The sequence below is a fragment of the Mobula birostris genome, chromosome 9 (assembly GCF_030028105.1).
Source record: "Mobula birostris isolate sMobBir1 chromosome 9, sMobBir1.hap1, whole genome shotgun sequence".
Classification (NCBI taxonomy): Eukaryota; Metazoa; Chordata; class Chondrichthyes; order Myliobatiformes; family Myliobatidae; genus Mobula; species Mobula birostris.
The window spans coordinates 4,675,833-4,747,921 of record NC_092378.1 but is presented as its reverse complement, the minus strand read 5'-3'; the positions used below and the strand labels follow the sequence as shown (position 1 = coordinate 4,747,921).

At 43.9% G+C, this 72,089-nt stretch overlaps 2 protein-coding genes and 1 pseudogene across 3 annotated transcripts in view; 2 read left to right on the top strand and 1 right to left on the bottom strand.

The window, feature by feature from the left end:
* pah (phenylalanine hydroxylase) overlaps nucleotides 1–26,365 on the top strand; it is a 96,789-nt gene extending 70,424 nt beyond the window's left edge. For both annotated transcript variants that reach the window (XM_072267410.1, XM_072267411.1), the window contains exons 6-13: nucleotides 8,252–8,448; nucleotides 10,062–10,197; nucleotides 12,222–12,291; nucleotides 12,631–12,687; nucleotides 21,357–21,452; nucleotides 21,538–21,671; nucleotides 22,962–23,077; nucleotides 25,216–26,365. In XM_072267410.1, coding sequence (XP_072123511.1) covers nucleotides 8,252–8,448; nucleotides 10,062–10,197; nucleotides 12,222–12,291; nucleotides 12,631–12,687; nucleotides 21,357–21,452; nucleotides 21,538–21,671; nucleotides 22,962–23,077; nucleotides 25,216–25,259 — 850 coding nt within the window. In that variant the 3' untranslated portion in view covers nucleotides 25,260–26,365. The remainder of the gene's footprint in view (nucleotides 1–8,251; nucleotides 8,449–10,061; nucleotides 10,198–12,221; nucleotides 12,292–12,630; nucleotides 12,688–21,356; nucleotides 21,453–21,537; nucleotides 21,672–22,961; nucleotides 23,078–25,215) is intronic.
* Nucleotides 26,366–41,981: 15,616 nt separating this feature from the next.
* On the top strand, nucleotides 41,982–68,009 carry th2 (tyrosine hydroxylase 2). Its single transcript, XM_072269284.1, has 12 exons — nucleotides 41,982–42,191; nucleotides 45,220–45,394; nucleotides 47,390–47,478; nucleotides 48,551–48,618; nucleotides 49,959–50,009; nucleotides 51,935–52,080; nucleotides 52,170–52,305; nucleotides 53,452–53,521; nucleotides 55,469–55,525; nucleotides 57,718–57,813; nucleotides 62,956–63,086; nucleotides 67,847–68,009. The coding sequence occupies exons 1-12, from the start codon at nucleotides 41,982–41,984 to the stop codon at nucleotides 68,007–68,009; spliced, it is 1,392 nt and encodes a 463-aa protein (XP_072125385.1).
* On the bottom strand, nucleotides 60,068–61,015 carry LOC140203303 (large ribosomal subunit protein eL32-like; annotated as a pseudogene).
* Nucleotides 68,010–72,089: the final 4,080 nt, after the last annotated feature.

Sequence of the window (72,089 nt, the reverse complement as noted above, 5' to 3'; positions counted from 1 at the left end):
ACCGCAGGTTTGCCAGCAAGATAATCGGTATTGGGAGTCTAAAATCCCGCTTCCTTAAACACACTTGTATCCCTGACCTGCAGCCACGTTTCTTAAACCATTGGCTTAATAACAACAAAGCTAATGTCCTGGAGTGGCCAAGTCAGTCCAGACCTCAATCCAATTGAGGATTTGTGGCTGGACTGAAAATTACTGTTCATTCATGATCACCATGCAATCTGACAGAGCTTGAGCAGTTTTGTAACGAAGAGTGGGGAGAAATTGCAGTGTCCAGATGTACAAAGCTGATAGAGACCTATCTATCAGACTCAAGGCTGTAATTGCTGACAAAGATGCAACTACTAAATACTGACTTGAAGAGGGTGAATACTTACACAATCAATTATTTCGTGTTTTATATTTGTAATTAATTGAGATCACTTTGTAGAGATCTGTCTTCACTTTGACACCAAAGAGTCTTTTCCTATTGATCAGTGTCAAAGAAAAACCAAATTAAATCCATGGTGATTCAATGTTGTAAAACAATAAAACATGAAAACTTATGTGGGGCGGTGGCGGTGCGGGGGATACTTTTTATAGGCACTGTATATATATTTCTAGTTGTAAATTATAATACATTTTATGTATTGCAATGTACTGCTGCCACAAAACAACAAATTTCAAAACATAGGTTAGTGATAATAAAACTGATTCTGATTCTATGTTGATAAGTAAATGAGCAGCAGCTGGCTTACTTACTTATATCAACTGTAGGAGGCCATTCGGCCTATCTGGTCCTAGCATAATACTCCCATCCATTCCTCACTTCCTTCCTCCCTTCCTCACTTCCCCTCACAATTGTCCACCAGCTTCTCTTTGCCATTGGCCCATACTACCAGCACATCTTTGGGAAGTGAGAGGAAAAATTTGAACCCAGGTGAAACCCATGTGGTTACAGGGAAACATGCAAACTCCACACAGACAGCACCCAAGGTCAAAGTTGAACCCGGGTTGCTGGTGATGTGAGGAGGCAGCTCTGAATTCTGACCAAGTCTTCCAGAATTTAAATCCCGTTTCGTCAGTAGAACTGATAGAGCTGGACCATCATTGCTACCATCAGGGAAGAGGTACAGGAACATGAAGACATACAATCAATGTTTCAGGAACAGCTTCTTCCCCTCTGCTATCAGATTTCTGGATAGACTTGAACACTACCTCAGTATTCTTTGCTCCCATTGTTTAATTTGATCTATCTTTCTGGAAATAATTTGGAAGATGTGCAGCGCGGGTGGTTGATGGTTGGGTTGAGATGTTCTCTGATCTTGGCAATTTACTTGCAAGCGTTTTGTCACCGTGCAAAAAGAAATCGTCAGAGCACCATTAATTGTGGCTTACTCCCTGAATGTTTGACCTTTATATATTTATAAATAGCTGATTGGTCGTCATTACGGAAACTCAATTTCGACATGCGGAGGAAATCTCGTCACTGGTTGGCTGTGTGGGTAAACTTCATGTGTTGTGGTCTGGAATTCTGCCCGCATCAGCTCATAAGTACGATCGAGGTCTACGTACTTGGTTACAGAATTGTTCGTGGAACACCGTGATTCGAACCATGCAGCGAGATTTCCTCTCTATATCACAATGGAGTTTCCAAAATCTCATCGAATCAGCTAATTAAACAGCATATAAAGGTCAAGCATTCAGAGGGCACACCACAGTCAACAGCACACTGACACTGTCTCCTCATACAGTGACAAAACATTTGCAAGTAAATTCCCAACAACTCTACCCAACCATGTATTTTTCTATCTATCTATTCTACCTATGTCGTGTGTGGAACTTTCTTTTGAAGAATTTTCTGCCTTTGATTAAACTCAGAACTTGGGAAGGACGTATAAAGGAGAGAGGCTCACTGCAGCTGTAGTAGAATAAAAATAGAATATTAACAGGTAAATTATATCAGCACTGTAAATGACTCATCATTATAAGGTCGAGTACAATCTCCACTTAAATGTAAATTCTAATGGCTTCAGAGCATGCAATTTGATATTCAGGCCTTTGTAGTTGGAGCTGATGAAGAAGAGGCTTGCTTGCATATTAAGTATATTTCCACTTAGTGGCCACTTTATTTGATACGTCCTGTACCTAATAAAGTAGCCACTGAGTGTACGTTCATGGTCTTCTGCTGCTGTAGCCCGTCCACTTCAAGGTTCAACAAGTTGTGCATTTAGAGATGCTCTTCTGCACACCACTGTTGTACAGGTTTCCCCCGCCATCCGAAGGCAGAGCGTTCCTATGAAACGGTTTGTAAGCCGAAATGTCGTAAAGCGAAGAAGCAATTACCATTTATTTATATGGGAAAAATTTGGAGCGTTCGCAGACCCAAAAATAACCTACTAAATCATGCCAAATAACACATAAAACCTAAAATAACAGTAACATAAAGTAAAAGCAGGAATGATATGATAAATACACAACCTGTATAAAGTAGAAATACTTTTCCACAATCATTGCTGAACTGTTCTCCGTAGCGAAAATCTTGTGCAAGCACTCTCCGCAGAAAATCTCAGGCAAGTGCTGTTGGCAAAAACACGGCGCAAGTGCTCTCCAGTAACCTTTAAACTATGAAGCTGCCAAATCATACCAAATAACATGTAACAATACATGGCCTATATAAAGTAGAAATAATGTACGTACAGTGTAGTATCACTCACCGGAATTGGTTCAGCACACTGATGATGGTATGTTAGGCTGAGTCGTCGCAGGTTGGGTGGTGCAGTGGCCCCACCCTCCAGGCTGCCGACAGATACCAAACCGTGAAGCATGCAGGGTGCAGCGGAAGCCGGGAGGCACACAGCACATCTTTAAGAAAAAAGCCGAAATAAACATGCTAATTAATTACGTGTCAGGTGGCACCTAATTAATTAGCATGTTTATTTCGGCTTTTTTCTTAAAGATGTGCTGTGTGCCTCCCGGCTACTGCTGCCTTCTCCATGAATCGGTACAGTATCTGTCCGTGGCCTGGGTGTTGGGGTGGTGGGACACTGGGGTGTTAACTCGTCGTCTGTTTCCATTAGAGCAGGCAGCTCATCTTCTCCTATAACTGCCCGCCTCGATGTCGAAGGTCGAGGTTCATCATCTGCTGTGGCTGATGCGGAAGGCTTGCTTGACTGCTGAGCCTCGTGCACTTTTCTATCATATTTTCTTTATAAGGACTCAAACCATCTTGCAAATATCCCCTAAAACTACGTACCCTTTCAGAATTAAAGTCGTACTTTATCATTGCAGCGAAAATCTCACGCAGTCACTTTCGGTCCGTTCACTACTGCATTCGGTTTCGATTGTTATCCTTTCCTCTTCCAATTGCATCAGCTCTTCATCTATCAGTTCTTGGTCATCGGATGCCAAAACCTCTTCAACATCATCTTCGTCAGCTTCCACAAGCCAAACTCACTTAGTCCTTACTTCGTTCACCACGCTCAAAACGCTTAATTATGTCTAGTTTTACGCTAAGTGTAACACCCTTACGAGCTCTTTTAGGCTTTTCCAATACCTTAGAACTCATCTTACAAATGGCTGCTCACAGGCACGTGTTTAAGCAATGCCGGCGAGAATGCAGTTCTGAATCCGGGGAGAGCGGCTACTCGGGGCGCGCGGCACACTGCCTTTTATTGTGCGCTGCTTTTCCCCACGCGCTGCTTTTTTTTTGTAACAGTAAAAACACCTTCTGAAAGTGAAAACAGGGTACTAATGTAGGTCTTTCGTAACAGTGAGGTTTCGTAAAGCGAACGTTCGAAAAGCGGGGGGCACCTGTAATGCAAGAGATTCTGCAGATGCTTGAAACCGGAGTGACACACACAAAACGCTGGGGGATCTCAGCAGGTCAAGCAGCATCTATGGAGGGGAATAAAAAGCTAACCCTTCATCAGGACTGACGCCAAAAAAATTCACCACATTTGTCTTAACAAGGTGTGACCTTAGACTTCGTAGCCACTTTATTAGGTACACCCACCTGTTAATGCAAATATCTAATCAGTTAATCATGTGGCAGCAACTCGATGCATAAAAGACCATGCAGACAATATCAGGAGTTTCAGTTGTTGTTCAGAGCAAACATCAGAATGGAGAAGAGATGTGATCTAGGTGACTTTGAGCATGGAATGACTGTTGGTGTGAGATGAGGTGGTTTGAGTGTCTCAGAGACTGCAGATATCCTGGGATTTTCACATATTTTAGTCTTTACAGCATCAATCATTGCACACAGTGGTGTGCAGAAGAGCATCTCTGAACACACAACACGTCCAAACTTGAGGTAGATGGGCTAGAGCAGAAAAAGGCCTTGGACATACGCTCAGAGGCACAGGAGGTAAAGATGTCACTGAGTGTATATAAAAAAAAGAAGTGCATGAAGAGAGTGAAAATAGTAAGGCCATTCGGCCCTTAAAGCCTGGTCTACTATTCAAATTTTCTCTAGAGCAGCAGGGACAGAGGGGAGACCTGATCGAAGTTGGCACAGCATCATGGGCCAAGGGGCCTGTACTATCCTATGTCCTTAAGTTTACAACCTTAGGGAGTCATAGACAAAGTAGACAGCTGACATCCTTACCCAATGGTCGAAACGTCTAATACTACAGGATGTATTAGCATTTATTTCGGGAGGACTAGAAGGTAAACGCAAGAATGTAATGTTGAGGCTTTATAAAACACTGGTGAGGCCTCACTTGGAGTATTGTGAGCAGTTTTGGGTCCCTTATTTAAGAAAGGATGTGCTGACACTGGAGGCTGTTCAAAGGAGATTCACAAAAATAATTCTGGATTGAAAGACTTGTCACGTGAGGAGCGCAAACACGAGGAAATCTGCAGATGCTGGAAACTCAAGCAACACACACAAAATGCTGGTGGAATGCAGCAGGCCAGGCAGCATCTCTAGGAAGAGGTACAGTCAACGTTTCGGGCCGAGACCCTTCATCAGGGCTAACTGAAAGAAGAGATAGTAAGAGATTTGAAAGTGGGAGGGGGAGGAGGAGATCCAAAATGATAGGAGAAGGCAGGAGGGGGAGGGATGGAGCTAAGAGCTGGAAAGTTGATTGGCAAAAGGGATACCAGGCTGGAGAAGGGAGAGGATCATGGGATGGGAGGCCTAGGGGGAAAAAAGGGGGGAGGAGAGCACCAGAGGAAGATATAGTGAGAGGGACAGAGGGAGAAAAAAGAGAAAGAAAAGGGTAAAAATAAAAAATAATAAATAGATAGATAGATAGATAAGGGATGAGGTAAGAAGGAGCGGAGGGGCATTAACAGAAGTTAGAGAAGTCAATGTTCATGCCATTAGGTTGGAGGCTACCCAGACGGAATATAAAGTGTTGTTCCTCCAACCTGAGTGTGGCTTCATCTTTACAGTAGAGGAGGCCGTGGATAGACATATCAGAATGGGAATGGGACGTGGAATTAAAATGTGTGGCCACTGGGAGATCTTGCTTTCCCTGACAGAGTGTAGGTGTTCAGTGAAATGATCTCCCAGTCTGCGTTGGGTCTCGCCAATATATAGAAGGCCGCACCGGGAGCACCAGACGCAGTATATCACCCCAGCTGACTCTCAGGTGAAGTGTCGCCTCACCTGGAAGGACTGTCTGGAGCCCTGAGTGGTGAGGGAGGAAGTGTAAGGGCATGTGTAGCACTTGTTCCGCTTACAAGGATAAGTGCCGGGAGGGAGATCGGTGGGAAGGGATGGGAGGGACGAACGGACAAGGGAGTTGCGTAGGGAATGATCCCTGCAGAAAGCAGAAAGGGGGGGGGAGGGAAAGATGTGCTTGGTAGTGGGATCCTGTTGGAGGTGGTGGAAGTTACGGAGAATCATATGTTGGACCCGGAGGCTGGTGGGTTGGTAGGTGAGGACAAGGGGAACCCTATTCCTAGTGGGGTGGTGGGAGGATGGGGTGAGAGCAGATGTGCGTGAAATGGGAGAGATGCATTTGAGTGCAGAGTTGATGGTGGAGGAAGGGAAGCTCTTTCTTTAAAAAAGGAGGACATCTCCTTCATCCTGGAATGAAAAGCCTCATCCTATTCTCATTCTGATATGTCCATGGCCTCCTCTACTGTAAAGATGAAGCCACACTCAGGTTGGAGGAACAACACCTTATATTCCGTCTGGGTAGCCTCCAACCTGATGGCATGACATCGACTAGCTTCTGTTAATGCCCCGCCTCCCCTTCTTACCCCATCCCTTATTTATTTATTTATTTATTCCCTTTCTTTCTCCCTCTGTCCCTCTCACTATATCTTCCTCTGGTGCTCCCCTCCCCCTTTCTTTCCCACTAGGCCTTCTGTCCCATGATCCTCTCCCTTCTCCAGCCTTGTATCCCTTTTGCCAATTAACTTTCCAGCTCTTAGCTCCATCCCTCCCCCTCCTGTCTCCTCCTATCATTTCGGATCTCCCCCTCCCCCTCCCACTTTCAAATCTCTGACTATCTCTTCTTTCAGTTAGTCCTGATGAAGAGCCTCGGCCCGAAACGTCAACTGTACCTCTACCTATAGATGCTGCCTAGCCTGCTGCGTTCCACCAGCATTTTGTGTGTGTTGTTCATATGAGGAGTGTTGGATGGCACTGGGCCTCTAGTCAAGTCAAGTCAAGTCACTTTTAGAGAGGATTTTTCCTATAGTGGGAGAGCCTTGGGCCGGTGGACACAACCTCAGAAGAGAGGGGCATCTTTTTAGAATGGAGATGAGGAGAATTTCTTCAGCTAGAGAGTGGTGAATCTGTGGAGTCTGTTTCTTCAGGTGGCTGTAGAGGCAAAGTCATTGGGTATATTTGAGGGAGAGATTGATAGATTCTTGATTGGTCATGGCATGAAGGAATACATGGAATTGGATGAAATGATGGAGCAGATTTGATGGTCGAAATGGCCTGGTACTGCTCCTATCACTTATGATCTTAAGTACTTAAGGTGAGATGGGGTAAATTGAAAAAAGATGTGTGGGACAAGTTTTTTACTTAGGGTGCGGTGGGTTCCTGGAATGCACTGCAGGAGTGATGGTGGAGACAGATACGATAAAGTTGTTTAAGAGTTTTAAATACATTGAGCATGGAGAATGTAGAGTTAGGGATATGGACATTATGTAGGCAGAAAGGTTTAGTTTAGTTAGGTATTTAATTACTAGTTTCATTAGTGGGCTGAAGGGCCTGTTCTCACTCTGTACTCTTCTATCTTCTATGTACTTTGAAATGACGTTCAAAGCCAATACACATTCAGAGGAGATGTGTTGTGTCCATCTCTTACAGGGAAAGTGGTGGGTGCCTGAAATGTGCTGCCAAGGGTGGCAGAGGAGGCAGATATCAAAGAGAAGTGAAGAGGCTCTGAGATAGAAACATGAATTTGCAGAGAATGAAAGGATATGGAGCTTGTGCAGGCAGAAGGGATTAGTGTAACTATGCATCACTATCTGGATTAGTTCAGCTCCACATTGTGGGCCGAAGGGCCTATATTCTGTGTTTTTCACCCAATCTTTCTCGTTTTTTGTTGGGGGGGGGTAGTCAATGTGCCTGTTCTGTTTTTGTTCTTTTTTTTGAGTGGGGAGGAGGGATTTGGGGGATTGATAATCATGTTGCCATTCTTTTCTTTCTTGGTTTTGTGGCTATCTGGAGAAGAAGAATTTCAGAGTTGTATGCTTTGATAATAAATGAACCTTTGAGACTTCTTTACCTTTGAACCTGAAGCCTGAAGGCACACACTCAACCATTCAGGAACAGCTTCTTCCCCTCCGCTCTCTGAATTCTGAATGGACATTGAATCCATGAACACTACCTCACTACTTTTTTATTACTACTTTTGCACTGTTGATTTAATTTAACTATTTAATATGTATATTCTTTCTGTGATTCAGTTTTTTTCTATTATAATGTATTGTATTGCACTGTTGCAGCAAGACAACAAATTTCATGATATAGGCTGGTGATATTAAACGATTCTGATTCTGACTGTAAGGAGTTTGTATGTCTTCCCTGTGACTGTGTAGGGTTCCTCTGGGTTTTCCGGTTTCCTCCCACATTTCAAAGATATACGGATTAGGATTAGCAGATTTTCAGCATGCTGTGTTGGCGCTGGAAGCGAGTGACAATTGTGGGCTGCCCCAACATGTTTTGGATGGTGTTGGTTGTTGACCCAGACGACACATTTCACTCTGTTTTGTCGTTTCAATTTACATGGAGATTGGAAGCCATCTTGTCCCAGCACCAGTCTCCACAGTTCTAAGTAACTGTCCCTTTCTATCCTGTCAGTGGTGAAGACATTCCGCGAGTTGAGTACACAGAGGAGGAGAAGAAGACCTGGGGAATTGTCTTCGAGGAGTTGAAGACGCTATATCCGACCCATGCTTGCCATGAGCACAATTCTGTGTTTCCATTGCTAGAGCAGTACTGTGGCTACAGGAGAAACAACATTCCCCAACTGCAGGATGTCTCTAAATTCCTACAATGTGAGTGGTGAAAAATTCAATCCCCTTCACACGCTGCATTTGTGAATGGCATAGCCTGGGAACATTCACGGGGCATCTTCAAAGTTCAATGTAAAATTCATTATCAAAGTACGTATATGTCAACATCTACTACCTTGAGATTCATTTTCTTGCAGGCATTATGAAAATCTATACTTAAAGACTGACAACCAATGCGCAAAAAAGACAAATTGTACAAATAAAAATATGCAGTGGATTCTGATTAATTGGGAAACATCGGGACCACTACACATTGGCCCAAACTAGCAGCTGCCCCAATTAGCTGGTTTCATAGAAATAGTTAAAAAGGTATAAAAAAGACAAACTACCGTTTAACTGGATAACAAATTACCTATTTAAATGAAATACCAAACAAATTACAACATTATTAATAACACTGGCGGTTGTCCATCATATCCAACGATGATAGGAAACCTGTGCGGAAAGCTTTTAAAGTGGAAAAACTGTTGCACTGGGGCGTTTCAACTCTCTTGACCTCAGAAGTCTGTGTCCAGTGGTACGATCAGCAAACATATCTGGGGTCTTCCATGGTTTCTGTGGATGACCATGACATCTTCTGTGACTTGTCATGCCCTTCGCCCTCCATGGAGTGTTGCAGAAACTGCCGTTGTATCTCAGTGTAGGTCTCATCTGCCCAGACCACCAGAGCGGACTTCGCATGCCAGGAAGGGTATGAGGCTACCCTCACGTGGTTTAGCTGTCTGTCGAAGTGGTGTACTGGGGTGTGGCTGCTGTCACATGCAAACAGTTACTTGGAGATGCAGGTGAAAGCTGAGTGTCTGGTGGGGACCAAAGGTAACATTCAAGATAATTGTTTATACCTTCAAAGTTTTCGAAGTTTCTAATCTGAAGCAGTGAAATTATTTCCACTTTCGCTCCCGGCTGTTCCTGGCATCTCCAAGCCTGAAAGCTTGAAACTGCAGTGAGTAAGACAGTTCTGAATTGTCTTACTGCTTATTTCTCATCAACTATCATTGGCAATAATCACTGCTCTTTGAACACAAGCACCTACAACTGACGCTATTTAAAAACTGTTCACTCTAAGCACAGTGTAGTTTCTAACGGCCACACAAGTGCATGCTACTAACGTTGGCAGCATAGTGTCCCAAGTAAACAAAGGCAATCCCAGCTACTTCCCGGTTAGTTTTTGTCCTTTAAGAGTTGTCCCAAATAAACATCTGTCCTGATTAATCTTTGGCCTATATTAACCAGAATCCACAATACTGTGAACATGAACGTGTGTCTGTAAGGTTGTGGAATCGGTTCAGAGCTGAGGTGAGTGAAGCTATCCAGGCTGCTTCAGGAGACTGATGGTTGTAAGGTAGTAACTGTTCCTGAGCCTGGTCATGTGAGACCTAAGGCTCCAGTACCTCCTGCCCAATGGTAGCAGTGAGAAGAGAGCATGGCCTGGAGGGTGGGGGTCTTTGATAACAGATACTCACTGAGGATGGGTCCACCTGAGTTCCAAGCCTGGACTCACCGGATGCTACTTCCTCAAGTTGTACTACACACTCGTGAGTGACGAGGAAGTTGGAACTCAGGAACTAACCTGCCTTTTACCTCATGGTTTACAGCTTGCACAGGATTCCGTCTACGGCCTGTGGCCGGACTCCTGTCCTCACGGGACTTCCTGGCAGGCCTGGCATTCCGTGTTTTTCATTCCACACAGTACATCCGACATGGATCGAAACCCATGTACACACCAGAACCGTAAGTGTAACTTTTGGTACGTGGCCTCCTCTATGGGTCACAATGAGGGTACGTTCAGGTTGGAGGAACAACAGCTCAACTTCCATCTGGGTGGCCTCCAACCTGACAGCATGAACGTTGCTTTCTCTATTTTCCAGTCATCTCTCTCCCCAAACACCTTTTCTCTTTTTCTATTCCCTATTCCGTCTCCACTCTTACCCCTTCTCTTCTCCTCACCCGCCAATCACCTCATACTGCCTTCCCTTTCTCCCATGTCCTCTCCTATCAGATTCATCTCCACCTACCTGCCTTTCCCCCATAACCCTTAAACCCTGAATACACCCACTATGCAAAAATCTATTCAATCTTGTCTTAAATATACTTATTGGAGTAGTCTCTGCTGCTTCATTGGTCAGAGAATTCCACAGATTCACCACTCTCTGGGAAAAGCAGTTCCTCAAAGAACTCCAGTTAGTTTGTCAAACAGGACCTGCCTTTGCTGAATCCATGTTGCATCTGCCTGATGGATCCATTTCTTTCCAGATGCCTCGTTATTTCTTCTTAATGATAGCTTCAAGCATTTTCCCAACTACAGATGTTAAACTAACTGGCCTGTAGTCACCTGTCTTTTGCCTACATCCTTATTTGAACAGTGGTATGAAATTCACCATCTTCCAATCTGCCAGGACCTGCCCAGAGTCCAGAGAATTTTGGTAAATTTTCACCAAAGCCTCTACTATAACTTCTGCCATTTCTTTCTGTACCTTGGGATGCATTCCATCAGGGCCAGGGGACTGATCTATCTTCAGGCCCACAAGTTTGCTCAGCACCACCTCTTTAATGATAGCTATTACATTGAGGTCCTCATCTCCCATCGGATCCATAACATCTCTCTTTGGCATGTCAGACATGTCCTCCACTGTGAATACCGACACAGAATAGTCATTCAAAGCCTCTGCCATTACCTCATTACCCAATATCAATTCCCCTTTCTTGTCCTCCAAGAAACCTATGTTCACTTTAGTCACCCTTTTCCATATAATTATAAAAACTTTTGCTATCTATTTTTATATTTTGTGCTAGTTTATTTTCATAATCTATCTTCCCTTTCTTTATTGCTTGCTGAGTGGCTCCTTGTTGCTTTTTAAAGCTTTCCCACTCTTCCAGTTTCCCACTACTCTTGCTGACTTTGCATGCACAAGCTTTTATTTTGATGCCTTCTTTTATTTCCTTAGTTATCCAAAGCTGGCTCTCCCCACCCTTACTGTCCTTGCTTTTAACTAGAATATACTTTTGTTGAGCACCATGAAAAATCTCTTTGAAAGTCTTCCACTGTTCCTCAACCGTCCCACCATAAAGCCTGTGTATAACACGCAAAGTACTGGAGGAACTCAACAGGCCAGACAGTATCTATGGAGGAGAATGAACAGTCAATGCTTCAGGCTGAGATCCTTCATCAGGACTGGAATGGAAGGGGGGAAAGCCAGAATAAGAAGGTGCGGGTGGGGGGGCAGTTGGGGGAGCAGAAGGACTACAACCTAGAAGGTGATAGATGAAGCCAGGGAGGTTGGGGAGGGGAGATATTAAGAAGCTGGGAGGTGATAGGTAGAAAAAGTAAAGGGCTGGGAGGTGATAGGTGGATAAGGTGAAAGACTGGGAGGTGATAGGTGGAAAAGGTGAAAGACTGGGAGGTGATAGGTGGATAAGGTGACAGACTGGGAGGTGATAGATGGAAAAGGTAAAGGGCTGGGAGGTGATAGGTGGAAAAGGTAAAGGGCTGGGAGGTGATAGGTGGATAAGGTGAAAGACTGTGAGGTGATAGGTGGAAAAGGTAAAGGGCTGGGAGGTGATAGGTGGATAAGGTGAAAGACTGGGAGGTGATAGGTGGAAAAGGTAAAGGGCTGGAGAAGGAGGAGAGGAAATTAGACCATTAGAAAGGGAAGGGAGGGTAGATTTGATGTAAATGTTCAGCTCCAACCTTATTGAAGATGGTCGAATGGCTGAGTTTTCTGTGCTAATGTGCATGTGTTGTTACTCACCTATAGGGATGTGTGTCATGAACTGTTGGGACATGTGCCTCTCTTTGCCAACCCAAGCTTTGCCCAGTTTTCACAGGTAAGTGCAGGAGACATTAACCTTCATCCTGGCCATCCCAGGATAAATTGGTATGTTGGTTTATTATTGTACATGCACCGAGATACTGTGAAAAACTTGCCTTGTATACTATTCATACATTCCATATCACTACCTTGAGGAAGAGCAAGGTTAGACATTAACAGAATGTAAATAAATGCAACAGTCATAGAGAAAGTGCAGTGTAGGCAAGATCATTACGAGGGACAATGCGAGGTCAGGAGTTCTCTGACCTGATTCTAGTTTCAGTTGGTAGATTATTATAATTCAGGGTTCTAACCAAACACCCCTTTGTAATCCCATTCCACCCAATTCCCACAGGAAATCGGACTTGCCTCTCTGGGAGCACCAGATGAGTACATTGAAAAGCTTGCAACGGTAAGTGGAAGGTCTTTGTCCTCTTCTGTCTCTCATTTTAACCAAGGCTGTTCGAATGAGCCCAGGGAAGCCCATGAAGATGGAGAGGTGTGAGAATGGGTGAGATGCAACAGGGTGGAAAGAAGCTGGACATTAAAGAGAGGCTGGTACGGACCAAAATATGTTTGTGCATGTGCGTGTCTTTGCATATGTGTGTGTTGCATTTCTGTGCGTGCATGTGTGTAATATGTTTGTAAATACGAGGAAATTGACTTCTCAAACTTCCACTAATGCCCCACCTCCCCGTCGTACCCCAACCGTTATTTATTTATATACACACATTCTTTTTCTCTCTCTCCTTTTTCTCCCTCTGTCCCCCTCACTATACCCTTTGCCCATCCTCTGGGTTTTCCCCCCTCCCCCTTTTCCTTCTCCCTGGGCCTCCTGTCCCATGATCCTCTCATATTCCTTTTGCTAATCACCTGTCCAGCTCTTGGCTCCATCCCTCCCCCTCCTGTCTTCTCCTATCATTTCGGATCTCCTCCTCCTCCTCCCACTTTCAAATCTCTTACTTGCTCTTCTTTCAGTTAGTCCTGACAAAGGGTCTCGGCCCGAAACGTCGACTGTACCTCTTCCTAGAGATGCTGCCTGGCCTGCTGCATTCACCAGCAACTTTTATGTGTGTTGCTTGTAATATGTTTGTGCTGGGTATCTGTGTGTGTGTGTGTGTGTCTTTGTATATATGTGTGTTGTGTTTCTGTGTGTGATGTGTTTCGGTCTGTCTTCTGAGTGTGTATTTTCCACTGTGAAATCAACTGGTACGATCAAATCAAGTGCATGTGAATCTTCAGGAGATTTCTGTACAGATGATGAAAAGACTGGGGAAGGGATGACTACTGGAAAATCGATGGTGGGTACATCAGTAACTTCTCTCAAACTGTAGGTCACAACACCACCAAGAGCAAAATTTTGACCCAAAACCATTTCATGGTTAAGCTCCCCATTCAGCAAGTTCAAATATCTTTTGGTCATAACCTCAACTCCGTGTTCCTGATAACTCATAGTGACCTTTCTCCCAACACACCCAAAATGCTGGAGGAACCCAGCAGGCCAGGCAGCATCTATGGAAAAGTGTACAATCAATGTTTTGGGCCCAGACCCTTCAGGAGTCCTGCTGGAGGGTCTCAGCCCAAAATGTTGACTGTATTCTTTTCCATAGATCCTGCCCAACCTGCTGAATATCTCCAGTATTTTGTGTTTGTTGCTCAGGTTTCCAGCATCTGCAGATTTTCTCTAGTTTGTAACTTTTCTCTTCCTTGATTATGAAGCATCTTTCTTTTGCTGGTTAAAAATACTTTGACATTGCTTCCACTGCCCTTTGAGTTTAAAACGTGTGTGTTGCTTGAAAGTCCCAGACAGGATGGACGTAGAGAGGATGTTTCCTCTAATGGGGGTGTCTAAGACCAGAGAGTTCAAGCTCAGAATAGAAGGGGAACATCCCTTCAGAACAAAGGTAAGGAGGAATTTCTTAGCCGGAGGATGCTGTATCTGTGGAATTCTTTGCCACAGACAGCTGTGGGGCCGAGACATTGGGTATATTTAAAACAGAGATTCATAGGTTCTTGATTAGTCAGGGTGTTAAAGTTTACGGGACGAAGGCAAGAGAATGGGGTTGAGAGAGATAATAAATCAGCCATGATGGAATGGTGGAGCAGACCCATAGGGACGAATGGCATAATTCTGCTCTTATGTCTTATGGTTTTATGGAAATGAACTGATTACAGGAAATTGACACAGTGATTGTTTCAAGCCTGGGGAAAATGCAAGTCCAAACTGGCATAAGTTTGGTTTCCGTTAGTGCAGAAAGATGATAAGATTCTCATTGTGCTGTTCAATGCTAGGGCAATCTGTTCAGTATTTTCAGTGGTCAAACACTTCTAAAAAAATGACAAAAAGGCTAAATTTGCTACGCTAATCTGTATTCTTTAGGATTGCAATGTGTAAAAAATCCTATATAGTGATTCAGATTTAGATTAATTTATTGTATGTACATTGAAACGTGCAGTGAAATGTGACACTTGGGTTAACAACCAACACAACTCAAGGATGTGGCATGGGCAGCCCTCACGTGTTGCCACGTATCCTGGTGCCAACATAGCTTGCCCGCCAAGTTGTCTAAGTCAAAGTAAATTTATTATCGAAATATGTACTGTGTATGTCACCATATACCAATTTAAGATTAATTTTCTTGCAGGTATTTACAGGAAAATAAAGAAATACAATTGAATTTATGAAAAACTATACACAAACAAAGACTGACAAACAATCGATGTGCAAAATAAGACAAATTGTTCAAACATAAAAAAATACTGAAAACATGCATATTGTGCCAATATGAAAAGCAAATAATATTGACAACATGAAAAATAGTGCAAATATGTATAAAAGTAAATAATCCTGAGAAACTGACAAACTGCAAATATAAACAAGTAAATAATACTGAGAACATGTCAAATTGTGCAAGGATATTAAAAAAGACATTGGATTCCAGTGCATTGGGACACATCAGGACCAGTAAATTTTGGTCCAATTAAGCAGCTGCCCCAATTAGTTGAATTTTCATGGAACATAAGAAATAAGAAATAGGAGCAGGAGTAGACCGTCCGGCCCATCGAGCCTGCCCCACCATTCAATAAGACCATGGCTGATCTGTCCGTAAACTCGGCTCCATCTACCTGCCTTTTCCCCATAACCCTTAATTCCCTCACTATGTAAAAACCTATCTAACTGTTTCTTAAATGTATTTAGTGAAGAAGCCTCAACTGCTTCCCTGGACAGAGAATTCCACAGATTCACCACTCCCTGGGAAAAACAGTTCCTCCTCATCGCCGTCTTAAATCTTCTCCCCTGAATCTTGAGGCAATGTCTCCTAGTTCTGGTCTCACCTACCAATGGAAACAACTTTCCTACTTCTATCTTATCTATCCCTTTCAAAATTTTGTATGTTTCTATAAGATCCCCTCTCATTCTTCTGAACTCCAGACAGTATAGTCCCAGGTAACTCAATCTCTCCTCATAGGTTAACCCCTTCATCCCTGGAATCAAACTGGTGAACCTCCTCTGCACTGCCTCCAAATCCAGTGTATCCTTCCTCAAGTATAGAGACCATAACTGCACACAGTACTCCAGGTGCGGCCTCACCAGTACCCTTGCAGCATGACCTCCCTACTCTTGAATTCAATCCCTCTAGCAATGAAGGCCAACATTCCGTTTGCCTTCTTAATAACCTGTTGTACCTGCAAACCAACTTTTTGTGAGTCATGCACAAGCACTTCCAAGTCCCTCTGCACAGCAGCATGCCGCAATCTTTCACCATTTCCTAGTCATAGTCATAGTCATAGTCATACTTTTTTAATCCCGGGGGAAATTGGTTTTCGTTACAGTTGCTCCATAAATAATAAATAGTAATAGAACCATAAATAGTTAAATAGTAATATGTAAATTATACCAGTAAATTATGAAATAAGTCCTGGACCAGCCTATTGGCTCAGGATGTCTGACCCTCCAAGGGAGGAGTTGTAAAGTTTGATGGCCACAGGCAGGAATGACTTCCTATAACGCTCTGTGTTGCATCTCAGTGGAATGAGTCTCTGGCTGAATGTACTCCTGTGCCCACCCAGTACATTATGTAGTGGATGGGAGACATTGACCAAGATGGCATACAACTTAGACAGCATCCTCTTTTCAGACACCACCGTGAGAGAGTCCAGTTCCATCCCCACAACATCACTGGCCTTACGAATGAGTTTGTTGATTCTGTTGGTGTCTGCCACCCTCAGCCTGCTGCCCCAGCACACAACAGCAAACATGATAGCACTGGCCACCACAGACTCGTAGAACATCCTCAGCATCGTCCGACAGATGTTAAAGGACCTCAGTCTCCTCAGGAAATAGAGACGGCTCTGACCCTTCTTGTAGACAGCCTCAATGTTCTTTGACCAGTCCAGTTTATTGTCAATTCATATCCCCAGGTATTTGTAATCCTCCACCATGTCCACACTGACCCCCTGGTTGGAAACAGGGGTCACCGGTACCTTAGCTCTCCTCAGGTCTAGCACCAGCTCCTTAGTCTTTTTCACATTAAGCTGCAGATAATTCTGCTCACACCATGTGACAAAGTTTCCTACCGTAGCCCTGTACTCACCCTCATCTCCCTAAACAGCTGCGGGCCCAGCACCAACCCCTGTGGCGCCCCACTCACCACTGACTGCCAACCGGAGAAACACCCATTTATACCAACTCTCTGCCTTCTATTGGTTAACCAATCCACTATCCATGCCAATACATTTCCTTAGACTCCATGCATCCGTATCTTATTTATAAGTCTCTTATTGAATGCCTTCTGGAAATCCAAGTATTCCCTGTTCCCCTGAACATCCACCTGTTCCCCTCTATCCACTGCACTCATTACGTCCTCAAAGAACTCCAGTAAGTTTGTCAAACAGGACCTGCCCTTTCTGAATCCATGCTGCGTCTGTCCAATAGAACCACTCTTTTCTAAATGTCTCACTATTTCTTCCTTAATGACAGCTTTGAGCATTTTCCCGACTACAGATGTTGAGCTAACTGGCCTATAGTTGCCCATCTTTTGCCTACATCCTTTTTTAAAAAGTGGTGTAACATTTGCTGTCTTCCAATCCGCCGGGACCTACCCAGAGTCTAGAGGATTTTGATAAATGATTACCAACGCGTCTACTATAACCTCCGCCAATTCCTTCAGCACCCTGGGATGCATCCCATCAGGACCAGGGGACTTATCTACCTTCAGGCCCTCTAGTTTACTCATCACTATCTCTTTAGTGACAGTGATTTTATCAAGGTCCTCACCTCCCATTTCATCCATAACATCATTCTTTGGCATATCAAACGTGTCCTCCACTGTAAATGCCTCAGCCATTTCCTTATCACCCAATATCAATTTCCCCTTCTCGTCTTCCATGGGACCTATGTTGACTTTAGCCACCCTCTTCCATCTTATATATTTATAAAACCTTTTGCTATCTGTATGGAAATAGTTAAAAAGGTATAAAAAAAGATAACTAGCAAATTATGTATTTAAATGAAATTCAGAACAAATTAGAACAGTACCAATACTACTACAGTACTATAAAACTGTGTTTTAGTTTCTAATAGTTATCGATGGAGGAATTCATGCATGTCACGTTCTTTGGGGCGGCATGGTAGCGTAGTGGTTAGCACAGTGCTTTATAGTACAGTGTTCCAGGATCAGTTCCTGCCACTGCCTGTAAGGAGCTTGTACGTTCTTTCTGTGACCATGTGGGTTTCCTCCAGGTGCTCCGGTTTCCTCCCACAGTCCAAAGATGTACTAGATGGTAGTTTACTTGATCATTGTAAATTGTCCCATAATTAGTCTAGGATTAAATCAGGGCTCAAAGGGCCGGTAGGACCTATTCTGTGGTGTAGCTCAATAAATAGATAAGTAAGCAAACAAACAAAGTCAACATAGACACCTAATGCAGATAATGGACTACCTTCATACAATACTGTTGATGATTGCATCCTACAAATCTTCACTTTCATTGTAGTGTTCAAGATAATTGGCGATACCTTCAAAGTCTTCATAGGTCCTAACTTAATGAAGTTGTGAAATCATTTCGTTTTCAATCCCGGCTGTTTCTGGCATCTCCAAGCCTGAATGCTTGAAACTGCAGTGAGCAAAACCGTTCAGAATTGTCTTACTGCTTACTCCTTGCCAATAATCGGTGATAAAAATCGCTGCTTTTAGAACACAAACACATGCAACTGATGCTATTTAAAAACTGTTCACTCCAAGCACGTGTAGTGTCTAATGGCCATGCTGTGACTGATGCTAGTTGGAAACTGATCAACAACAGTCTCCTGACCCAATTAAGCGGCATAATGTCCAAAATAAACAAAGACAATCCTGACTATTTTCTCATTAGTTTTCGTTCTTTGAGTTGTCCCAAATAAGTGGCCGCCCTGATTAACCAACGGCACAATTAACCAGAATCCACTGTATTGAGAACATGACAGATTGTGCAAATATAAACAAATATATAGTACTGAGACCAAGATAATACTGAAAATTAAGGATAAATAATACTACGAATGAAGGATATATCTCAGCCAAACTTGTCTGCATTCCAAGTTATTAGTTAGGAGGGTTAACTGTAGTGATACACATGAAGCAGATAAGCAAGGCTAGAGGAAATCCTTTGATGTGCTTTTCAAGTGATGCTCCAGCATTTATGCTACGTCCCAGGAGGCGATCAGAAGCATTGCTTGAAAGGTGTAGCAATTATCTTTCATTATCCCGTGCTGTTCAGCGAGAGATGGGAGGCAGAGACAGAACAATTAGAATGTATAAAACTCACTGCCAATTACAACTCCATCCAAAAATAATAAGAGTAGATTCATCAGTTGATGTTGCACCTGTGGCCATTGGCTCTGCGCGCAATTTCAGTCCAAAAGCAAAATGTTAGAAATCGGAAAAAATGTTAAAAATGACCAGGAGGTGGGTAATGTCTTTAAAGAAGGAAACAGAATTCATGTTCTAGGTTGGTGGGATTGCATAAAAAGTGAGGGAAATTTAAGAAAACATAAAAAAGAGAGAGAGAGGAGCAGGTTAGGCAGCATCTATGGAGAGGAATTGGGCCAAGACCCTTCTTCAGGACTGGAAAGGAAGGGGGAAGAAGGCAGAATAAGAAGGTGGGGGAAGCGAAGGAGTACAAGCTGGTAAGTAATAGGTGAGACCCAGTGAGGGGGTAGGTGAATGGGTGGGAGATGGGGGATGTAGTAAGAAGCTGTGAGGTGGTAGGTGGAAGAGATAAAGGCTGAAGTAGAAGAAATCTGACGGGAAAAGAGAGTAGACCATTGGAGAAAGGAAGGAGGAGGGACCTCAGAAGGAGGTGATAGGCAAGTGGGAATTAGAGAAGGGGCAAGAGGGGAATCAATTGTGCTTTTAAGTAAAATTGTGGCTGGTTATTTCTTGGTTTCAGTACCATTTCCCTAATCTTTGCTCATACTCTTCAATTCCCACCATCAGTAGAATCCACAGGGGGCATCATCCATCATCAAAGATCCCCACCATCTAAGCCTTGCCATCTTCTCACTGCTACAATGGGTAGGGGGTACAGAAGCCTGACCACCAAGTCAGATGAGTTGAGGCAACTTTATAGAGCCGTATAAGATGATAAGAGTGGGCAGCCAGTGTTTTTTTTTTCCTCGGGGAAAAAATGGACAATAAAAGACGACATCTGTTTATAGTGAGAGGAGAAAAGTTTAGGGGAAAAGTCAGAGATAGCTTTTTTTTTACGCAGAGAGTGATAGATACCTGGAACACACTGCCGAGGGTAATGGTAGGGGCTGATACAATAGGGGCATTTCATAGACTCTTAGATAGGCACATGGATGAAAGGGAAATGGAGTGTTATGGGCTGTGTAGTAGGGAATGGTTTGATTGATTATGGATAGGTTTAAATAGGCCGGCAGAACATGTTTTAGATCAGAAATTGTGGAGCTCCCATCACTGACCCCAGTCATGCCCACCAATTACTGATCGACTAATGGGAGCAGATTAGCAGCTCGTACAGAGGCGGGTGTAGAAGCAATTTGTGAGAAGGAGACAAAAAACAAGGCTGAAAGTGACCCATTTCAAGGATCAACTTGAAGGATCAAGGATTAATTTTATTTGTCATATACATTTTCATCAAACACTATCCCATCAAACACACAAACTATCAAGAAGGCATTTTATAAAGTTATTGTACAAGCCAGATAGTGCAAGAGCCGTGGATGGTATTTTGGGAATTTACTGTGGTGCGTTGCTGCAACATGTAACAAAGCACAACATCAATCAACAATTAAAGTTCAAAAAGTCCAAAGTTCAAAGTAAAATTTATTATCAGAGTACATACATGTCACCACATACAACCCTGCGGTTCTTTTCCTGTGGACATACTTAGCAAATCTATAGAACAGTAACTGTAAACAGGATCAATGGGCAACAAACTGTGTAAATGCAAAGATAAGTAAATAGCAATAAATTACAAGAGCATGAAAAAGCAAGGTAAAGAGTCCTTAAGGTGAGACCATCGGTTGTGGGAACACCAGAAGTAGAATGAGTGTAGTTATCCCCTTTTGTTTAAGAGAATTATAAAGAATAATTATATAAAATCATGTCAGAAGTATGAATATGAAATAAAGTGTACATCATATATAAATACCAGCATGACTCTATCTTCTGATAGTTAGCTGCTCCCCAATACTTCCTATAATATTATCCCCACCTCTTACACTTTAAGTTTGTACAGTAGCATTATTGAATGCTTTCTGGATAGTTTGTGTATTTAATGGTTTGTGTCTTTGATGGTACATGTGTTTGATGATATGTGTGTATGATTCTAGTGTTTGCAACTATAGTGTTTGATGATATGTGCGTTTGATGGTATGTACATTTGATGGTATATGTGTTTGATGGAATGTGCGTATGATAGTACAGGGTTCGATAGTACTTGTGTGTACCATTGTGAATCAGATTTGTTTTGGGAGCATTTTCGAAATTTGGGAGTAATTTTCAGGACAATAAGTTAATGTGACTTGCCTGTACAGATACTGTAACTTCCACCTCCTCCTGCCCCTGTAACCAGGTTTATTGGTTTACCGTGGAATTCGGACTCTGCAAGCAAAACGATGAGATCAAGGCATATGGGGCAGGGCTGCTCTCTTCCTTCGGCGAGCTTGAGGTCTGTCGTGTTTGGGTATTCCCCGCTCTGTACATTTATCTTTCCAATCTCATCTTCACTGTACTAATTGCCTTTTTCTTTCCAGTATTGTTTGACAGATAAACCAGATATACAGCCCTTCAATCCGGAAGTGACGGCCATACAGAAATACCCCATCACCAGTTTCCAGCCAGTCTATTATGTTGCTGAATCATTTGAGGATGCAAAGGAGAAAGTGAGGTAACCTGCGCTTTGGAGACAGAACACAGAACTTGGAACAGTTCCATGCCCCACCACTGTATAACTCTCTGATATTCCCCCATACATTCTTACAATCACCTTAAAATGACGCCTCCTTTGTATTAGCTACTCCCTCCCTGTGGAAAATTCTCTGGTTGTCCACTCAATCCATGCCTCTTATCATCTTATTTATACACCTCAATCAAGCCACCTCTCGTCCTTCTTTGCTCCGAAGACAAAGCCCTAGATCGCTCAACCTTTCATCAGAGATATCCTCTCTAATCCAGGCAACATCCTAGTAAGCTCTTCTGCATCTTCTCTAAAGCATCTATGTCCTTCTTATAATGAGGCAACCAGAAGTGAACACAGAATCTGATGGCATTTTTATGAAAATCGCATAGTTGTTTAATTTGTCATTAAATTCCATAACTCCCCTCATGGGATTTGAACTGTGAGTAGTTAGTCCATGCTTTTTTATTAATAGTCAATCACTTGTTCGTTATTCCACCACCATACCCTATGTGGTGAATGGTGCTATACACAACGCAGATTGGGGGCTGCTTTGTTATGCACCTCTGCTCCATCTGCAAAGAGTGGAACTTCCTGCTGGCCAACCATTTTAATCCCAAATCCCATTCTCATTCCAACATGTCAGTCCATGGCCTCCTCTTTAGCCTTGATGAGGCCACTCTCAGAGTGGAAGAGCAACATCTCATATTTCATAATGGTAGCCTCCAACCCGATGAAATGAACATCAATTTCTCCATCTTCCAGTAACTTTTCACCACCCCCTTCCCTCTTCTTTATTCCCCACTCTGGCCTCTTATCTCTTCTCTTCGCCTGCCTTTCAGCTCCCCCTGATACCCCTCCTCCTTCCTTTTCTCCCATGGTTCACTCTCCTCTCCTATCAGATTACATCTTCTCAAGCCCTTTGCTTTTCCATCTATCACTCCCCAGCTTCTTATTTCATCCACACCCCCTACTCCACCCACCTGGCTTCACCTATCACCTTCTAGCTTGTCTTCCTTCCCTTCCTCCCACCCGCTAATTCTGGCATCTTCCCCCCCCCCCCTTTCCAGTGCTGAAGAAGGGTCTTGACCCAGAACAGCCATAGATGCTGCTGGGCCAGCTGAGTTTCTCCAGTATATTATGTGTATTGCTATGCAAATACAAGCCTTTTCAAACATACCTTGTCTGGTGGTATCAAGACTTAAACAGCAAATTTTGCCTCATCAATTTCCATAAAAGCTCAGTGAATTCAGCTAACATTTGCTTTTCCTTCCAACACAGGAAGTATGCAGCAAATATCCCTCGCCCTTTCTCTATCCACTACAACTCTTACACACAAAGTGTTGAAGTCCTGGACAGCATCAAACAGATAAATAACCTGGTCGACAACATCCACGGTAAGTGTCCACAGCAGCGTAGCAATTGGCATAACGCTTAACACCACCAGCACACCAGCATAGCGGGTTCAATTGCCACCACCGTCTGGAAAGAGTTTGTACATTCTCCCCATAACTGCATGTGTTTCCTCCAGATGCTCTGGTTTCCTCTTACTTGCCAAAGACACACATGTTACGATTAGTAAATTGTGGGCATGCTATGTTGGTGCTGGAAGCATTGTGACCTCATGGGCTGCCTCCCTCCCCCGCCGCATCCTCAGATTGTGTTGGTCGATGCCACAAATGACACATTTTACTGCACGTTTTGATGTACATGTGACAAATCTTACATGGCATTCATACAAGTCAATTTGCTACAACGGTCCATGCAAGTTCTATAAGGTAAGTGTGCAGAATAACGTGTTGCAATTGCAGAGAAAGTGCATTACAGGTAGACAATAAGGTGCAAGATCATAATGAGGTAGACTGTAAATCAAAAGTCTATGTTATCATACTAGAGAACCATTCAATGGTCCTACAAATAAAGTCATAGAGCACTACAGCATAGAAACAGGCCCTTTGGCCCATCTAGTCCATGCCAAACTGTTATACTGCCTTGTCCCATTGAGCCACACCTGGACCTTAGACCTCCATAATCTTCCCACGCATACATCCAAACTTCTTTTACATGTTGAAATCAAACACAAGTCAACCACTTTCCACAGGCAGCTCATTTCACACTCTCACAACCCTCCCCCCGATGTTCCCCTTAAACATTTCACCTTTCACCCTTAACCCATGACCTCTAGTTCTAGTCCCACCCAACCTCAGTGGAAAAAGCCTGCTTACCCTATCTATACCCCTCATAATTTTGTATACGTCTATCAAATCTCTATTCTGAGGTTCTAACCAATTCAACCCTTCCTTATAACTCAGGTTCTCAAGACCTGGCAACATTCTTGTATTTTTTTCTGTACTCTTTCAATCTTATTGATATCTTTCGCATAGGTAGGTGACCAGGACTGAAAATTATTGTCTGCCTGCACTTCACATTCTCTGTAACTGTAATGTGATCACATAGACTATGTACAAACTCTGTACAGACGGTGGCGGGAATTGAACCCTGGTACTGTAAAGAGTTGCACTAACTGCACTACCTTTCTATGGCAGTTAATGATGGGGTGATTGGAGAAAGGAGGGTTACTGGGGTATAAAGGCAATATGAAGCCATGGAGATGATGGCAAGAGTTGCATGTTGACAACTAAACAGTAATACAATGGATTCTGGTTGATTGGGACTCATTGGGACCACTACATTTTGGCCCAATTAAGTGACTGCTCCAATTAGATGAAGTTCCATGGAAATAGTTCAAAAGGTATGAAAACACAAACTACTGTTTAACTGAGTCACAAATTATGTATTTAAATGAAATACAGAACAACTTAGAACACTACCAATACCATTTCAATACTATAAAACTGTGTATTAGTTCCTAATAGTTATTGACAGAGGAGTTCATCCAGTGTACACTGCTGTGTTCTTTTGATAGACTGTAAATGACCAAAATTAGCACAGATACCCTGTGCAGATAATGGACTGCCTTCATACAATGCTTTCAACAACTGCATCCTCCAAATCTCTATTTCCATTGTAACATTCAGGATGATTGTCGATAACTTCAAATTCTTCCTAGTTTCAAACTTGCTGAAGTAATGAAATCGTTTCATTCCCCGCACCCCCCCCCCCAGCTGTTCCTGGCATTGTCAAGCCTGAATGCTTGAAACCACAGTGAGCAAAACAGTTCTGAATTGTCTTACCAACTATCAGTGACATAAGTCACTGCTTTTTGAACATCCGCGCACACAACTGATACTATTTAAAACCTGTTCACCCTAAGCACAATGTAATGTCTAATGGCCACATAAGTACATGCAATTGACGCTAGTCAGAAACTATTTGGCAACAGTCCCCTGCCCAAATTAAGTGGTCTAGTGTCCCAAATAAGTGAAAGGAATCCCGGCTATTTCCTTGATTAGATTTTGCTTTGTAAGAGTTGTCCAAAATTAACGGCTGTCCCAATTACCTGGAATCCACTGTATACTGAAAATGCTAAGCAGAAAATGCCAAATATCTGATAGATGTTGCTTCAAATTTGCAGGTGAGATGGGAATTCTCTGCCATGCACTCAAGAAGTTTGAATGAAGTTGCGCACGCTGTGGAAGGCAAGGAATAAGGGTGCAGAAATGTTCTAAAGTGCATAGACCAAGACAGGTTTATTCAAACCACTCTCCTCCCCTCTCCACACAACGTTCTGCTTCAATCTGTCTTGTCAACCTTTTGAGTGAGGTCACCCCATCGTTGACAAGCCCTCTACAGAGCTTAGACGCAAGAGATCGTGCTGATGCTGGGAATCCAGAGCAACACACACAAATTGCTGGAGGAACTCAGCCGGTCAGGCAGCATTAATGAAGTAGCCACTGAGTGAAAGTTCATGATCACCTGCTGCTGTAGCCCATCCATTTCAAGGTTCAGATATCTCTGTGAAAGGGAGGAAGAGATTATGTTGTTTATAGAAGTGACATGGTATTAGAATCCTATTACAAAGTCTATTAGTCACTGCATCTTTTCCCTGTGTTTTATGCTTGCTGTAGATTCACTGTACAGATATGAATTGCTTTGAAAATGTAGATAAAATGTCTCGTTTTACAAGGGTCTTTTTTCCTCTTAAATGAAGGGTGAGTTTGTGCCTCTGTAGTGCGGCCTGCTCAGTCTTGAACCACAGGCTTAGTGGCCCTTCAGACTATCAGTCCAGTGAAGCAGATAGTCTCAGCTGGCTCGCTGTTACAATAGAGTAATTTCAGTAATCTGAAAAGAACACCTGAGCATCTTTTGGAATAGAAGCATATTATGCAAAATAGCTCCATTTTAATCCTTTGAACTTTCCAAATCCTCCCTTCCCAACCCCCACTCCCTCCTTGTCCCCTCCTGATGGAGTGGCCACTTTATTAGGTGAGGTACCTCCTGTTCGTGGTCTTCCACTGCTGTCGCCTATCCACTTCAAAGACCAATGTGTTTTGTGTTCAGAGCTGCTCTTCTGCACACCACTGTGGCAATGTTTGGTTACTTGAGTTACTGTCACCTTCCTGTCAGCTTGAACCAGTCTGTCCTCTCTCATTAACAAGGCATTGTCACCCACAGAACTGCCCGTTTACACCCGCTCACTGGATCTTTCTTTTTTCACACCATTCTCTTTAAACACTAGAACAGGGGTTCCCAACCTTTTTTATGCCATGGGCCCCTACCATTAACTGAGGGGTATGTGGACCTCAGGTTGGGAACCTCTGCTCTAGAGACTGAAGTGCGTGAAAATCCCAGGAGATCAGATCAGCTGTTCCTGAGATGTTCAAACCACCCTGTCTGGCACCAACAATCATTCCATGGTCCGAGTCACTTAGATTGCATTTCTTCCACATTTTGATGTTTGGTCTGAACAGCAACTGAACCTCTTGCCCATGTCTATGTGCTTTTATGCACTGAGTTGCCTCCACATGATTAGCTTATTAGATATTTCCATTAACAAGCAGGTGTACAAGTGTATCTAATAACTTAGTCATTGAGCGTATATGTCTGATTGAGCTTTTCTAATATAGAGTCCATGCTTATAGCATTTAGAGTTTACTCTGAAACTTGGAGTTAAGATTACAGATAAAGAGTACCCTTCCAATTTTTCTTTTCCATAAACTATATTGAACAGGGAATCAAAACTCTTATAGTTTAAACCAATCACAGACAAAAAATCTGCAGATGCTGGAAATCCAAGCAACACATACAAAAACATCGACTGTACTCTTTTCCATAGATGCTGCCTGGCCTGCAGAGTTCCTCCAGCATTTTGTGTGTGTTGTAGTTTAAACCAATATCCTCTTATTAATCCAAAATTAATAGGACTTTTCAGCTGCTGATAAACTTAGATTTACAGAGCTCAATATCTTAAACAAGTGTCTGGAAAGGATGAAATAAAATTTATATTTCAAAAATGATTCCAATTATCATCTCAGGGACCATAGCTGCCAACCTAAAGATTAAAAAAAGTCTAAGTTTAAATTTAAGTTCAATTTAATTGTCATTCAACCATACCCATGAATACAGCCAAATGAAATAGCATTCCTCTGGGGCCAAGGTACAAAACACAGTACTGACAGTCATTCACAGCACAACGTACATATAGCACATATCATTATGGTAGCAAAACGTCATATAGTTACAAAATAATATTAAAAATTGTAATATTAGCCCAATTAAGTAAATTAAAACATGTAAAGAAGATGGTGGAAATCTGAACACAAGAGATTCTGCAGATGCTGGAAATCCAGAGTAATACACAAAATGCTGGAGGAACTCAACAGATCAGGCAGCATCGACGGAGATGAATAAACAGTCAATAGAAGGGTCTTGGTCCCACTGACGACTCTTTATTTCTACTGTAGATGCTGGAAATGGGAAACGTGTCATACAAATATCGGAAACGCTCACCAGACCAGGCTGCATCCATGGCAGAGAAATACGCAGTTCTGTTAATCATCTGCCATCAGAAATAGGAAATATTTGTGATTCAACAGCCTTGTTTGCTTTCAGTTTTAGGGTCCTAGAGACATACATCAGGGAGACAGGTCCTTCAGACCAACTGGTTCATGCTGACTAAGATCCCCACCTAAGCTAGTCCCATCTTGCCTGTGTTTAGCTTGTATCTAAACCTATTCCATCCATGTACCTGTCCAAGTGCTTTTTAAATATTGTTAAAGTACTTGCCTTAACCACTTCCTCAGGCAGCTTGTTCCATATACCCACCACTCTATGGGTGAAAATCTCTCTCCTACTTTTCCAACCCACCTATCACCTCCTTCCCCTTCCCCCAACATTTTTTCATTCTGGCATCTTCCCCCTTCCTTCTCATCCCTGAAGAAGGGTCTTGGCCAGAAAACGTCAACTATCTATTCATTTCCACAGAAGCTGCTGGACCTGCTGAATTCCTCCAGCATTTTATGTGAGTTGCTGTTGCTGTGTCCTCAAGTTCTTGATTCCCCAACCCTGGGAAAAAGACAGAGCTCATTCACCCTACCTATGGCCCTCATGGTTTTATACACCTCTATAAGGTCACCCCTCATTCTCCTCAATGAATAGAGTTCCAATCTGCTCAACCTCAGAATCAGGTTTACAATCACCAGCATAGGCTGTGAAATGTGTTGTCTTTGTGCTAGCAATACAATGCAATACATGATAGAGGAGGGAAACAACTGTGAATTTCAGTAAATATATATACATTAAATAGTTAAATATGTAGTGCAAAAATAGAAATTTAAAAAAGTGGTGAAGCAATGTTCCTGGATTCAATGTCCATTCAGAAATCGGATGGCAGAGGGGAGGAAGCTGTTCCTGAATCGCTGAGTGTGTGCCTTCAGACTCCTGTAACTCCTCCCCTCCTCCCTGTTGGTAACAATGAGAAGAGGGGATGCCCCAGGTGATGTTGGTCCTTAATGGTGGATGCGATCTTTTTGAGGCGTATCTCTATGAAGATGTCTTGGATACCACAGAGGCTGGTGCCCATGATGGAGCTAACTAAGTTTACAAGTGTTGATCCTGTGCAGTAACCACCCTCCCCACTAGATGATGATGCAGACAGTTAGAATGCTGTCCACGATACATCTGTAGAAAGTTGCGAGTGTTTTAGGTGACGTACCAAAACTCCTCAAACGCCTATTGAAATATAGCTGCTGTCACATCTTCTTTGTAGCTGCATCGATATGCTGAATCCCAGATAGATTCTCGGAGATATTGACATCCAAGAACTTGAAATTGCTCACTTTCTCCACTTCTGATCTCTCTGTGAGGACTGCTGTGTGTTCCCTCATCTTGCCCTTTCTGTTAGGCCACCTCTCCCTAGAATCCATAAGTGTGTAGAACATGCTGCCAGGGGTAGTGGTAGAGACTCATACTTACAGGAATTTAAGGCACTCTTAGATAGGCACATGGGTGAAAGTAAAATGGAGGGTTATGAGCTGTGCAGGAGGGAAGAGTTAGATTGGTGATGGAGTAGTCTTATGTAGATCAGTACATCGTGGGCCAAAGAGCCCATACTGTGCTGTGCAGACTGTTCTATGCTCTTTAACTCAGTCCCTTAACTCAACATCCTTCTAGATCTTCGCTGCACTCTTTCCAACTTAATAACATCCTTCCTATACCAGTGTGACCGAAACTGAATCCAGTACTCACAGTGATGTTCTGATGAAAGTGCACCAATCAAAGACATCTCTCTTGCTCTTTACACCAGTGTTGTGTGGTCTGCTACATATTAGCAGAATTTTGAGGGCTTTATTTTGAGTCAGCTGAAAATAAAATTAAATATTAAACAAGTCAATGGGTACATTTAAGGCAGAGATAGATAGGTCCTTGATTAGCCAGGGCATCAAAGGGTATGGAGAGAAGGCAGGGGAGAGGGAATGACTGGAAGATTTGGATCAGCCCATGATTGAATGGTGGAGTAGACACAATGGGCTGAATAGCCTACTTCTGCTCTTATGTCTTAGGAAATTACTTGGCATTTCATCATCATCATCATCAGGTGCCATGCCCAGTTTGAGCTTTGACCGCCATGGCCTACACACTCCTGTTTCGGGTCAAGTGCATCAATTCTCTGGCTGCTGTCTTCATCATCATTTGCCTTTGCCTTCCTCTTGCTTTCTTCTCTTCAATCTTTCCCTCAATCTTTCCCATAATTACTGTGCATTCTAACTCCTCTTTCCTAATCACATGTCCAATGAAGTTACGTTGCCTTTTCATGATCTCAACATTATTTTGCTTTTTGTACTTGCTCTGTTCATGACATCCTTGTTAGATATTCGTTTCGTCTATGATATTCTTTGCATCCTCCTCAAAATCCACATCTCTGCTGCTTCAATTCGTTTCCTCATGTTACTAGATATTATCCAACATTCTGATCCATATAACATAACTGGATAAACGTAACATTTCAGTACTCTGGGGCGGGTTGTCATGCCTAGTTTAGTGTTGGTCAGTATACTCTTCATTCTCGTAAAGGTGTCTTTTGCCATCCCTGTTCTTCTTTTGATGTCCATGTCGCACCTGCCATCTGATGTCACCCAGCTTCTAAGTAGCAAAAGTTCTGTACTTGTTTTATTTTTTTCCCAATTTATTCTCAGCCTGCAGATAGGATTCTCCTTCTTTTTGGATATCACCATACATTCTGTCTTTTTGCAATTGATAGATAGACCCATTTTTGCACTTTCTTCAACAACTATATCAATTAAGCTTTGTAGTTCTTCCTCCGTACTTGCAATTAACACAGTGTCACCTGTATATCTGAAATTATTGATGTTTTCACCGCCAACTTTGATTCCCAAGATATCTCTTATTTTTTGTAATATTGTTTCACTGTACACATTAAATAAATCAGGGGAGAAAACACACCCTTGTCTAACGCCTCTCTTGATTTTTGTAAACTGACTCACTTCTCCATCTATCCTTACAGCAGCAGTTTTTTCCCAGTACAAATTTCTGATTAGGCGGAGGGCTTTCGAATCTAGATCTAGAGTTTCCTGTAATATTTCAAATAACTTATTGTGCTTCACTTTATCAAATGCTTTTGTGTAGTCGATAAAACAAACAAATCTTTTTGCATTTGAATAGCTTGTTCTGATAGTATCCTTAACATCAATATTGTGTCTCTTGTACCTTTGTCTTTCACAAAACCACATTGTTCTTTACCTATTTCAGCTTGTATCTTACCTTGAGCTCTTGTCATCAAAATTCTTAGAAGTATCTTGGTGATATGACTCATTAAACTTATGTTCCTATGTAATTCACATTCAATTGCTCCAGGTTTCTTAGGAAGAGTGATAAATACTGATATTTTCGTCTCTTCTGGTATTATTCCAGTCTCATAAATGTCATTGAATTAATCAGTAAGTTTTTCAATTCCATAACCTTCAAGGGCGATAATTTGTTCTATTACTAATTCATCAGGACCTGCTGCCTTGGCGTTTGGGGGCCGCATAGTTTAGATCTTGGGCCAAAAATTAGATTCCACTTGTTTTGTAAAAAGGTAAATAGGTAACTCTATCGTGTGAGTCAAGTGATTTTCAAATGTTAATTTTTTATTGGTTTTAAGATCTTAAAATCAATGTAGTGCACTGTACGTACAATCTAATTTAAATTACTTTAAGGGTTTAAGTACAATTATTTCTACAAAGGTTTGCTGTTACATTATAAATTTTCATAGTTTATCGTAAATATTGTTTCATTTTCAGGAATTTGATGGTTAAGCCTCAAGGGCCACTAAAAGTCTACATGTCCATAAGACATGGGAGCAGAATTAGGCCATTCAGCCCATCAAGTCTGCTTCATCCGCCCATCATGGCAGATTTATTATCCCTCTCAACCTCAAACTCCTGCCTTCTCCCTGTAGATCTTTCCTTCCTTACTAATCAGGAACATGTCAACCTTTTAAATTCACCCAATGACTTGACCTCCTCAGCCGTCTGTAGCATTGAATCCCACAGATTCACCAGCCTCAGGCTACACGGCAGGTAAGACAGCATCCACAGACAATCTGGTACACGGCAGGTAGGACAGCATCTGCAGACAGACAAGCTGTTACACTTTGGGTCTGTGACCCGTCATCATAATTGGCCTCCTAAGTGTGCCTTCTAAAGACATTATCTGATAGATCGCTCTTTTACCTGTTGTTTCCAGAATGGAGATAAAACATTGGAGGGCTATGTAGGAGGGATGTGTTAGGTGTGTTATTGAGTAGGTTAAATGGTTAGCACAACATTATGGGCTGAAGGGCCTATACTGTGCTGTACTGTTCTGTGTTCCATGTTCTAAACCAGACCACATGTTTTCCAGAATGTCCCAACTTGTCAAAACTAAAGAACATAGCACCTAACATCTGAGACTGAAGTGTCATGCAAATGCAAAAAGGGTACTATTGTCAGATTCTGATTATCTGTCATCTCCCACCCAACCCTGAAATGTCTATATATTGCATATATTCTAACAATGTACATAAGAAATAATGTAGTTTTTAAGTATTCTTCCTTGGTTAACTTTGGCACCTGAATTAATTACATTGCATCACTCTAAACTAGGGATTCTTAAAATTGTTTATGCTATGGACCAATTGGCAGTCTGGTAAAGTTTATGGACACATTCTCAGAATAATATATAAAATAAAATACACAGGATTACAAAGGAAACCAATTATACTGTAATATAGTTATCAAAATATCAAAAACAAATTTGTCATATAGTAATATACGTGTTTCTTTATTAATGCATTAAATAACAAGACTATACATTTAAAATATAGGCAAGTTAAAATCAAATTTTATTTTTAAAGATATATCAAGAATGAAGGCTGTTGCTTAATTTGAATAAAAATATTAAACTGTGAGGTGGTCTTTGACAAATCAACACACGTCATGTTGTCATGTTTGAATTTTTTTTAATGGTTATTTGATTAATAGTGAAAATAAAGATGTACTTTTTTCCCATCCAAGTTCATGGACCTCCTGGAATTTATCCACAGACCCCGTAGTGGCCCATGGAGCCCAGGTTAAGAACCCCACTCTAAACTAACATTGCAAATTCTTTCCAGTGTTATACAAAAAGGCAAAGAATTGAAGACTTAACCCTTTTCTGTTCTAGTGATGCAAACCAAAATAACTTAGTCTCTTACAAAAACCTATGGGACATTCTTATTATAATTAGATCAGTAATTTATAATGTAAAGAAAATGATTGTGCGTGTTCTATTTGTCAGTATCATAAACGCCCTGTTGTATCTAATAAAATAATACAAGAATGTGCAGATTGCAAAGCTTGGCTTTTTCTTTACCATGGTGTGTTCTGTTTACACAATTTACCTGTATTTTACAGTTGATATTCCCAGATGATTCAGGCCACTTCAGTTTTACATTAACTCCTTTGTGAATTTCTGTACACACGTCTCGGAGTAAAGTTATCATTCAAATCAGTTCATATTCATATTCATTTATTTATCATGCGTACATCAGAACATAGAGTTGATAATATATTTATTGGCACAAGTATCATGTGTTCTGGTTGCCTCACTATAGGAAGGATGTGGAAACTATAGAAAGGGTGCAGAGGAGATTTACAAGGATGTTGCCTGGATTGGGGAGCATGCCTTATGAGAATAGGTTGAGTGAACTCGGCCTTTTTCCATTGGAGTGATGGAGGGTGAGAGGTGACCTGATAGAGGTGTATAAGATGATGAGAGGCATTGATCATGTGGATAGCCAGTGGCTTTTTCCCAGGGCTGAAATGGCTTGCAGGAGAGGGCACAGTTTTCAGGTGCTTGGAAATACGTTGGTGGCATCCGTTAGTCTCGCGAGACCATGGATCTGCGCCTGGAAAGTCTTGCTTCAGTCTGTGTTGGTAGAGCAGCGTCCATTGTGGCTGTAGAGGCCCACATGGGAGTGACAGTCTCGGGGCAGCGACTGCACTTAAAGGCGCTGTCCTCGTGTGTTGTCTTGGTGCTGTTTTTTCAGCCAGTGCGCTTTTCTTCAGCAGCAAGCCTCAACTTCTCTTCTTTTTTTAGACCTCTGCGTAGTTCACTTGCAATGACCTCCCACCTCTTGACGTTCAAGTGATTCTTGCAGACATCTTTGAAATGAAGATGGGGCCGCCCTTGTGCTCTCTTGCTGGAGGCCAGTTCCCTGTATAGCAGATCTTTTGGGATCCTCCTGTCTGACATGCAGTGTACGTGGCCCAGCCAGCGGAGACGGCGTTGTCGGAGCAGGGTGAAGAGGCTGGGTATCTGGGCGCAGGCCAGGACCTCATTGTTGGTGACTCGGTCAGTCCACGTGATGTCCAGGATGTGTCTCAGGCTGCGAAGGTGGAAGGCGTTGAGACGCCGCTCTTGTCTGTAGTAGAGGCTCCAGGTCTCGCTGCTGTAAAGCAGTGTGCTGAGGACGCAGGCCCTGTAGACTGCAACTTTGGTGGGCGTCGTCAGCTTTCTGTTCTCCCAGACTCTCTTTGTCAGCCTAGCAAATGTTGAGGCTGCTCGTCCGATCCCTCTGTTGACCTCGGGGTCTAGGGAGAGACTGTCCGTGATGGTGGAGCCAAGGTATGTAAACTCGTGAACTACCTCCAGCTTGTAGTTGTTGATGGTAATGGCAGGGGGGTTGCTCAACGTCTTGGCTCAACATGTTGATCTTCTTCAGGCTGATGGTCAAACTGAAGTCCTGGCAGGCTCTTGAGAAGCTGTCCAGGAGGTGTTGCAGTTGCTCTTCAGAGTGTGTTGCCAGTGCCACGTCATATGCAAACAACATGTCCCTGATGAGTACTTCACGAACCTTGGTTTTTGCCCTCAGCCGGGACAGACTGAACAGCCTCCTGTCTGATCTGGTGTGGAGGTAGACACCATCAGTTGATGTTCCAAAGGTGTGCTTCAGCATGACTGCGAAGAAGATGCCGAACAGGGTGGGGGCAAGCACACAGTCCTGCTTCACACCGCTGTGGATGTTGAAGGCCTCCGAAGAAGAGCCATCGAACTGAACGACGCCCTTCACATCTGTGTGGAATGACTGAACTATCCTGAGGAGCCTCGGGGGACAACCAATCCTGGCGAGGATTTTGAACAGGCTGTCCCTGCTCACAAGGTCGAAGGTCTTCGTGAGATCAATGAAAGTGACATAGAGGGGTTGTCTTTGCTCTCTGCATTTCTCTTGTAGCTGTCGAAGGGAGAAGATCATGTTGATTGTGGAGCGTTCTGACTTGAAACCGCACTGAGACTCGGGGTATACCCTTTCGGCTATTTTCTGCAGTCTGTTCAGGACCATGCAGGTGAAGACCTTCCCAACGATGCTCAGTAAGGAGATTCCCCTGTAGGTACAGAGGAGATACCAGGGGTAAGTTTTTTGTGCAGAGAGTGGTGAGTGTGTGGAATGGACTGCCGGCAACGGTGGTGGAGGCGGATACAATAGGGTCTTTTAAGAGACTGCTGGATAGATACATGGCACTTAGAAAAATAGAGGGCTATGTGTAACCCTCGGTAATTTCTCAGGTAAGGACATGTTTGGCACAGCATTGGGAGCTGAAGGAGCTGTATTGTGCTCTAGGTTTTCTATGTTTCTATGTTCATATTTGCTGTGTCATATGACGTGGGCGATCATGGTCTTTCCATGGCCGTAATTGTTTTTGGCAAATTTTTCTACAGAAGTGGTTTGTCATTGCTTTCTTCTGGGCAGCGTCTTACAAGATGGGTGACCCCAGCCATTGTTAGTACTCTTCAGAGATTGTCTGCCTGGTGTCAGTGGTCGTATTACCCGGAATTGTGATATGCATGAGCTGCTTATACGACCATCCACCACCTGCTCCCATGGCTTTACGTGACTCTGATCGGGAGCTCAACAGCTGCTACACCTTGCAGGGTAGCGGAGGGAAGGAGCGCCTTACTCCTCCCGTGGTAGAGATGTATCTGTATCCCACCACCCTTAGGTTTAAACACCTAAGATAATTTTATTGTCAAAGAAAAAATTAGGAACTCGGAATCTTGGGAGGGAAGGGTTAGATTGGGGTGCAGTTAGCCTAACAGTATTGCAATGCCAGTGATCTGGGTTTGATTCCCGCATCTGTCTGTAAGGAGTGTGTACGTTCTCCCCCCGACCACGTGGGTTTCCTCCGGGTGCTCTGGTTTCCTCCCACATTTCTAAGACATATGGGTTACTTGGTCACATGGGTGTAATTGGGCAGCACTGTCTCATTGGGCTGGTAGGGTCTCTTACCGTGCTGTTTCTCTAAATCAAATAAAATTTGACCTTATAGTAGGTTAAAAGGTCATCATGAGCCGAAGGACCCATAGTGTGCTATAATGTTCTAGATCAGGGGTTCCCAACCCGTTGTCTGCAGACACCTCAGTAATGGAATTGGTCCATGGCATTAAAAAAGTTGGGAACCCCTGTTCTATGTTCTATGTTAAAATCACCAAAACTGAACACTTTTCTGAAAAGGTACTGATATTCCCCATGTGATATAAGGCTTTAGAACTGAATTTTACACTGGCAGTATCTTACAAACCTTTCTGTGCAATTTCCCTAATCTGGATAATAGTTACTCAATCAAGCATTCTCCATTTAATGCCTTTCTCACAGTTTGTCTATGTTTTATTTTTATGTTTAGTAAGAAAATGCCTGTGAAAATGACTATTTTTATTGTTTGTGTAAAATAACCAGCTGAAAGCACCAGCCTTGGGTCCCGTTTTTTGTTGGTGTGACCATCAATGGCTGGTTCCAAGTCTGGCAGCAAAAGGAGGAGGGTTGGGCATGGGGCTAGGAACCCCGTCCTGTAAAAACTGAAAGCTACAGGAAAGTGTCACGGGGTGTGCTGACAGGTGACTGAACCCAGGTACAGAGGAATGACAGACTCTCATGTTTAGACAGAAATAAGAGTTTATTCATAGGAATTCCAACAGAATATTGGTGGCTAAACTGAGTGACACCACAAAACGAACCATTCTCAAGACACACAAGGACCCAGCCATAAGCGCTAACTGGGAGTCTGCTTTAAATAATCACAGTACACCGAAACCCCATGCCAGTCAAAATAAACTTGACAAGATTAAAGCGAAAGCACAGGGGCTTAATGACTCTAGATAAGATGACAATTAACAAACACTGGTGCACAGGCTGACAAGGCTCATGACAGAAATGCCAATATATGCTCCAAAGACCTCATCCCAGGGAGAGGAAGGATCTTCGCCTAGAACACATATGAAGTCGTGCGGTGAAAGTGGAACTACAGGGCTGATCAGCCTTCTATTGGCCTAGGACAGGGGACTCTGGCAAGTTGCTGCCAGTGGCCTATGGTCCTGTAAGGGTGAGTAAGTAGGACAACATATAACAAGTCCTGGTTATGCAACCACTGACGCCAGACAGACAATCTCTAAAGAGTATTGATAATGGCTGGGGTCACCTGTCTTATAAAGACACTTTGCAGAAGAAGGCAATAGCAAACCACTTCTGTAGAAAAAAAAATGCCAAGAACCATAATTGTCATGGAAAAATCATGATCGCCCATGTCATACAACACAGCACATAATGAACGAATGAACTTTTAGACCCGGTATATACACACAGTACAATTGATTATGGCCATATGATTATTCAGAGGCACTGAAGTTCACTAAATTCAAAATAACAACTGCTGGGATGACAGGATATTACAGGTTACATGACTAGAATATAAATGCAAGGATGTAATGTTGAGACTTTATAAAGTTCTGGTGAGGTCTCACTTGAAATACTGTGAGCAGTTTTAGGCTCCTTTTCTTAGAAAGGATGTGCTGAAACGAGAGGGTTCAATGGTGGCCGATTAGGAAAAGGGGAGGTGCAACGAGACCTGGGTGTCATTATACACCAGTCATTGAAAGTGGGTATGCAGGTACAGCAGGCGGTGAAAAAGGCGAATGGTATGCTGGCATTTATAGCGAGAGGATTTGAGTACAGGAGCAGGGAGGTACTACTGCAGTTGTACAAGGCCTTGGTGAGACCACGCCTGGAGTATTGTGTGCAGTTTTGGTCCCTTAATCTGAGGAAAGACATCCTTGCCATAGAGGGAGTACAAAGAAGGTTCACCAGATTGATTCCTGGGATGGCAGGACTTTCATATGAAGAAAGACTGGATGAACTAGGCTTGTACTCATTGGAATTTAGAAGATTGAGGGGAGATCTGATTGAAACGTATAAAATCCTAAAGGGATTGGACAGGCTAGATGCAGGAAGATTGTTCCCGATGTTGGGGAAGTCCAGAACGAGGGGTCACAGTTTGAGGATAAAGGGGAAGCCTTTTAGGACTGAGATTAGAAAAAAACTTCTTCACACAGAGAGTGGTGAATCTGTGGAATTCTCTGCCACAGGAAACAGTTGAGGCCAGTTCATTGGCTATATTTAAGAGGGAGTTAGATATGGCCCTTGTGGCTATGGGGATCGGGGGTATGGAGGGAAGGCTAGTGCAGGGTTCTGAGTTGGATGATCAGCCATGATCATAATAAATGGCGGTGCAGGCTCGAAGGGTTGAATGGCCTACTCCTGCACCTATTTTCTATGTTTCTATGTTTCTATGTAAAAGAGGTTCACGATAATGATTCCAGGTTTGAACTGCTTGTCATACGAAGAGTGTTTGATGGCTCTGGGTCTGTATTCACTAGAATTTAGAAGAATGAGGGGTGTCCTCATTGAAACCTATTGAATGGTGAAAGGCCTTGATAGAGTGGATGTGGAGAGAATGTTCCCTATGGTGGCAGAGTAGAGGGGCAGAATAGAGGGGTGTCCTTTTAGAACAGAGATTAAATGGAATTTCTTTAGCTGGAGAGTGGTAAATAAGTGGAATTCGTTGTCACAGACAGCTGTGGAGGCCAAGTCTGCAGGTATACTTAAGGCAGAAGCTGACAGATTCTTGATTGGTCAGGGAATGAAGAAATAAGGGGAGAAGGCAGGAGATTGGGGCTGAGAGGCATGATGAAATGGTGGAGTAGACTCGATGGGCCAAATGGCCTAATTCTGCTCTTGTCTTTTTCACCTGTAATCTTATGATATGATCAGCAGGTCGGGCGGCTGCTGAGGAGAGAAGCAGTTAAGAGCTGAGGATTGTTGACCTGCCAGCGGATGGAAGGTTGTAAATCAAGCCTAGAACCTGTTTTGCCCTTCACAGCTGCTGTCTGACCGGCCGAGTGTCCCCAGTGTCTGCAATTGTATTTTAGATTTACAGCCATTGCGGTTTTTTTCTATTCTATTTGTAATTAAGTGGCGCATTTCACCGTATCGATGTATGGATGTACAGTGACAATTAAAGCTAATCTTTATCGTTATACTACCATGTTATCTTGATAACGAAATCCAATACGAGTCATTCGTTTGGGTTAATCTGACCCACAGTTTGCAGAGAATTTATATTTTAGTCTTAGCTCAACCTTGGTTCAAACTCGAAACCTAGCGATATTTACTAATCTAATCGAACAAAACCGAACGAACTCAAAGAGGAAGAGTTAAAACAAAATCTCTGTGAATAACCCGGTGCGCCAACGGAATTGGGATCCTTTTTACCTGATAAACATTGTACCGGGGAACTCAAAGTGTCATTCCACGTTTTCTCCTCATATAAATGCTGCTCGACCCGCTGAGTTTCTCCGGCACATTGTGCGCTGTGCCCGCTTCCGCCTCTGCGGTCTCCTGTGTTTTCTCCCCATCGAGATCGCTTGGGTTTCGGTTAGGAATTAACACCATCTCAGCCCAGGAATAACCGCACTGAGAAAAACATATTTAACTTTACGCGAACGAGTTGATTACAGTGGAGCCAGTAGAGATTAGGAACTTTCATTACCAACCTTGTAAAATCGAATAATTAATCCTGAAATTAAAATAAGATTAAAATAAAAAGCTTCATGTAAACGTTGAGAGAATTTAACTTAAACGAAAGCCTATAAGTTAAAAGTTCAGTGGAAATTTATTTACATTAATGTTTCTGTATATTACCTTAAGATGCTTTCTTTCATTTTCTTTTCGATATTTACAGGAAAAAAATACAATTGAATTTATGATATATATAAAACAAAGACTAACAAACAGCCAATGTGCAAAAGGCATATTGTGCAAATAGAAACTAATACGAAGAACGTGAATTGTAAAGAGTCCTTGCAAGTGAGTCTGTAGGTTATAGAGGACTTTCCCAGTCCTATGACTAAGTAGACTCAGAACCATTTTCTCTAATAAATGTCCTAACCTGGCTGAAGACGGTCAGCTAAGCAGAAGGAATGTTCTAGATTAGTATATAGCTTTCGAAACAGTGTGATCAGATATTAGTTGTAATTAACCACAAGGAGGAAAGTATTGTGTTCAAACAGTTTAACTGTTCATTTGTATGCGTACAATATCGGTGAAAAACCGCATTTGTGGCCTATCCTGCATAAATAAAAACAAACCCAAATGCAAGTATATAAAATCGCAGACACCAGGGACTCTGCAGCTGCTGAGTTCCTCTAGCATTGTGTGTGTGTGTGTGTGTGTGTGTGTGTGTGTGTGTGTGTGTGTGTGTGTGTGTGTGTGTGTGTGTGTGTGTGTGACATAAAATCGTAAATGGGATCGAAGCCACGTCGATCAGCTGCTGAGTGCTCAGGGCAATCAATGGTTTGCTTACCTGTTTTCTGGCGTAGATGTTAAACTGAGATTTACAGAGAAGTCGAAATAAATTCTGATATTCAATTTAAAATTACGCAAGCAATCACTTGATTTTGATTTCTCTGACACACGACCCAGGATTAAGTTGCCGGATTGGAACTGGGCACCTACGGATCGTTTCTGTCAACATAAACCCGCGGCCGCTCGCCGTTCAGTTCCGTTGCATCTGCTTTCATTACCGGTGAGAGGTTGTGTTTAAAACTCCAATTTTACTACTCAGCTGCGCATTAAAATGCAACTGGAACGAAAGCAGGCGGCAAATAATTGGTGGAAAAATAAAATAAAATAACAATAGAAGGCTGTGTAACCGCCCGGTAACCGAAGCGCTTACAGATCGCTCGGAGTTCAAAAAAAATCTTTGAAGTATATCTAAAGGTTTTGAGCGCGCATTGTCTTGAACTCTATAACTCCAGTGAGTTAATTCGGGGGATTTGATTCTGGTCTCGATTATATTTTTATATTAATGCCGTGCATTGATTTGAAGGAGCGGCAAATCCGAGAGGCACCAAATGGAGCAATAAACAAACTGCTGGAAAAACTCGACAGGTCAGGCAGCATCTGGGGAGGGAAGTAAACAGTCGACGTTTCGCGTCGAGACTTTACAGACCAGATGAAGGGCGTCGACCCAAACGGTCGACTATTCATCTCCCTTCGCAGATGTTGCCCAGCCCCGTCGCTTTCCTCTGGAATCTCGTCAGTTGGTTTGAAGGAGTTCGCTGTTACAGGACCCTGGTCAGCGCCGCGAATAGTTAAAACAGAAACCAGACCATATTTGGTCAAATCCATGGTCAGGAGCAGTATCCTCTGATCCTTCTCCGGAAACTACATAATTTTTTATGAGCAAACAAATTAAAAATTTACGACATGTAAATTAATGCAGGAACAATCTGGAATCTGTACGGCGGGATCTTGAAAGAGATCAATTCTGGGGCGCATACACTAGAAGAGAAAGGGGAGAAGGCAGAGAGAAACAGATATACCGGAGAGCGGGAGGGGAGAGACAGATTTCCAGAGAATGACAGGGAGAAGAGAGGGTAGGGAGAAGCAGACAAGACAGGGAGTGAGATGAAAAGATTCTGAGAGAGTTCCGGACCAAAGACCAACGCCAATATATGTCTATATGTTTTAAAAAAACAACAAAGGCGCGAGCGATCTGTTCTGAACTTCAAAATCGTTCTTTATAATCCTATATTCAAACAAAAATAAAAAGCACGAACCTTGAGATATAAAATTCGTTTTTAAAGCAAGATTTATTGTAACTTTCGAAGTTATCAAAGAGCATCGGTTATCAGGATATCGACGCGCCCGCTAACTCTCCGCCACAGATATACTTTGCCAGTGGAATGAGAGCTGATGTCGTGATTCAGTGATCCAAGTTTGGGTATTTTATCCCCCTTGGCCCTTTTCCTTTCATCTGATAGGTTATATTTCCTCACCCCCCCCCCCATACACACACATACACACAAAGCCGCCGCTTCCGAACACAACCCTCAATGACGCACTTCAGGTGCGCTTGTGAATATGCCCACACACTTAACTAAGAAAGGAATTCTATAAATAACTCGCCCCGTCCTAATAAATAGTAGGCTGCGGGCATTCCCGTGAGTGCATCCTTCGATATCGGTTGTGAAGCATTGCACTTAATCCCAATGAAGACCGAAACCGTTCCCCAGTGCCTCCCGGAGATCAGGACGAACCCGGCCGAAGACATTCGGAACAGCAGAAATCTCATCGTTTCTCCGGCCGAGTTCAGCAACCGTCGAAACGAGTTCAACATTGATCAGGTTTTGTTGACTCTCGTCTTTAAACTTCAAGACGCCAAAACCGTTGGGTTCTCCCACGTCCTCAAACTGTTCGAGGTGAGCTTCATCTCTTAGTAGTTTCCTAGTTTATCTACAAATTGTGGGTTAGCTTATCTACAAATTAAATCAATGTCAATTCTGTGGTCAAGCAGAGATCTCATTGGACCTTCTCAGGAGTCAGTGAGAATTTATGTTTATCATTGGTCAAGGATCAATCTTATTCGCCATACACATTTGCATGTATTTGGAATTTGCTGCGGTAGATTGGAGCGACATGCAATTAAAAAACAACACTCAACAATTACAAAGAATAAAAAAATATGAAAATAAATTTAGAGATTAAAGTACCGATGTGGAATAAAATGTGTAAATACCAGCATGCATTGAAAATGTGAACAGCATTATGAAACGTGATTACAGTGCATTGCAATGACGTTTAAGGAATAGCTTCTTTGCCATCAGATTTCTATATAGACAATGAACCCACCGACAAAGACTACCTTACTATTTTTGTCACTTTTGTACTACCAAGTTAATTTATTTCAGTATGTATATTTCTTATTGTATTTAAGTTTATATAATGAGAAGCTGGAGACATCTCAAGCCAACAATCTGGCACCAACAATCATTTCACGTTGAGGTCACGTTTCTCCCCATTCCGCTGTTTGGTCTGAACAACAGCTGAACCCCTTGACCATGTCTGCATTCTTTTATGCATTGAGCTGCTGCTACATAATTGATTGATATTTGCGTAAACGAACAGGTGTACCTAATATCCACTGAATGGACACCTTAGAGTGACCATTCCAACACTCTGCATCTGATCTCCCAAATGAAGATTATGATGGTCCAAATGAGACTGGGTAGGTTGGGACTCTTTCCATGGAGTGAAAGATGCTGATGGGAAGAACTTACGGAGGCTTATACAATCATGAGGGGCATAGGTAAGGTCAATGGTAGCAGTCCTATTCCCAGAGCAGGGGAGTTTAAAATTAGAAGAATTTGGTTTAAGTTGAGAAGGGAAAGATTTAAAGGGGACTTGAGAGGGGAGCTTTTCACCTAGAGGGTGATGGGTTTAGCTGGCAATGGAAGTTCTAGAAATGGATATAATTATAAAAATTACAAGAATTTGGACAGGTGTCAGATTCAGGTTTATTATCACTGACATATCTCATGAAATTTTAAATTTGTTGTTGAAAGATGTGTATTTTTCCCTCAATCTCGGGTCCGATACCAAAGGCCCAGAGCTTGAGGATTTGGTGCAGTATCCTTGTCCCTAGTAGTGTGCTCTTCTGGACCGGGACCTCAGATGTATTTCCCGGGATTTGTCGGAGCCACTCTCCCAGTCCAGGTGTCACAGCCTCAACTGCTCCTATCACCACCGAGATTACTCTGGCTTTAACCTTCCACACCCTCTCTATCTGCTCGTTCAAGCCCTGGGATTTCTCCAGCCTCTCATATTCTTTCTTCCTGACGTTACTGTCATTTAGGATTGCCACAACTATTTCTGTTGCTTTCTTCTGTTCCTTGTCCAGTTTTACTGTGTCTGGTTGGTTGGCCAGTACCTGCTTATCAGTCTGTATTTGGAAATCCCGCAGGATCTCAGCTCTGTCGTTCTCCACTGCCTTCGCGGGTGTTTGCCATCTGGACTTGGGATCCAGATATAAAAGGAACGGAAAGGAATACATTGCAATTAGTTCTGGAGTCTCTCAGGGCTATTGCACACTGTGGTCATGGACACAAGTCTGAAATAATAAAAAGTGTAACAAGGATTTTGTACATTGTACAGGGTTGCACAGCTGATAGAGATGCTGTCTCACAGTACCGGAGACTCGGGTTCAAACCTAATGTAGGAGGGGTGATTGATGGCTCTGGACCTGTATCCACTGGAGATTAGATAAATGAAGGGGGATCTCATTGAAATCTATTGTAAGGGTTTTTGCCCTACTGACCCCCCGTTACCTAGGGTAAATAGCCGTCGACCCCGCCAAACAGTGCAATCATTTTGGTGCGGATAAGGAGAGAGTCACCCAATGAACAGCCACAACACAAATATGAAAACAATATACCAAGTGCGAATAAAGAATTTTACTTTATAGCAAATTTTTAGTGATGGGTTAGTAGAAATAACTACAAAAAACCAGGCGCCACATAAGTAACTTATCAGTTTTGTGCACATAATGTTTTAATACATTGGAGCTCACGCCTCCGATTCCATCCACAACGTCCTTCCGAGACTCCGGCCACCCTCCACACCCCCGAGGTCCGGTGTCCGGGCCCTGGAACCGCTGTCCGTTCCTCGCACGTCCGTCCTCTCCGCTCGCCTCCCGAAAAGCCCGCGCTCCTCAACTCAGCCCACATATACAAGATAACAAAACGTGACTTCCATTGGCTAACAAATGAATACAATTTCCATTATCTCCCTGTATAACCCAAACATTGCAGTTACAGAGAACCCCTTGCTCAGCAGTTAACATTACGAGAAGCCATTTTAATGTAACACTTCAGAGAAGCCATTTTGGTAATAAGCTATCAACAGTTAACAGTCCACCTAGTATACGGGGAGCCCTACACTATTAAATATTGAATGGCCTGGATAGAACGGACTTGGAGAGGACGTTTCAGATAGTGAGAGATTGTAAAAGGAAAAAAGACAGGGTAGGGGAAATATAGAACATAAAACAGTACTGAACAGCACAGGTGTTTCAGCCCATGATAGTGTGACAATCTTTTAATCTACTCCAAGATTAATCTAACTCTTCCCTCCCACATAGTCCTCCATTTTTCTTTCACCCATGTGCCTGTCTAAGAATTTCTTAAATGGTTGCAGCATATCCACCCATGGCAGCGGTTGTCCACGCACTCAGCACTCTCTGTGTAAAAGAACCCATCTCTGACATTCCCCCTGTACCTTCCTCCAATCACCTTAAAATGATACCGCTCATGTTAGCCATTTCTACCCTGGGAAGAAAAGTATCCGGCTGTCCACTTGATCTGTCCCTTTGGGAATACTCCCAGCTGGATTATAACCGACCCGAAATGAAGACAGGATCAGCTACTGATGGATCGTTGATCTGGTTTGCAGGGTTTGGGAGTCCGGATCTCTCATGTGGAAAGCAGAGCAGCGCGAAGTGGGAAGGCTGGGGCAGACGATTTGGATTTCTTCATCCAGTGTGAACTCCCCAGTGCTGGAATCAACCCTCTGGTAAACTCGTTAAGAAGAGTGGCCAAAGATGTCAGCGCCATCAGGGAGGAGAAAGGTGAGGATCAAAGAGAGTACACGATTAGCAGAAAATTTAATTAATTTTTGTCTAATATTAAATATTTAAATATTACATAGAAACATAGAAAATAGGTGCAGGAGTAGGCCATTTGGCCCTTCGAGCCTGCACCGACATTCAGTATGATCATGGCTGATCATTCAACTCAGAACCCTGTACCAGCCTTTCCCCCATACCCTCCCCCCCATCCCTTTAGCCACAAGGGCCATATCTAACTCCCTCTTAAATATCGCCAATGAACTGGTGTCAGCTGTTTCCTGTGGCACTGTGGAGATTCATCACTCTCTGTGCGAAGAAGCTTTTCCTCATCTTGGTCCTAAAAGGCTTCCCCTTTATCCTTAAACTGTGACCCCTCGTTCTGGACTTCCCCAACATCGGAAAAAATCTTCCTGCATCTAGCCTGTCCAATCCCTTTAGAATTTTATATGTTTCAATAAGATCCCCCCTCAATCTTCTAAATTCCAGAGAGTATAAGCCTAGTTGATCCAGTCTTTCATCATATGAAAGTCCTGCCATCCCAGGAATCAATCTGGTGAACCTTCTTTGTACTCCCTCTATGGCAAGAATGTCTTTCCTCAGATTAGGGGACCAAAACTGCACACAGTACTCCAGGTGTGGGCTCACCAAGGCCTTGTACAACTGCAGTAGTACCTCCCTGCTCCTGTACTCGAATCCTCTTGCTATGAATGCCAGCAAACTATTCACCTTTTTCACCGCCTGCTGTACCTGCATGCCCACTTTCAATGACTGGTGTACAATGACACCCAGGTCTCGTTGCACCTCCCCTTTTCCTAATCAGCTGCCATTCAGATAATAATCTGTTTTCCTGTTCTTGTCACCAAAATGGATAACCTCACATTTATCCACCTTAAATTGCATCTGCCATGAATTTGCCCACTCACCTAACCTATCCAAGTCACCCTGCATCCTCTTAGCATCCTCCTCACAGCTAACACTGCCACCCAGCTTCGTGTCATCCGCAAACTTGGAGATGGTGCATTTAATTCCCTCATCCAAGTCATTAATATATATTGTAAACAACTGGAGTCACAGCAAAAAACATTTAAATATTACATAAATTACACAAAACATTTAAATATTACATAAATGATGTTTTCATTATGTATAATTTGTGTTTTTCTTGTGAGTGCTGCTAATATAATGCTAGGTGGTTCCTTTGGGCTGTAGTAGCTGGAAGGGTGGGGGCGGTAGTGAGGATAAACTCCCACTAACTATTAAATGCTCCCAATGGCATGTGTCTCACATGGCCTCTGACAACCAAGACCAGCTCCCGGCCTTCACAAGTGGCTTAGCTACAAAGCCCGGTGGAACCATTTCGACTGACAGGAGAAGGGGCAAAGGTGGGTTACTGGTACTGTGGTCAGACGGGGCTCATCAGCCATTGTTGGCAGGTCATTTAGGAGAAGGAAAACTCTGATCTCAAACCTCCACTACCTTGCGGCTGTACCCACTCATGGGGAAGGCTTTCAGAGTAGACCCCAAGGAAAAATCCGGAGCTGGAGTCCCTAAGGTAGTCCTACGTTGAGTTCAACGCCGACTGGCAGCTCCTGGCGCCAAACTATTGGTCTCTGCTGTTCCTTTGGATTCATCAGCTGCAATGAGAGGGGGAGCTTGCTAAGTGGGCAACAGCTTCCTCTCCATGTTGTACTGCCTGGGCTTGCATACTGGCTTGCGTATCACATTGAGAGCTGGGACGCAACATCCATCTCTGACCCCGACCGGGGGAGGGCCTCATACTGGTGCGAGGTGCGGTTGCTGCACGCATGTTTCTCACTTCGCCTGTGCATACATGGACTTGTGCATGTGGCAGTAAACTTGACTTTGACTTTGAACATGACATGGGAGGGAACTGGTGGGGTCAGGAGCATCCTGTTGGGCACATCTACCTAAAGTAATGTAAGCACAGCCATAACATGTCTTCAGCTAGTTAAAGACCAGACTGTTTACTTCCAGTCCCGTGGTTTCCCAGAAGAATACGAGATCTTGACGGGTGTCAACGGCTGGTGACCAAATTCGAGCCCACCCTCGATGAGGACCACCCTGTGAGTATGGTATAGACTTCACTCCCCAGATATTTTATATTCATATTTCAGATTTATTTGTAGTGTGTACATTGAAACATACAGTGAACAACAACCAACAAAACTTGAGGATATGTTGGGAGCGTCCCATATGTGTCGCCACACATTCCGACACCAACACAGCACGTCCACAGTGTCCAGCAGAACAACATGAGCAACAACACCAAAAAAAAACACATCAGCAAAATAAGCGCCTTTTCCAACTCACAGGCATAGATAAAACTCCAATCTCAGTACAAGCTACCTCCAGGCCTCCAACCCCAGTACAAGCTGCCTCCAGTCCTCCAATCCCAGTAAAAGCTGCCTCCAGGCCTCCAACCCCAGTACAAGCTGCCTCCAGGCCTCCAATCCCAGTACAAGCTGCCTCCAGGCCTCCAACCCCAGTACAAGCTGCCTCCAGGCCTCCAACCTCAGTACAAGCTGCCTCCAGGCCTCCAATCCCAGGACGGCAGCCTCCAGGCCTCCAACCCCAAGGAGGCAGCCTCCAGGCTTCAAACCCCTGTAGAAGCTGCCTCCAAGCCTCCAATCCCAGTAAAAGCTGCCTCCAGGCCTCCAACCCTAGTAGAAGCTGCCTCCAGGCCTCCAACTCAAGTTCTTTGCACTGGAATTTCAGACTCTCAGACATCTGGCCTCCAACCTCCAGTTGCTGGCCCAGACTCGCGACCCAACTTTCAGGCCTCTGACTTCCTGACTCACCGACTTCTTTGACCTTTTGGGCATACCATTAGAGCAGAGATAAGGAGCAGTTTCTTTGACCAGGGGGTGGAGAATCTGTGGAATTCTTTTCCACAGACGGCTGTGGAGGCCAAGCCATTGGGAATATTTAAAATAGAGGTTGATAAGTTCTCGATTAGCCAGGGTGAGGAGAAGGCAGAAGAATGGGGTTGAGAGGGATAATAAATCAGACATGATGGATCAGACTCAGTGAGCCAAATGGCCTAACTTTCTCCTGTGTCTGATGGTCCTATAGCTTTCTACCTCTGGTATGCAGCAGCATCAGTTCATATTAAACCCAAATCTTTTTCCAACTAAGGGATACCGGGACCTGGAGTACAGAGAACGAAGATCTCAGATCGCTAGACTGGCTCAGAGCTATAAACAGTAAGTACATCTTGACCCATCGGTTTATTGGATAAACACTAGGATTCAATGAGATCTGTTGCTGGAGAGCAACCCTGAGAACTCAAAATAATAATAAATCATTAATCATAATAATGTTGACACTTAAGAATCAGAATCATATTTATTATCACTGTGTTATATTTGTTTATTGAGATACAGTGTGGAACAGCCCACCGAGCCCACACCACCCAGCAATCCCCCGATTTATCCTCGCCAAATCCAGGACAATTTACAATGACCCATTAACCTACTAACCGGTACACCTGTGGACTGTTGAGGAAACTAGGGTGCCCAGAGGAAACCCACACATTCACAGGAAGGGCGTACTAGCTCCTTACGGAGGGAATGCCAGAACTGAACTCTGCCCCGTGTCGTAATGGCATCACGCTAACTGCTGTTCTAACTGTGGCATGGGACATGCAGTTTGTTGCTTTGAGGCAGCAGTACAATGCAAAGGCATAAAAATCTACACGTTAACAAACATCAATAAATAGTGCAGAAAAAAAGGATAATGAAGTTTTGTTCATGGGTACAAAGGCCATCCTGAAATATGATGGCAGAGGGGAGGAAGCTGTTCCTAAACCATTGAGTGCCTATCTTCAGGCTCCTGTACCTCCTCCCCAGTGATATGACCAAGAAGAATGCATGTCCTGGATGATTAAGGTCCTTAGAGATGGATGCCACCTTACCGAGAACATAGAACAGTACACAACACTATAATGTTGTACTCACCTTTTAACCTACTTTAAGATCAATCTAACCCTTCCCTCCCACATAACCCCTTCTTTTCTACGTACCTTTCTAAGTCTTTTAATGTCTCTAATGTTTCTGTCTCTACAACCACACACCAACTACTCTCTGTGTGAAAACCCCACTGCACCTCTGACATCCCCCCTATACTTTCCTCCAATCACCTTAAAATTATGCCCCCTCATATTAGCCACTTCCACACTGGGATAAAAGTCCTTAGCTGTCTACTTGAGCTTGCCTCTTGTGCACCTCCGTGTTATACATGTAGCACTGCCTCTTGAACATGTCCTTAATGCCTTCAGTGATTTATACCACCTGATGAAGTATTAAGTTCTGAGCAAGTATTTGTTAACGAGCCAATGAAGGGTCTCAGCCTGAAATGTCAGCTGTTTAATCATTTCCACTGATGCTGCCTGACCTGCTGAGTTCCTCCAGCATTTGTTGTGTGTTACTCTGGATTTCCAATATCTGTAGAATCTCTTGTAATTATAATTATTCTGTTCTCCTTTATACTTGTGTACTGGAAATAACGAACTATCTTCAATCTTGCTGGTTTTTGTTTCCCAAAGGGGGGAATCCTTGCCAAGGGTGGAATACACAGCGGAGGAGACAGCAATCTGGTAAGTGTCTTTTACAATCTGAGGAGTGCAATTCTTTTCCACAGATACTCATATGCAAGGATCTGTCCGGGTTGGGACTATAGTGGCTTATATACCTAGCCTGAGGACCTGCTCAGTTCAGAATCCCAGTCGAGCCACAAGAAGTTCATATGAGTTCGATGAAGAATATTACAGAATAGAAGGACTTAGGAGTGCCTGTTTATAGTGGTGGGTGCATGGAACGTGGTGGTGGTAGAGGCAGATACATTAGGGACATTGAAGAAATTCTGAGACAGGCACATGGATGATTGAAAGTACAGGCTGCTTAGGAGGGAAGGGCTTGATTGGTGTACGAATAGTTTAGGATAGGCCAGAGGGCCTGTACTGTGTTTTATGTTCCATGTCCTATCTACCACTCACTCCTCTCATGTAACCCTGTCAGGCTTCCCTTCATCCTCTGAAGCTCCAGAGAAAACAGTCGGTACTTCTCCGACCTCTCCTTAAAGCTGATACTCTCTGATCCAGGCAACATCCTGGTGAACAACAGGAATTCTGCAGATGCTGGAAATTCAAGCAACACACATCAAAGTTGCTGGTGAACGCAGCAGGCCAGGCAGCATCTCTAGGAAGAGGTACAGTCGACGTTTTGGGCCGAGACCCTTCGTCAAGACTAACTGAAGGAAGAGTTAGTAAGAGTTTTGAAAGTGGGAGGGGGAGGGGAAGATCCAAAATGATAGGAGAAGACAGGAGGGGGAGGGATGGAGCCAAGAGCTGGACAGGTGATTGGCAAAAGGGATACGAGAGGATCATGGGACAGGAGGTCCGGGAAGAAAGACAAGCGGGGCGGGAACCCAGAGGATTATTCTCCGTAACTTCCGCCACCTCCAACGGGATCCCACCACTAAGCACATCTTTCCCTCCCCCCCCCCCGCTTTCCGCAGGGATTGCTCCCTACACAACTCCCTTGTCCATTCGTCCCCCCCATCCCTCCCCACCGATCTCCCTCCTGGCACTTATCCTTGTAAGCGGAACAAGTGCTACACATGCCCTTACACTTCCTCCCTTACCACCATTCAGGGCCCCAAACAGTCCTTCCAGGTGAGGCGACACTTCACCTGTGAGTCGGCTGGGGTGATATACTGCGTCCGGTGCTCCTGATGCAGCCTTCTATATATTGGCAAGACCCGACACAGACCGGGAGACTGCTTTGCTGAACACCTACGCTCTGTCTGCCAGAGAAAGCAGGATCTCCCAGTGGCCACACATTTTAATTCCACATCCCATTCCCATTCTGACATGTCTATCCACGGCCTCCTCTACTGTAAAGATGAAGCCACACTCAGGTTGGAGGAACAACACCTTATATTCCATCTGGGTAGCCTCCAACCTGATGGCATGAACATTGACTTCTCTAACTTCCGCTAATGCCCCACCTCCCCCTCGTACCCCATCTGTTATTTATTTTTATACACACATTCTTTCTCTCACTCTCCTTTTTCTCCCTCTGTCCCTCTGACTATACCCCTTGCCCATCCTCTGGGTTCTCCCCCCCCCGTCTTTCTTCCCAGACCTCCTGTCCCATGATCCTTTCATATCCCCTTTGCCTATCACCTGTCCAGCTCTTGGCTCCATCCCTCCCCCTCCTGTCTTCTCCTATCATTTTGGATCTCCCCCTCCCCCTCCCACTTTCAAATCTCTTACTAACTCCTCCTTCAGTTAGTCCTGACGAAGGGTCTCGGCCCGAAACGTTGACTGTACCTCTTCCTAGAGAAACATCCTGGTGAACCTCTTTTGCATCCTTTCTAAAGCATTCACATCCTTCCTGTAATGGGGCAGCCCGAATTGCACTGATTTGTCTGGCCTGGAGGGGAAGGAGCAACAGTTAATAAATGCTGAGAGGAAGGAAATGGTAAATTCTCTGATGTTGTGTGTGCCGGTTACTCCAGGAAAGAGGTCTACACTAAGTTGACCACGTTGTACCCAAGTCATGCCTGTAAGCAGTTTGTGGATGCCTTCCATATGCTTGAGAAGCTCTGTGGATACCGCGCTGACAACATCCCTCAGCTTCAGGACGTCTCCACTTTCTTGCAAGGCAGGTATCACATAATTCTGGAGTTCCAGAACTGGGTGGACTCTGGCTGTGAATCCATTATCCTGACTTTGTTCTTGTACATTTTCTAGAGAGGACAGGTTTTCGCTTGAGACCCGTCGCTGGTCTGCTGTCTGCTAGGGATTTCCTCACCAGCCTGGCATTCAGGGTATTCCAGTGCACACAGTACATCCGGCACCCGGCATCTCCAATGCACTCTCCTGAACCGTAAGGAGCTTAATCTTTGTGTGTGTGTGGTATGCATGTATATATCATTAGGAATAGAGACATCAATTATTTTCTAAACAGGGAGAAAATTCAGAAATCAGAAGATAGGTGGAAGGGCAGGTAGTGTTGAGGAAACAGGCAGACTGTAAAAGAAATTAGACAAATTAGGAGAACGACAGATGAAGTATAGTGCAGGGAGATGTCTGGCCACGCACTTTGGTAGAAGGAATAAAGATATAGGCTATTTTCTAAACAGAGAGCAAATTCAGAAACCAGAGGTGCCAAAGGACTTTGGAATCCTCATGCAGGATTCTCTAAAGATTAACTTGCAGGTTGAGTCAGTGGTGAGAAAAGCAAGTGCAAAATTACCTTTCATTTCAAGTGGACTAGAATATGAAAGCAAAGATGTGATGTTGAGGCATTATAAGGCATTGTTCAGACCTCATTTAGAGAATTGTGAGCGGTTTTGGCCTAAGAAAGGAAGTGCCAGTGTTGGAGTAGGTCCAAAGGAGGTTGACAAGGATGATCCAAGGAATGAAAGGGTTAACATCGGAACATAAGAGGAGTGTTTGATGACTCTGTACTCTTGGCCTGTACTCACTGGAGTTTATAAGAATGAAGGGGGATCTCAATGAAATTTACCACACATCGAAAGGACTAATAGAGTGGACATGGAGAGGATGTTTCCTATAGCGGAAGAGACTAGAACTAGAGGACACAGCCTCAGAATGCAAGGATGTCCCTTTAGAACAGAGATAAAGAAGAATTCCTTTAGTCAGTGGGGTGAATCTGTTAAATTTATAACCACTAATCTCAGAGTTACATATGGTGATATGTATGTACATCAATAATAAACTTATTTTGAACTTTGAACTCCTGGCCACAGACAGCTGTGGAGGCCAAGGCATTGGGTATATTTAAGACAGAGGTTATTAGGCGTTTTGATTAATAAGGGCATTGAAGGGTATGGGGAGAAGGCAGGAGAACTGGGTTGAGATCAACCACGATGGACTGGCAGAGCAGACTTAATGGACCAAATGACATAATTCTGCTCCATGTCTTATGATTTTAGGGTTTTGTACATGAATGTTTGTGTGTACACTGACTTAAAAATGATTATGAACATTGTGTTTTTCATCTTTAAAGAGACTGCTGCCATGAATTGTTGGGACATGTCCCCATGTTGGCTGATAAGGAATTTGCACAGTTCTCCCAGGTAAGTTGCTGCCTCACACTGATCTTTAATTTTCTCTTTAAAGTTCTTAATCCTGGATATAACTCACAAACAATGTAATTCTATAGAGGGACTTTTCTTTAATATGACATTTTCACATGTAGTGATGTGAGCTGCTGGATTCTGCAGTCTTTGTCCCAGTTGAGTGAATGCAGTAAACCTCCTTTCAATTCCTGCCACTGTCTGTAAGAAGTTTGTATGTTCTCCCTGTGACCGCATGGGTTCCCTCTGGGTGCTCCAGTTTCCTCCCATATTCCAAAGACATACAAGTTAGGGTTAGTGCATTGTGGGCATGCTATGTTGGCGCTGGAAGCATGGCGTCACACGTAGGCTGCCCCCAGCACATTCTTGGACGATGTTAGTCATAGAGTCATAAAAAAGTACAACACAGAAACAGGCCCTTCAGCCCATCTAGTCCATGCTGAACTATTTAAACTGCCTACTCCCATCGCTCTGCCCTCCATAGCCCTACCATCCATGTACCTATCCAAACTTCGCTTAAACATTGAAATCAAGCTGGCATGCTCCAATTGCACTGGTAATGTGTTCCACACTCCAGTGACCTTCTGAGCGAAGAGGTTTCCCCTCCTATTTCTCTTAAACTTTTCACATTTCACCCTTAACCCATTACCTTTAGTTCTGGTCTCACCCAGCCTCAGTAGAAAAAGCCTGCTTGCATTTACCTTATGTATATGCCTCATAATTTGATATATTTCTATCAAATCTCCTCTAAATCTTCTGCATTCCAAGAAATGAGGTTCTAACCTGTTCAATCTTTCCTCACAACTCAAGTTCTCCAGACCCAGCAACATCCTTGTAAACTTTCTCTGAACTCTTTCAACTTTATTTACATCTTTCCTTGAGGTAGGTGACCAAACCTGCACACAATACTCCAAATTAGGCTTCACCAATGTCTTGTACAACTTCAACATAACATTCCACCTCCTGCACTCAGTACTTTGATTTATGAAGGCCAATGTGCCAAAAACCGTCTTAACGACCCTATCTACTGGTGACGTCCTGTGGTCGTTGATGCAAATGTCTGATTTCACTCTATGTTTTGATATACATGTGACAAATAAAGCTAATCTTTAATCTTTAGTCTTTAGATTGAGAGTCATAGAGTCACAGTAGAGCACAGAAATAGGCCATTCTGCCCATCATTTATGTGCTGATCTTTTTGCCAGTCTAGTCTAATTCCATTTGCCCACATTGAGTGTATTCCCTCTATGCTTTGCCTATTTATCTGCCTCTCTAAATGTCTCTTGAGCATAGTAATTGTATCTGATTCCACCACTTGCTCTGACAACATTTTCCAGAGATCAACCATTCTCCATGTAAAAAAAACTTACCCCTTGCTCTGAGAAGCAAGATTAGATTCATCCTTCTTTCAGTGACTGACATCTACAAGGAGCGCTGCCACAAGAAAGCAGCTTCCATCCATCATCAAGGACCCCCACCATTCCACCATCATCCAGGACATGCTCTCGTCTTGCTGTGGCCATCAAAAAGGAGGTACTCACACTACAAGGTTCAGAAACAACCCTTGTGAACCAGTCTGGATAACTTCACTCACCTCAACACTGAATTAATTCCACAACCTATGGACTCATTTTCAAAAACTCTACAACTTGTGTTCTGAATATTATTTAATTCACTTTTTTTATATTTACGCAGTTTGTCCTCTTTCACGCATTGTTTGTTTGTCCGTCTTTGTTTGTAGTTTTTCATTGATTTTAAAGTTTATTTGTTCTACTGTGAACGCCTGCAAGAAATGAATCTCAGGGTAGTACATGATTACATATACATACTGGAATAATGAATGTACTTTGAACTTTGAACTATTAACTTTGCAATCACACCAACCTCTCAGTTGTTGAATAACTAGGTGATCAGTGTAACATTACTCCTTGTGTTCTAACTGTTTAGGAACTGGGTCTTGCGTCATTGGGAGCATCTGATGAAGATATCGAGAAACTATCAACAGTGAGTAATTAAGAGAAAGGGTTAATAACAACTCAAAAACAACAGATCAGTCACGATCTACTGAATGATAGATCAGATTCAATGGGCTGAATGCCTTTTCCTGTAAGTTCATATAGTGGTCACATTATTAAAACAATTCTAAATCTTCAGACGAATTGAATAGAAGGGAACTTGAATAAGATGATAAGACACATAGGGTCAAGGATCAACTTTATTCAACTCATACGTACATTTACTTGTATTAGAAATTTGATGTGGTGTATTAGTTAGAGTGCAACAAGCAACAAAAAACAACAATATCCAACAATTGTAAAGAAGAAAGAATCGTATACAATAAAGTGGCCACTGAGTGTATGTTTGTGGTCTTCCACTGTAGCCCAACCACTTCAAGATTCGCTATGTTGTGCATTCAGAAATGATCTTCTGCACACCACTGTTGTAATGCATAGTTATTTGAGTTCCTGTCAGCTTGAAACAGAAAGCCATTCTCCTTTGACCTTTCTCATTAACAAGGTATTTTTGCCCACAAAACTACCGCTCACTGGATTAATTTTGTTTTCTGAACCATTCTCTATAAAACTCTAGAGATGGTTGTGTGTGCATGAAAATCCCAAGAATCAGCTGTATCTGAGATACTCAATCCACCCCGTCTGGCACAAACACTCATTCCACGGTCAAGGTCACTTAGATCACATTTCATCCCCATTCTGGTATTTGGTCTGAACAACAACCTCCTGACCATGTCTGCATGCTTTTATGCATTGAGTTGCTGCCACATGATTGGCTGATTAGATATTTGCTTTAATGAGCAGGTGTACAGGTGTACCTAATAAAGTGGCCACTCAGTGTACATTTACACGTATTAGGAATTTGCTGTAGTATGTTGGTCAGGGTGTGACATTCGACAATTATAAAGAATAAAGAATTGTATAAATTAATCTAGAAGTTAAAGGGCGGATATAAAATAAAGTGTGTATAATTACATAAATACCAACATGTATTTACAATGTAAACAGCATCATAGTCATAGCCATAGTCATACTTTATTGATCCTGGGGGAAATTGGTTTTCGTTACAGTTGCACCATAAATAATTAAATAGTAATAAAACCATAAATAGCTAAATAGTAATATGTAAATTAGGCCGGGAAATAAGTCCAGGACCAGCCTATTAGCGCAGGGTGTCTGACCCTCCAAGGGAGGAGTTATAAAGTTTGATGGCCACAGGCAGGAATGACTTCCTATGACGCTCTGTGTTGCATCTCGGTGGAATGAGTCTCTGGCTGAATGTACTCCTGTGCCCAACCAGTACATTACGTAGTGGATGGGAGACATTGACCAAGATGGCATGCAACTTAGACAGCATCCTCTTTTCAGACACCACCGTCAGAGAGTCCAGTTCCATCCCCACAACATCACTGGCCTTACGAATGAGATTGTTGATTCTGTTGGTGTCTGCTACCCGCAGCCTGCTGCCCCTGCACACAACAGCAAACGTGATCGCACTGGCCACCACAGACTCGTAGAACATCCTCAGCATCATCTGGCAGATGTTAAAGGATGTTAAACAGTGGTTTAAACTGTTTATAGTGCAGTGCAGTCACGGGGGTAATAGAGAGAGGGGGTGGAGGCTATAGAGCGATAGATCAAGTGGACAGCCAGTGCCTTCTCCCAGGGTAGAAACTGCTAATATGAGAGAGCATAATTTTAAGGTGATTGGAGGAATGTATAGGAGGATGTTAGAGATAGTCTTTTTTTCACACAGAGAATGGTGGGTACATGGAACGTGCTGCCAGGGATGGTGTTGGAGGCAAATAGATTAGGGGCATTTAAAAGACTCTTAGATAGGCACATGAATGAAAGGAAAATGGAGGGCTATGTAGGAGGGGAGGGTTAGATTGATCTTGGAGTAGGTTAAAAGACTGGCACAGCATTGGTCAGCTCTCTCCTCAGCCTTTGAAGCTCCAGTGAAACCATGTAAGTTTGTCCAACCTGTTCCAGCTCATGCCCTCTAATCCAGGCAGCATCCTGGGAAACTTCTGCACTCTCTCCAAAGCCTCCAAATCCTCCCTGTAATGGGGTGATCAGAGTTGCAGGCAGTAACATGACTCACCACTCGGTAAGGTCATGGCGAGTCCTTTGTCCAGTGTTATGGTGATGCACTGATGTCTTGTGTGTTGTTTCCTCCTGCAGCTTTACTGGTTTACAATCGAGTTTGGCCTCTGTAAACAGAATGGATCTCTGAAAGCCTACGGAGCTGGCCTTCTCTCATCCTACGGAGAGTTAATGGTAAGGAGGTGAGGTACGGTGGGAAGGATACACAATTTGATATGTCCCATGTGTGGCTGCAGCAGCTACAGATGAGCCTGCTGTTCCACTTCAGATGGGAAGTGGAAAGCAATAGCTATAGAGTCATAGAGACATAGAACACTGCAGCACAGAAACAGACCCTTCAGCCCATCTAGTCCATGCAGAACTATCCTATCATAGAGACATAGAACACTATAGCACAGAAACAGGCCCTTCATCCCATCTAGTCCATGCAGAACTATTCTATCATGGAGACATAGAACACTACGGCACAGATACAGGCCCTTCAGCCCATCTAGTCATGGTCCCGACTGTTAATTCCCCATATTCTCCTAATTCCCTTTGATTGTGGCACACCTGATTTTCATCTAAACCTGCAGCATAAATTTCCCAGCTTTGTATCCACTCATCGCCAGATCGTTGATTTAACCACTGCGGTAATTCACATTCCTGGCCGCTTAGGATTGTGTATTCTAAGCTTTACTTCCATAACGAGGTTTACTTGTGTAACTCTGTCTCTCAGTGTCAAGATAAGTATTACCTGCCGTTTGCCTTTCCCTTCGCCGTTCAGCTCAGCAACGCTCCGTGTCAAAATAAGGGTTGCCTGCCGCCTGCCCTCTGTTTGCCGTTCAGCTCAGCAACGCTCCATGTTAAGATAAGGGTTGCCTGCCGCCTGCCCTCTGTTTGCCGTTCAGCTCAGCAACGCTCCATGTTAAGATAAGGGTTGCCTGCCGCCTGCCCTCTGTTTGCCGTTCAGCTCAGCAATGCTTCATGTTAAGATAAGGGTTGCCTGCCATTTGCCTTTCCCTTCGCCGTTCAGCTCAGCAACGCTCCATGTCAAGATAAGGGTTGCCTGCCGCCTGCCCTTCTGTTTGCCGTTCAACTCCAGCAATGCTTTGCGTCAAGTTCCGGCCATGCCCACACTCTCATCTGCATCCTAACTCTGTCTCCGTGTCAGTGTCCTGCGTTTGGGTTCGCCCTGTTCCTTGCAACACATCTAGTCCATGCCAAAATATTATTCTGCCTGGTCCCATCGACCTGCACCGGGATCATAGCCCTCCATATCCCTCCCATCCACGTACCTATCCAATTTTCTCTTAAATGTTGAAATCAACCCGACGTGCACCACCTACACTGACAGCACATTCCAAGCTCACATCATCCTCTGAGTGAGGAAAATAGCCTCATGTTCCCCTTAAACATTTCACATTAACCCATGACCTCCGGCTGTACTCCCACCCAACCTCAGTGGAAAAAGCCTGCTTGCATTTACTCTATCTATACTCCTTGTAATTTTGTATACTTCGATCAAAACTCCCTGATTCTCCTACGCTCCAGGGAATAAAATCCAAACCTATTGAACCCTCCCCTATAACACAGGTCCTCAAGTCCCGCAACATCTTTGTAAATTTTCTCTGCGCTCTTTCAATCTTATTGCCCTCTTTCCTGTAGGTAGGTGATCGAAACTGCACACAATATTCCAAATTAGGCCTCATCAACTTCTTATACACCTTCAACAAAACTTTCAAATCCTGTACTCAATACTTCTGATTTATGAAGGTCAATGTGCCAAAAGCTTTTTAACTATTCTACTTACCTGTGACACTACTTTCAAGGAGTTATGGACCTCTATTCTCAGATCCCTCTGTTCTACCACACTCATCAGTGCCCTACCGTTCACCGTGTCAGCCCTTCCCAAAGTGCAAACCTCACACTTGTCTGCATTACATGCCATCTGTGATTTTTCAGCTCATTTTTCCAGCTGGTCCAGATTTGATAGCCTTCCTCACTGTCCACTATGCCCCCCAATCTTGGCGTCATCCACAAATTTGCTGATCCAGTTAACGACATTATCAACCAGATCATTGATATAGATGACAAACAACAAAGGTCCCAACATCAGTCCCTGCGGTACTCCACAAGTGACAGATTTCCAGTCAGAGAGGAAACCATCTATTACCACTCTCTGTCTTCTCCCACAAAGGCAATGTCTAATCCAATTTGTTATCTCATCTTGAATGCTGAGTGAATGAACCTTCTTGTCCAACCTCCCTGTGGAGCCTTGTCAAAGTCCATTCAGAAATTTTAACCAATTTCCCCCAGGATCAATAAAGTATGACTATGACTATGACAACGTCCACTGCCCTGCCTTCATTAACTTTCCTGGTAACATCCTATAAGATTGGTTATATTAAACTTGTCTTGAAGAGTTAGATGGAGCTCAGCAAGGAAATTATTCATTATCTTCACTGCATAACCTGGCAATTGGGATTGCTGATCTTGGTAGCAAACTGGACTGGCCTCATCACAATTGTCTTGCAGTTTTTGGAGGCGACAGTGTGCGCAATCTCAGCACAGTATGCCTTAAGATCATAAGACATAGGAGCAGAATTAGGCCATTCAACCCATCGAGTCTGCTCTCCCATTCTATCGTGGCTGATTTATTATCTTTCTCAATCCCATTCTCCTGTCTTCTCCCCATAACCTTTGACACATTGACTAATCAGGAACCTATCAACCTCCACTTTAAATATACCAAACGACTTGGCCTCCACAGTCATTTTTGACAATGAATTCCACAGATTCAGGACCCTCAGGCCAAATAACTTGTTCCTCCTCTCCATTCTAAATGGACTTCCCTCTATTCAGAGGCTGTGCCTGCTGGTCCTAGACTCCCCCCAACCCCCATAGGAAACATCCTCTCCACATCCACTCTATCTACGCCTTTCAATATTCGATAGGGTTCAATGAGATCCTCACCCATTCTTCTAAACTCCAGCAAGTACAGGCCTAGAGCCATCAAGCACTCCTCATACATTAACCCTTTCATTCCTGTGATAATTCTTGTGAATGTCCTTGGGGCCCTCTCCAATAACAGCACATCTTTTTCTTAGATAGGGAGCCCAAAACTGTTTTGTTGCTCGTGACTGAAACCATGAATTTTGAACCAAGAGTTGTTTGAATCCCAAGGGGAACATGTGTTTGGTCTTCTCATTGCTGCCACAACCAACGTTTGGCATACCGATCTGACCCTTAAACCTTGGTGAGCTCTGTTCTCAATACCCCTCGGTTGCCATCAGTTACGTGCAATCTTCACGTGCTGATCTGAGCGATGACTGATGAACTTCCTCCTACCTTTCTTCCTAATGTTAGGCTTGGTAAGTGATCTTAGGGCATTCATATATCGGAGCCTCCAATATTTCCAAATTATGCTTCCGTAGACATGGGCACCCCAGAGCGCAATGGGGCCAATTATGTAATCTTTAAATTCTATTGTACAGCCCATGATAGGATAATGTAGGAGCTTTGGAGAGAGTGCAGAGGAGATTTACCAGAATGCTGCCTGGATTGGAGAGCATGTCCTATGAGAATAGTTTTTGTGAGCTCGGGCTCTTCTCTGTGGAGTGAAGGAGAATGAGAGGTGACTTGATGGAGGTACGCAAGATGATAAGAGGCATAGATGGAGTGGAGTGGACAGCCAACGCCTTTTCACCTGGGCAGAAATGGCTAACACAATGGGGCATAATTTTCAGGAGGGTGGAGGGAAGTATAGGGGGGATATCAGAGGTAGGCATTTTACACAGAGAGGGTAAGTATGTGGATTGTGCTGCCAGATCTATTATTTATTTAGAGATATAGTGTGGGAGAGGCTCTTCTGACCTCAGAGCCGCAGCAACCAGCAACCCCGCTAATTTAACACTGGCCTAATCAGGGGACAATATAGAGTGACCAGTTAACCTACTAACCGGTACGTCTTCGGACTGTGGTGGGAAACTGGAACACGAGGAGGAAACCCTCATGGTTCACGGGGAGAAGGTACAAACTCTTTAGAGATTGAAGTCTGAATTCTGGGAGGCCCGGGGCCTGTAATAACCTCCCGTTTCTGTAGCCAATTAGAGACATCTAAGGGACTCTTAAATAGGCACATGGATGAAGGAAATATGGAGGGCTATGTGGGAGGGGAGGGTTAGATTGATATTAGAGTAGGTTAAAAGGTCGGCACAACATCATGGACCGAAGGGCCTGTACTGTGCTGTACTGTCTGTGACCTAAACTGTTAACATGAAACATGGTGGCCAATCAGCACACAGCAGTAATAACTAGATAGTTCCCTTCTGACAGTGAGGTGCTCCCTCACCTCCACCTTCCCACAGTGGGACGCTCCCTCACTAGAATCCTCCCACAGTGGGACACTCCCTCATTAGTGCCCCCACAGTGGGATGCTCCCTCACCCCCACCCTCCCACAGTGGGACGCTCCTTCACCTCCACCCTCCCACAGTGGGACGCTCCCTCACCTCCACCCTCCAACAGTGGGATGCTCCCTCACCTCCACCTTCCACAGTGGAACACTCCCTCACTAATGTCCTCCCACAATGGGACGCTCCCTCACTCGAATCCTCCCACAGTGGGACACTCCCTCACTAGTGCCCTCACAGTGGGATGCTCCCTCACCCCCACCTTCCCACAGTGGGATGCTCCTTCACCTCCACCCTCCCACAGTGGGATGCTCCCTCACCTCCACCCTCCCACAGTGGAATGCTCCCTCACCTCCACCCTCCCACAGTGGAATGCTCCCTCACCTCCACCTTCCCACAGTGGGACGCTCCCTCACTAACGTCCTCCCACAATGGGACGCTCCCTCGCTAGCATCCTCCCACAGTGGGACGCTCCCTCACTAGCATCCTCCCACAGTGGAACGCTCCCTCGCTAGCATCCTCCCACAGTGGGACGCTCCCTCACTAGCGTCGTCCCACAGTGGGAGGCTCCCTCACTAGTGCCCCCACAGTGGGATGCTCCAGCAGTAATGCCTATTCCGCAGTGCTCTCCTTCAGTACTCCCAGTGGATCATTCCCTCCGTATCACCCCTCCCACGTTATTGCCTCTCCGACAGAGCAGCGCTCCCTCAGTACCATGATCTCACGGCCCTGTGCGCCCTCACGAATGCTTCTAGCCCCTCGTCACCGCGCCCAGAGTCAGGCAGGTGTTGTCTTCAGTACCGCATCGCGTCTCTCCAGGCGGGCCATGGCAGAGTCTTGCCCCTCACAAACACCCACTGGAATGGGGCTTGCAGAGCCACCGGAACGGGCGCTGTAACTAATAGTTGGTGTCTCCGTGCGCAGTACTCGCTGTCCGGGAAGCCCCAGTACAAATCCTTCGACCCCGAGGTGACCGCTCTCCAGATCTACCAGGACCAGACCTACCAGCCGGCCTACTTTGTATCGGAGAGTTTCGAAGACGCAAAATCCAAACTGTGGTAAGACTCCCGCGCCCTCACCTCACGTTTGTTCGTTGTGTGTCGTGTGTACGACATGGGTGATCATGGTCTTTGATCACAGTTGTTCTTGGCAAATGTTTCCACAGAAGTGGTTCCCCTAATCTGAGGAAAGACATCCTTGCCATAGAGGGAGTACAAAGAAGGTTCACCAGATTGATTCCTGGGATGGCAGGACTTTCATATGATGAAAGACTGGATCGACTAGGCTTATACTCTCTGGAATTTAGAAGATTGAGGGGGGATCTGATTGAAACGTATAAAATTCTAAAGGGATTGGACAGGGTAGATGCAGGAAGATTGTTCCCGATGTTGGGGAAGTCCAGAATGAGGGGTTACAGTTTGAAAATAAAGGGGAAGCCTTTTAGGACCGAGATGAGGAAAAACATCTTCACACAGAGAGTGGAGAATCTGTGGAATTCTCTGCCACAGGAAACAGTTGAGGCCAGTTCATTGGCTATATTTAAGAGGGAGTTGGATATGGCCCTTGTGGCTAAAGGGATCAGGGGGTATGGAGGGAAGGCTGGCACAGGGTTCTGAGTTGGATGATCAGCCATGATCGTACTGAATGGCAGTGCAGGCTCGAAGGGCCAAATGACCTACTCCTGCACCTATTTTCTATGTTTCACAGTTTCTAGTAACTTCTTCTGGGCAGTGCCTTTACAAGACCGACGACCCCATTATCAATACTCTTCAGAGATTGTCTGCCTGGTGTCAGTGGTTGCTCTTGTGACATGCACTAGCTGCTCACGCAACCATCCACCACCTGCTCCCACAGCTTCACTTGACCCTGATTGCGGGAGTGAGGCTACATTTCGCCCGAGGATGACCTGCAGGCTAGCAGAAGGAAGGAGTGCCATACCTCTCCTTTGGTAGAGACGTATCCCACCCCGCCACACAGATTGTAGATAGAAATATTTTACATTTCTGTAGTGGCTTCACAAATCACACACAATCCTCGCAGCCTGTTAAGTGCTTCTAAAGTGGTGTCACAGTTGGTAACAGCCAATCAGGACACACTGCAAATCAGAGACAAGCAGTTAGGAACAGAATTAGACCAACTTGGCCCTTCAAGCCCTCCTACCATTTCGTAAGACCACAAACATCTCTTCTGTGCCAGTTTCCCATGGACGTCAGTTCCTTAATCTCTCAAAGAGCTGTCCACCTTCCCTACAGATACCAACAACGATCCAGCCTCCAGAACTCTAGGGGGTAGGAATTCCAGGGAGCCAATCCACTCGGTGAGATCTTGCTCCTGCACACCTCAGTTTTAAATATCTGCCATCTTGTGGAGAGGCACGCAGTCCAGAAACAGGCCCTTCAGCCCAAAACATGAATGCCAACCCATCTAGGTCTGTCCCATTTGACTCTGTTCGGCCCATAACCCTTTCAATCTGCTTTAACCATACACCTGTCCAAAAGTCTTGCTGTTGTTAAAGTATTCATGTCAACCACTTTCTCAAGGAGTTCGTTCCATCTATGGACCATCCTCTGGGTGAAAGATTTCCCCCTCAGATTCTTGTTAAATCTCTCCTCTCTACCCTAAACCAATGCCCTGTAGTCCTTGATTCCCTAAACGTGGGAAACAGTCTGCTTCGTCGTGATTTAATATACCTCTATAAGATGACTCCCTCAGTCTCCTGTGCTACAGTGAAAAAAGTCCTTGCTCTCAACTTCTCTCTATAACACAGTCCCTCAAGTCTTGACAGTCTTGTGAGACCATGGATCTGCGCCTGGAAAGTCTTCACTCTCCAGGGCGCAGGCCTGGGCAAGGTTGTATGGAAGACCGGTAGTTGCCCATGCTGCAAGTCTCCCCTCTCCACGACACCGATGTTGTCCAAGGGAAGGGCATTAGGACCCATACAGCTTGGCACCGGTGTCGTCGTAGAGCAATGTGTGATTAAGTGCCTTGCTCAAGGACACAACACGCTGCCTCGGCTGGGGCTGGAAATCACGACCTTCAGATCGCTAGTCCAATGCCTTAACCACTTGGCCATGTGCCCACACAAAGTCTTGACAACATCCTCATAAACTTTGACATTTACCATCATCAATTTTTCCCCTCCCCCCACTCCTTATGTCCTAAGGCTTAGGATTCTACATTTTTAATCACTTCTCTTTCTTTGATACTCCAAAGGATACAGAAATGACTACCGCCATTTTGATAGGAATATAATTTCGTAACTGTGCAGAATATGACCAATTAATGTATGAACCCAAATGTATTTGCGATGTTGGAGGAAACTGGAGCACCTGGGGGGAAACATGATTGTGCAAACCCCACGCAGACAGCACCTGAGATCAGGATTGAGCCTCAGTCTTTCACATGGCGAGACAGCAATTCCACCAACTGCACCATGGTGCTACTCTGTGTGGGGTCAATCTCAGAGAGAGTTAGAGAGTCATAGAACATTGCAAAACAGCTACGGGCCCTTTGGCCCATCTCATCCTTGTTAAACTATCATTCTGCCCTGTCCCATTGACCCACAATGGGACCAGGCCCTCTATATCCCATCCATCCATGTATCTATCCGAACTTAAATTTTGGAATCAAATCCGCATCCATTACTTCCACTTCTTTCCTCACTCTCTCTACTCTCTGAGTGAAGAAATTCCTCCTCAGATTCCCCTTAAATATTTCAATTCACATTCTTAACCTATGATCGCGAGTTCTAGTCTCACCCAACCTTAAGTGGAAAATGCCTGCTTGTGTTTACCTTATCTATGCCCCCTTGTCTCTCTCCCTCGCTCTCCTGTGCTCCAGGGAGTAAGGTCCAAACCTGTTTAACCTTTCCCTATAACTCAGTCCCACAAGTCCCAGTAACATCCTTGTCAATTTTCTCTGCACTCTTTCAATCTTATTGCTATCTTTCCTGTAAGTAGGTGACCAGATCTGCACACAATACTCCAAATTTGGCCTCACAGATGTCTTGCACAACTTCAATATTCAATATTCATCAAAAGCCTTCAATCTATGCATCAATCCAACTGTCAAACACCCATCCACACCACTTCTACATTCTTTACTTTATCGTTAATTTAGACTTTACTTTATTGTCGCCGAACAATTGATACTAGAGTGTACAATCATCACAGCGATATTTGATTCTGCGCTTCACACTCCCTGGAGTACAAATCGATGGTAAACATTAAAAATTAAAATTATAAATCATAAACAGAAAGTAGAAAAATGGGAAGTAAGGTAGTGCAAAAAACCCGAGAGGCAGGTCCGGATATTTGGAGGGTACGGCCCAGATCCGGGTCAGGATCCGTTCAGCAGTCTTATCACAGTTGGAAAGAAAATGTTCTGAAATCTGGCCGTACAAGTCCTCAAGCTCCTGAGCCTTCTCCCGGAGGGAAGAGGGATGAAAAGTTGTGTTGGCTGGGTGGGTCGTGTCCTTGATTATCCTGGCAGCACTGCTCTGACAGTGTGCGGTGTAAAGTGAGTCCACGGACAGAAGATTAGTTTGTGTGATGTGCTGCGCTGTGTTCATGATCTTCTGCAGCTTCTTTCGGTCTAGGACAGGGCAACTTCCATACCAGATTGTGATGCACCCTAGAAGAATGCTTTCTATGGTGCATCTATAAAAATAAGTGAGGGTTTTAAGGGACAGACCAAATTTCTTTAGCTTTCTCAGGAAGTAGAGGTGCTGGTGGGCCTTCTTGGCAGTGAACTCTGCTTGGTTGGACCAAGTCAGGTCATTTGTGATATTGACCCTGAAGAACTTAAAGCTTTCGGCCTGTTCCACTTGCGCACCACGAATGTAAATGGGATAGTGTGGTCCGCTACTCCTTCTGAAGTCAACAACCCATTCCTTCGTCTTGCTGACGTTGAGGGATAGGTTATTGTCTTCACACCATGCCACCATTTTGTCCCACTCAGTGCGCTCAGATCCAACTACTCAAGTAAATAATTTAGAGGTCGATTGATCCACCAACCTGCTCCCGGACCATTGCTTTAGGACCTTCCTGCCTGGCTGGGATGATAGTACCGAACAGTTATTACTATGAAGACAAATGCAGCCTTTAGCAGTGAGCTTTACCCCATTCCCATTTCAGGCAGTTATGAAGTGACACTTCACCTGCACGTTTGTCAGTGTCATTTACTGTATCTGGTGCTCCTAGTGTAACATCCTCTACATTGTCGAGATCCAGCATAGGATTGGGGACTGCTTCATCAAGCACCTTCATTCTAACCACCACAAAAGATGGGTTTTCTCAGTGGCCACCTATTTCAACACGAAATTCACATTTCCACTCCAACATGTCGGTCCACGGCCTCCTCTACTGCTATGACGAGGCCACACTCAGGTTGAAGGAGGAACACCTTATATTTCGTCTGGGTAGCCTCCAAACTGATGGCACGAACATGAATTTCTCTAACTTCTGGAAATTTCTCCCCCCGCCCACTTTCATATTCCCCATTCTCACCTGCCAATCGCATCCCTCCTCCCCTTTCTCCCATGGTCCACTGTCCTCTCCTATCAGATTCCTTCTTCTTCAGGCCGTTACCTCTTCCACCTACCCCACCCACCTTCCTCCTCACTTTTCCCTCCCTTCACCTTCTTACTCTGGCTTCTGCCCATTGCTTTCCAGTCCTGTTGAAGGGGCATCAGCTGCTTTCTCTCAGACATAGATACGCCCTGATCTACTAAGTCCCTCCAGCAGTTTGTGTGTTTTGCTCTGGATTTTCAACATCTGCAAGATCCCTTGTTGATTTCTGCCTTTGTGTCTTTGAGCAGGATGTATGCCTCCAAGATCAGGAGACCTTTCTCACTGCGCTATGACCCACTGACCTGCAGTGTGGAGATCCTGGACAAGGCACACAAGGTCAAGGATGCACTGGCCCAGGTCAGAGAAGACCTCAGAAAACTCTGCTCTGCTCTCAATAAACTTTCCTAAATGATTCTTTACAGGGTGCGGTGGGGATGGGGGTGGGGGGGGGGGAGAACTTTGCTCTGTAGGACTTATCCTTAGGGGCTGCAGGAAAGTGGCTCATTGGCCGTGGTTGGCAGCTCATCTAGGAGAAGGAAAACTCTGATCTCAGACCTCCACCGCCTTGTGGCTTTACCCACTCATGGGGAGGGCTTCAGAAACAAACCCTGAGGATAAGTCCGGAGCTAAAGTCCCTCAGGTAGTCCTACACTGAGTTCAGCGATAACTGGCAACTCCCGTGATGCTGCTGGTGCCAAACTGTGTCGCATCCTTTATCTACCATTCCTTTGCATTTACCAGCTGAATGGAGAGGAGGAGCCCGCTGCTCGGACAACAGCTTGCTCTCCACATCATCCTGTCCTGGCCTGCGTACCCGTTTACATACACAACCAGACTGCAACACCCATGGTCGACCCCAACCAACAGAGGGCCTCAGTCTCTCAGGGGTCTGCTTGTTACAAACCTACCCAATCTCCCTGAAATACAGTGAGTAGTCTAGATTCTGTGAAATCAACTAAAATTTTATGGAAAAATTCTGTTGGGTTGGACTGTTTAATTGTCATTATCTCTCTGTTTAATTATTATTTTCTTTGCAGCTTAACAATTAGCTAAAAATTAAACGCCTGCTTGTATTTTATATAATTACTTATATACGTGCAAATGTTTATTGTTTCCTAGCGGTCATAGCGTGTATATGTGTTTATTCAGTATGTCCCTGAGTGGTTACGTTTGTATGATTCTGAAAAGCCCTGGAAGATTCCCTGGTGCTGCATTATTTGAATGGGGGTCTGATTGGCTGACTCGTATGGGCAAATTTGAAGAGAATATTTCTCATCTATGAGTACAAGAAGAGTTGAGCATGAGATTGCACCGTCTTCTTTCTTTCTGCTTCTCTCTGCCTTCACTTAGTAGACCTCTTCCATTTTTCGAATTTCTTTGCTTAATAAAACGATTGTGAAGCAACAAGTTCTATGCCTCTGTTCTGACTTTGAGAGAACCTCACATTAAAAACATCAGAATCCAATAATTCCTCAATGCAGAATTTAACGTGCCTGAGTAAATATGACAGGCGCTAGAACATGTGAGCTTAGATGTATATTTGTGTTCAGATGCACTTCGATATAATTCTAAATCTGTCTCAGTGAGGCATTTATCATGGGAGACAGAGATGGGCTCATTGGATGGGGTATTGGATAGGGATGCTGCGTAGAGTTTTGGATGGGGCTGTTGGGTGTTAGATGGGGGTTGGATGGAGATGTTGCTTGCCGATGTCGGTTAGGTTGTTGGATGGGGTGTTGAATGGGATGTTGGATGAGGGTGTTAGGTGGTTTTGGACGGGTGTTGGATGGGGTTGTTGGGTGCGGTGTTGGTTGGGAGTGTTGGATGGGATATTGGGTGTGGGAGTTAGGGGTGTTGGATGTGTGTATTGGATGGGGAAATTAGATGGGGAGTTGGATGTGTGTATTGGATGGGGAGTTGGATGTGTGTATTGGATGGGGGTGGTGGATGGGGAGGTGGATGGGGTGTTGGATGTGGGTGTTAGGTGGGATTCAGATTTAGATTTATTTATCATATGTATATTGAAACACAGTGAAACGTACCATTTACTTTAACAACCAACACAACCTAAGGATGTCCTGGGGGCAACCTGGAAGTGTCATCATACATTCTGGAATCAACATACAGGACTATGTAAATCTTATGCATATACTCTATATATAGCTAGGGTGCCTAAGATTATTGCACAATATTCTGGTAATTTTGTGTATTGTAAGGTATAATTGGAGTAAGGGGATATATGAGGCTATCAGGCAAGAACTTGGAAGCATAAATTGGGAACAGATGTTCTCAGGGAAGTGTATGGAAGAAATGTAGCAAATGTTCAGGGGATAGTTGCATGGCGTTCTGCATAGGTATGTTCCAATGAGACAGTGAAAGGATGGTAGGGTACAGGAACCGTGGTGTACAAAGGCAGTTGTAAATCTAGTCAAGAAGAAAAGAAGAGCCTACGAAAGGTTCAAAAAACCAGGTAGTGATAGAGATCTAGAAAATTATAAGGTTAGCAGGAAGGAGCTTAAGAAAGAAATTAGGAGAGCCAGAAGGCATTGGCGGATAGAATTAAGAAAAACCCCAAGGCATTCTACAAGTACGTGAAGAGCAAGAGAGAATAGGACCAATCAAGTGTGACAGTGGAAAAGTGTGTATGGAATCGGAAGAGATAGCAGAGGTACTTAATGAATACTTAGCTTCAGTATTCACTATGGAAAAGGATCTTGGCGATTGTAGGGATGACTTACAGTGGACTGAAAAGCTTGAGTATGTAGATATTAAGAAAGAGGATGTGCTGGAGCTTTTGGAAAGCATCAAGTTGGATAAGTCACCGGGACCGAACGAGATGTACCCCAGGCTACTGTGGGAGGTGAGGGAGAAGATTGCTGAGCCTCTGGCAATGATCTTTGCATCATCAATGGGGATAGGAGAAGTTCTGGAGGATTGGAGGGTTGTGGATATTGTTCCATTATTCAAGAAAGGGAGTAGAGATAGCCCAGGAAATTATAGACCAGTGAGACTTACTTCAGTGGCTGGTAAGTTGATGGAGAAGATCCTGAGAGGCAAGATTTATGATTTAGGAGAGGCATAATATGATTAAGGATAGTCAGCATGGGTTTGCGAAAGGCAGGTCGTGCCTTACGAGCCTGATTGAATATTTTGAAGATGAGACCAAACACATTGATGAAGGGAAAGCAGTAGATGTAGTGTATATGGATTTCAGCAAGGCATTTGATAAGGTACCCCATGCAAGGCTTATTGAGACAGTAAGAAGGCATGGGATCCAAGGGGACATTGCTTTGTGGATCCAGAACTGGCTTGCCCACAGAAGGCAAAGAGTGGTTCTAAACGGGTCATATTCTACATGGAGGCCGGTGACCAGTGGTGTGCCTCAGGGATCTGTTCTGGAACCCCTTCTCTTTGTGATTTTTATAAATGACCTGGATGAGGAAGTGGAGGGATGGGTTACTAAGTTTGCTGATGACACTAAGGTTGGGGGTGTTGTGGATAGTGTGGAGGGCTGTCAGAGGTTACTGCGGGACATCGATAGGATGCAAAACTGGGCTAAAAGTGGCAGATGGAGTTCAACCCAGATAAATGTGAAGTGGTTCATTTTGGTAGGTCAAATATGATGGCAGAATATAGTATTAATGGAAGACTCTTGGCAGTGGAGGATCAGAGTGATCTTGGGGTCCAAGTCCATAAGACACTCAAAGCTGCTGCGCAGGTTGACTCTGTGGGTAAGAAGGCGTACGATGCATTGGCCTTCATCAATCGTAGGATTGAGTTTAGTAGCCGAGAGGTAATGTTGCAGCTATATAGGACCCTGGTCAGACCCCACTTGGAGTACTGTGCTCAGTTCTGGTCGCCTCACTACAGGAAGGATGTGAAAACCATAGAAAGAGTGCAGAGGAGATTTACAAGTATTTTGCCTGGATTGGGGAGCATGCCTTTTGAGAATAGGTTGAGTGAATTCGGCCTTTTCTCCTTGGAGCGACGGAGGATGAGAGGTGACCTGATAGAGGTGTATAAGATGATGAGAGGCATTGATCGTGGGCACAGTTTTAAGGTGCTTGGAAGCAGGTACAGAGGAGATATCAGGAGTAAGTTTTTTACGCAGAGAGTGGTGAGTGCATGGAATGGGCTGCCGGCAATGGTAGTGGAGGTGGATACGATAGGGTCTTTTAAGAGACTCCTGGACAGGGACATGGAGCTCAGAAAAATAGAGGGCTATGGATAACTCTAGGTAATTTCTCACGTAAGGACATGTTCGGCACAGCTTTGTGGGCCAAAGTGCCTGTATTGTGCTGCAGGTTTTCTATGTTTCTATGTACTGCCACTGCAATACCTTAAAACAAAAAATAACAAAAATTTCATGGAATATGTGAGTGATGATAACCCTGTTTCTGATGTGCATTTCTATTGTGGACTGCGAGTGGGAAGGGGACAGGAAGAGGGGAGTCTTAGTTGGGAAAAGGGGAAGGGAGAGGGGAGAGG

Bases quoted from the DNA above. Each gene is read 5' to 3' on its own strand.
- th2 (XM_072269284.1), top strand. From the start codon at position 41,982: ATGAAGACCGAAACCGTTCCCCAGTGCCTCCCGGAGATCAGGACGAAC. The intron at 52,306-53,451 runs GTAAGGAGCTTA...TCATCTTTAAAG, and splicing joins CCAATGCACTCTCCTGAACC to AGACTGCTGCCATGAATTGT. The intron at 63,087-67,846 runs GTGGTAAGACTC...TGTGTCTTTGAG, and splicing joins GAAGACGCAAAATCCAAACT to CAGGATGTATGCCTCCAAGA.